This window comes from Bufo bufo, chromosome 2 (assembly GCF_905171765.1).
Source record: "Bufo bufo chromosome 2, aBufBuf1.1, whole genome shotgun sequence".
Classification (NCBI taxonomy): domain Eukaryota; kingdom Metazoa; phylum Chordata; class Amphibia; order Anura; family Bufonidae; genus Bufo; species Bufo bufo.
In genome coordinates this window covers 188,266,918-188,339,006 of record NC_053390.1, presented here as the reverse complement: position 1 = coordinate 188,339,006, position 72,089 = coordinate 188,266,918, and the positions used below count along the sequence as shown (strand labels likewise).

At 43.7% G+C, this 72,089-nt stretch overlaps 1 protein-coding gene across 1 annotated transcript; it reads left to right on the top strand.

Moving 5' to 3' along the window:
• Positions 1–33,797: 33,797 nt before the first annotated feature.
• On the top strand, positions 33,798–44,334 carry TEX43 (testis expressed 43). Its single transcript, XM_040420208.1, has 3 exons — positions 33,798–34,306; positions 38,314–38,422; positions 43,948–44,334. Exons 1-3 carry the CDS (start codon positions 34,122–34,124, stop codon positions 44,161–44,163), a joined length of 510 nt encoding a protein of 169 aa, XP_040276142.1. The 5' UTR covers positions 33,798–34,121; the 3' UTR covers positions 44,164–44,334.
• The last annotated feature ends 27,755 nt before the right edge of the window (positions 44,335–72,089 follow it).

Sequence of the window (72,089 nt, the reverse complement as noted above, 5' to 3'; positions counted from 1 at the left end):
TCCCATACGGTATGTACCTCTCACAATGAGATTTTAGGATGTTTTTAAAGATATCCCATTTTTTGGCTGTATTTTTATTTTTGAGGACTTTGTCCCAGTTAGTTAGGCCTATGGCCTCTCTTAGTTGGCTAAATTTAGCTTTTTTGAAGTTTGGTATTTTTGTTTCTCCCTGTAGAAACGCTCTTTTGAATGATAATTGGAAGGTTATTACTTTATGGTCACTATTTCCCAGGTGTCCCCCAACCTGCACGTCTGTTGTTCTGTCAGGTCTATTGGTTAATATTAAGTCCAGTATGGCCGTCCCTCTAGTCGGGTCCTGAACCAGTTGGGAGAGATAATGGTCTTTGGTTATTGCCAAGAATCTGTTTCCTTTATGAGATATACAAGTTTCAGTTTCCCAGTCTATATCTGGGTAGTTGAAGTCCCCCATAATAACCACCTCATTATGATTTGCCGCCTTGTCTATCTCGTTTAGTAGTAGATTTTCTGTGGACTCTGGTATATTAGGTGGTTTATAGTAGACTCCTATTAGTAATTTATTGTTGTTTTTAGCTCCATGTATCTCTACCCACAGTGACTCCACATGTTCATGTCCCTCACTTATATCTTCACGGAGTGTGGGCTTTAGACAAGATTTTACATAAAGGCAGACCCCTCCACCTCTCCGGTTTTGACGATCCTTTCTGAACAGACTGTAACCTTGTACATTAACTGCCCAGTCATAGCTATCATCCAGCCATGTCTCAGTTATTCCCACTATGTCATAGTCCTCCTCACACATCACTAATTCCAGTTCACCAGTTTTATTAGTCAGACTTCTGGCATTAGTATACATACATATGAGAGGTTTATGTATATTTTTTACCCTACACCTTTCCTTCTGAACTGTTCTTGTCCCTCCTTCCATTTCTCCCCCAGTCCCACTACCTTGCCCCCGGTCTCTATCTGCACTATCTTCCCCTTCTATAGTGTAATTACCCTCCCCCCCAGTCCCTAGTTTAAACACTCCTCCAACCTTCTAGCCATCTTCTTCCCCAACACAGCTGCTCCTTCCCCATTGAGGTGCAGCCCGTCCCTACGATAGAGGCTGTAGCCGACAGCGAAGTCGGCCCAGTTCTCCAGGAACCCAAACCCCTCCATCCTACACCAGTTCTTGAGCCACTTGTTAATTTCCCTAATCTCCCGCTGCCTTTCTTGTGTGGCCCGTGGTACCGGTAGTATTTCGGAAAATACTACCTTTGAGGTCCTTCCCCTAAGCTTTTGCCCTAAATCCCTGAAATCATTTTTAAGGACTCTCCACCTACCCCTAACTTTGTCATTGGTTCCGATATGGACCATGACCGCTGGATCTTCTCCAGCCCCTCCCAGTAATCTGTCAACCCGATCCGCGATATGTCGAACTCTAGCGCCAGGAAGACAGCACACTGTTCGGCGATCACGGTCTTTGTGACAGATTTCCCTATCTGTTCCCCTAATAATTGAGTCTCCCACTACCAGCACCTGTCTGGCCTGCCCTGCTCTCCTGGTCCCCTGCTTACCGGAGCTGACATTCCCCTGACTGGCAGAGGAAGTGTCCGGCTGCGGCAGTGCCGTCCCTGGACTGACATCCCCCTCATCTGCCAAACGTGCAAACTTGTTGGGGTGTGTCAGATCAGGGCTAGCCTCCCTGGCACTCTTCCCTCTACCCCGCTTACTAAATGTTACCCAGCTAGCTACCTCACTTTCCTCAGCCTCCTCTCTGTCACCCTCTCCCTCATCTACCCCAAAGAGTGCTTGCTCGGTGAGAAGCAAACTTTTTTGCAAATTGTCAATGCCTCTCAGTGTTGCAACTTGCCCATTTAGAGACTCGATTAGCGATTCCAAACGGGTAATTTGCTCACATCTTGAACAAAGAAATTCACCCTGGAACGGCTGTTCCAGGACTGCATACATCATGCAAGATGTGCACTGGACTGTGTTGTCAATTGTGCAACACATACTAAATGGGGATTACACCACAAAAGAAAAAAATACAATACAATGTAGTAATAATATACAGGCTAATTGCAGTCCCCCTCCGAAGTCCCTGAATCTAAAGTCACTTAATCTTAAGTCACACACTTAATCAACCACGCGTCGCGGTCAAACTCGCGTTATATATCTGCTTATATTAATATAAATGCAGCTCACTGCACCAGCCTGGTTTGCTTCCCCTCTGGAATCAAAAAGGCTGTGCTGTTCTTACTGCTGAGTTTTTAAAGTCTCCTAATTAGACAGCCACACCCTAATTAAACAGCCACACCCTAATTGCTCACCTGTGCAACCCCTGGAGAAAAAAAAAAAAAAGTGTTATCACAGCACAAAAAACAGTCAAACACAGCCACTTATCAATGTCCACAAATAATTTAGCTCTCAGATACTCCCTCACTTAATCTTAAGTCACACACTTACGCAACCACACTTAATCAACCACGCGTCGCGGTCAAACTCGCGTTATATATCTGCTTATATTAATATAAATGCAGCTCACTGCACCAGCCTGGTTTGCTTCCCCTCAAATGTTCAAATATAATTACATTTCTATACAAGTTTGTGTCAGAATTTATTGTGCTACATGTCTTTGATAAAAAAAAATCCAATAAGTGTATATTTATTGGTTTGCGCAAAAGTTATAGCGTTTACAAACTATGGTACAAAAATGTGAATTTCCGCATTTTGAAGCAGCTCTGACTTTCTGAGCACATGTCATGTTTCTTGAGGTGCTAGAATGCCAGGATAGTATAAATACCCCCCAAATTACCCCATTTTAGAAAGAAAACACCCCAAAGTATTCGCGGAGGGGCATGGTGAGTTTATGTATGATTTAATTTTTTTCACGAGTTACCGGAAAATTACACTTTCTGAGGAAAAAAATAAAAAAATTAAGTTTCCATTTCTGCTAACTTCTGGCAAAAATAAAAATCTCCCATGGATTCACTATGCCCCTCAGTGAATACCTTGGGGTGTCTACTTTCCGAAATGGGGTCATTTGTGGGGTGTGTTTACTGTTCTGGCATTTTGGGCGGGGCTAAATTGTAAGCAACCCTGTAAAGTCTAAAGGTACTCGTTGGACTTTCGGCCCTTTTACGCACCTAGGCTGCAAAAAAGTGTCACACATGTGGTATCGCCGTACTCAGAAGAAGTAGGGCAATGTGTTTTAGGGTGTATTTTTACATATACCCATGCTGGGTGAGAGAAATATCTCTGTAAATTGACAACTTTGTATAAAAAATTTAAAAAGTTGTCATTTACAGAGATATTTCGCACACACAGTATGGGTATATTCTAAAAATACACCCCAAAACACATTGCCCTACTTCTTCTGAGTACGGCCATACCACATGTGTGACACTTTTTTGCAGCCTAGGTGCACAAAGGGGCCAAAATTCCAATGAGTACCTTTAGGATTTCACAGGGCATTTTTTACGCATTTGGATTCCAAACTACTTCTCATGCTTTAGGGCCCCTAAAATGCCAGGGCAGTATAAATACCCCACAAGTGACCCCATTTTGGAAAGAAGACACCCCAAGGTATTCTGTGAGGGGCATGCTGAGTTCATAGATTTTTTTTTTTTTGGCACAAGTTAGCGGAAAATGATTTTTTATTTTTATTTTTTTGTTACAAAGTCTCATATTCTACTAACTTGTGACAAAAAATAAAATTTTACATGAACTCGCCATGCCCCTCACGGAATACCTTGGGGTGTCTTCTTTCCGAAAGTGGGTCACTTGTGGGGTATTTATACTGCCCTGGCATTTTAGGGGCCCTAAAGCGTTTGATGTAGTTTGGAATTCAAATGCGCAAAAAATGCCCTGTGAAATCCTAAAGGTACTCATTGGAATTTGGGCCCCTTTGTGCACCTAGGCTGCAGAAAAGTGTCACACATGTGGTATTGCCGTACTCAGAAGAAGTAGGGCAATGTGTTTTGGGGTGTATTTTTACATATACCCATGCTGGGTGAGAGAAATCTCTATAAGACACCCCAAGGTATTCTGTGAGGGGCATGGTGAGCTCATAGAAGTTTTTCTTTTTTGGCACAAGTTAGCGGAAATTTTTTTTTTTGTTTGTTTTTTCTCACAAAGTCACACTTTCCGCTAATTTGTGACAAAAAGTTAAATCTTTCATGGACTCAATATGCCCCTCAGCGAATACCTTGGGGTGTCTTCTTTTCAAAATGGGGTCATTTGTGGGGTGTTTGTACTGCCCTGGCATTTGAGGGTCTCCACAATCATTACATGTATGGCCAGCATTAGGAGTTTCTGCTATTCTCCTTATATTGAGCATACGGGTAATGAGATTTTTTTTTCCGTTCAGCCTCTGGCCTGAAAGAAAAAATGAACGGCACAGATTTCTTCATTCGCATCGATCAATGTGGATGAAAAAATCTCTGCCAAAAAAATGTGCAAAAAAAAAAAAAGAGGGGAAAGGCGTCTGCCAGGACATAGGAGCTCCGCCCAACATCCAAACCCACTTCAGCTCGTATGCCCTGGCAAACCCCATTTCTCCATTCACATCAATCGATGTGGATGAATAAATCATTGCCAGAATTTTTTTTATTTTTATAAAAAATGTTTGCCAAAGCATATGAACCCCCTCAGCTCATAAGCCTCGGCAAACGTATCTTTTTTACTGCAGAGGAGAAATCTCGTCTTGCAGCGCCGCATACACCGACTTTGTGTAATCTGACAGCAGCGCAATGCTTCTGTCAGAATGCACATCAGTGCTGCAGCTGGTTGATCGCTTGGTCCACCTAGAAGGTAAAAAAAAAAAAAACAGGCCGCAACACAATAAATTTATTAACATCAACTTTTATTAACTTTATATAACATTTGAAACAGAACATTAACTTTTTTTTTTTTTTACCTTTAGAGGACAAACCTCTCCTTCCCCATAGGACAATGCGCAAATCGGCCAGAGATGTGGCGAAGTACATTATGCACTTTGTCCCAGGTGAAAGTAGCAGCTCTGTGTGAAAGGGCCCTAAGACCCCTGTGTGCCTGTCCTGTGTCACGCAATCCCTACAATAATAGTGTACCTGTGTGTGGTACTTGCGGAAACACTCCCCTATGCATAGGGCAGGCTGGTCAGGACAGTCAGGACAAAAAAAGGTGGTGTCACGCCTTATTCCAGCCCTGCTACAGACACAACATCTTTTTCTTGGGGAACGCTGAGTTGGGGTACCAGGATAGACACTCGGGAAGTGTCTGCCATGTAGCCGGCAAACTACATCAGGGACTTGGGGCACGGACCCTCCTGGATACAGGAGTTACGAAATGATCTCTTCCTGGAATTTTAGGAAGGATCCCGTTCTCCCAGCCTTACTGTAAAGAACAAAACTATTATACAGAGCCAATTGAATTAAATATAAAGACACCTTCTTATACCAGGGTCTGGTGCGGCGGGACACTAAATAGGGAGCCAATATCTGGTCATTGAAGTCCACCCCTCCCATGTGAATGTTATAGTCGGGGACAGAGAGGGGTTTCTCAATGACTCCAGTTGCCCTTTCAATTTGTACTGTCGTGTCTGCGTGAATGGTGGACAGAAGGTAAACGTCCCTCTTGTCCCTCCACTTCACCGCGAGCAGTTCTTGGACACACAAGGCAGCCCTCTCCCCCCGTGCAAGTCGGGTATTAACGAGCCGTTGGGGGAACCCCCGGTGACTAGGTCGCGCGGTGCCACAGCATTGAATTCCGACTAGATATAAGTGCCGAAAGAGGGCCACGCTTGTGTAAAAATTGTCCACGTATAAGTGGTACCCCTTGTGGAGTACGGGTGACACCAAGTCCCAGACAATCTTGCCAATGCTCCCCAGGTAGTCAGGGCATCCGACTGGCTCCAGTTTTGAGTCTTTTCCCTCATAGACCCTAAAATGATATGTATAGCCTGTGGCCCTTTCACAGAGCTTATACAGTTTGACCCCATACCGAGCGTGCTTGCTGGGGATGTACTGTTTGATGCCCAGGCGCCCGGTAAAATGTACAAGGGACTCGTCTATGCAGATGTTCTGATTGGGGGTATACACATCTGCAAACCTGGATGATAAACGGTCTATGAGGGGCCGAATTTTGTGGAGCCGGTCATAAGCAGGGTGGCCTCTTGGATGACAGGTTTTATTGTCAGTGAAATGCATAAAGCGCATGATGACCTCAAAACGTGCCCTGGACATAGCAGCAGAGAACATGGGCATGTAATGTATTGGGTCTTTAGACCAATAGGACCGCAATACATTTTTTTTAGTTAGACCCATGCTGAGGATAAGGCCCAAAAATATTTTAAATTCGGAAACTGTGACTGGTTTCCACCGGTAAGGCTGGGCATAGAAGCTTTCCGGATTGGCGGTTATATACTGTGTGGCGTAGCGGTTGGTGTCTGCCACAACTAAGTCATAGAGATCCGCGGTGAAGAACAGCTCAAAAAACTCGAGGGCTGGTCCTAAATGAGCTGTCTCCACGCGAACTCCAGACTGGGGGCGGTGAAAGGGGGCAATACGGGTGCGGCGGAAGCAGGGGAGTGCCAATTTGGGTTTGCCAGCACCTCTGGGAGACTAAGGGCTCTACGGGCCTGTGAACGTGGTGGCTGCGACGGGGGAGTTACTGCACGTGCCACCGTACCAGCTTGAACTACCCTTCTGGTGCTCGCCACTTCACCAGGGAATACGGCAGTGCTGGTAGAAAGTCCAGGATGTGCTGCGCTGCTGGTGTATGCCGCACCATAAAAAAAGATCAGCGCTAGCACCACTGTGCTGCAAATGAGGCTCATCACGCGGGGTATGCAGAACACTGACATGGGATCGGTACGCTTGACCATAGCAGGGACCTCAACCTCGTCATCTTCACTAGCTGTTAGAGTGCCACTGCTGTCTGGATTCAGCGGGTGAGGCGTCCCCATCGCTTTCATCCATCAGGGCCAGAATCCTGTAGGCCTCTACAGCGGAATACCCCTTGTTTGACATTTTGGGCTAACTAAATTTAGGGGGTATTCCTCTGAGACTACCCAGGAAAAAGAGCACACCTGCCTAGTAAAAAGGAGTGCTTGCGAAGTAAAGCTGCGATCGCTAATAAAGATCCAGAAAGCTCAAAAGTCATCTTTATAGCGCCGCAGCAATTTTACAGTGTTTTTGCAGTGATCAGAAAAAAAAAATTCTGCCACTGCGGTGGGGCGGACTGAACGCAAGTGTGGGCACAAGATCAGGCCTGATCGGGCGAACACTGCGTTTTTGTAGAGCCTAAGGTGACCCTAATGTACTTATATAGATCTGATTGCGATCAGTCTTGATCACTTACAGATACTACAGTCAGGTCCATAAATATTGGGACATCAACACAATTCTAACATTTTTGGCTCTATACACCACTACAATGGATTTGAAATGAAACAAACAAGATGTGCTTTAACTGCAGACTGGCAGCTTTAATTTGAGGGTATTTACATCCAAATCAGGTGAACGGTGTAGGAATTACAACAGTTTGCATATGTGCCTCCCACTTGTTAAGGGACCAAAAGTAATGGGACATAATAATAATCATAAATCAAACTTTCACTTTTTAATACTTGGTAGCAAATCCTTTGCAGTCAATTACAACCTGAAGTCTGGAACGCATAGAGATCACCAGACGCTGGGTTTTATCCCTGGTGATGCTCTGCCAGGCCTCTACTGCAACTGTCTTCAGTTCCTGCTTGTTTCCCTTCAGTTTTATCTTCAGCAAGTGAAATGCATGCTCAATTGGATTCAGGTCAGGTGATTGACTTGGCCATTGCATAACATTCCACTTCTTTCCCATAAAAAAAACTCTTTGGTTGCTTTTGCAGTATGTTTTGGGTCATTGTCCATCTGCGCTGTGAAGCGCCGTCCAATGAGTTCTGAAGCATTTGGCTGAATATGATAAGATAATATTGCCCGAAACACTTCAGAATTCATCCTGCTGCTTTTGTCAGCAGTCACATCATCAAAAAATACAAGAGAACCAGTTCCATTGGCAGCCATACATGACCACGCCATGACACTACCACTACCATGCTTCACTGATGAGGTGGTATGCTTAGGATCACGAGAAGTTCCTTTCCTTCTCCATACTCTTCTCTTCCCATCACTCTGGTACAAGTTGATCTTGGTCTCATCTGTCCATAGGCAAACTCTAATCTGGCCTTCCTGTTTTTGAGGCTCACCAATGGTTTACATCTTGTGGTGAACCCTCTGTCTCATCTGTCCATAGGATGTTGTTCCAGAACTGTGAAGGCTTTTTTAGATGTCATTTGGCAAATTCTAATCTGAGGCTCACCAATGGTTTACATCTTGTGGTGAACCCTCTGTGTTCACTCTGGTGAAGTCTTCTCTTAATTGTTGACTTTGACACACATACACCTACCTCCTGGAGAGTGTTCTTGATCTGGTCAACTGTTGTGAAGGGTGTTTTCTTCACCAGGGAAAGAATTCTTCAGTCATCCACCACAGTTGTTTTCCGTGGTCGTCCGGGTCTTTTGGTGTTGCTGAGCTCACCGATGCGTTCCATCTTTTTAAGGATGTTCCAAACAGTTGTTTTGGCCACGCCTAATGTTTTTGCTATCTCTCTGATGGGTTTGTTTTATTTTTTCAGCCTAATGATGGCTTGCTTCACTGATAGTAACAGCTCTTTGGATCTCATCTTGAGAATTGACAGCAACAGATTCCAAATGCAAATAGCACACTTGAAATGAACTCTGGACCTTTTATCTGCTCATTGTAATTGGGATAATGAAGGAATAACACACACCTGGCCATGGAACACCTGCGAAGCCAATTGTCCCATTACTTTTGGTCCTTTAACAAGTGGGAGGCGCATATGCAAACTGCTGTAATTCCTACACCGTTCTCCTGATTTGGACGTACATAACCTCAAATTAAAGCTGACAGTCTGCAGTTAAAGCACATATTGTTTGTTTCATTTCAAATCCATTGTGGTGGTGTATAGCGCCAAAAATGTTAGAATTGTGTTGATGTCCCAATATTTATGGACCTGACTGTATATAGTACTAGTGCTGATTATCGACAGCGATGACGCTAATCAGCGACTAATCAGTGACTGCGGTGTGGTGGGCTGGGCGCTAACTACCTAAGGCTGGGTTCACACGAGCGTGTCCGGATTAGGTCCGGATGCGTCCCGGTGTGTTGCGGCAAAACCGCGCGAGTAGGAATGCAATTGCAGTCAGTTTTGACTGCAATTGCGTTCCGATGTTCAGTTTTTATCGCGCGGGTGCAATGTTTTTTGCACGCGCGTGATAAAAAACCGACACTGGTACCCAGACCCGAACTTCTTTACAGAAGTTCAGGTTTGGGTTAGTTGTAGTGTAGATTGTATTACTTTCCCTTATAACATGGTTATAAGGGAAAATAATAGCATTCTGAATACAGAATGCATAGTACAATAGGGCTGGAGGGGTTAAAAAAAATAAACTCATTAACTCACCTTCTCCTCTTGATCTCAAAGTTCCCGGTCTCTTCTTTACTTGAGTTGTGGGCTAAAGGACCTTTGAGTTGAGTTTACTGATGAGTTGTGGGCTAAAGGACCTTTGGTGACGTCAGATCTCATGCTCCAATCACATGGTCCATCACCGTGGTGATGGACCATGTGATTGGAGCATGAGATCTGACGTCACCAAAGGTCCTTTAGCCCACAACTCAAGTAAAGAAGAGACCGGGAACTTCGAGATCAAGAGGAGAAGGTGAGTTAATGAGTTTATTTTTTTTAACCCCTCCAGCCCTATTGTACTATGCATTCTGTATTCAGAATGCTATTATTTTCCCTTATAACCATGTTATAAGGGAAAGTAATACAGTTTATAGACTGTCACCTAGCAACCATGCGTGAAAATCGCACCGCATCCGCACTTGCTTGCGGATGCTTGCGATTTTCACGCAACCCTATTCACTTCTATGGGGCCTGCGTTGCGTGAAAAACGCAGAATATAGAGCATGCTGCGATTTTCACGCAACGCATAAGTGATGCGTGAAAATCATCGCTCATCTGAACAGCCCCATAGAAATGAATGGGTCCAGATTCAGTGCGGGTGCAATGCGTTCACCTACCGCATTGCACCCGCGCGGAAATCTCGCCCGTGTGAACGCAGCCTAACAAGTAGCTAAGTAACTGGCGGTGATAAGGGACCCTTACAGGGGGGTGATCAATGACAGGGTGTGATCAGGGAGTTTATATGGGGTGATCAGGGGTTAATAAGGGGTTAATAAGTGACAGGGGGGTGTAATGTGTGTGTTGTGGTGATTGGTGCTACTTACAGAGCTGCCTGTGTCCTCTGGTGGTCGATCCAAGCAAAAGGGACCACCAGAGGAGCAGGTAGCAGGTATATCAGACGCTATTTACAAAATAGCGTCCGACATACCCATTTCATTGGTTATTTTAAAAATCTACAGCCTGCCAGCCAATGATCGCTGCTGGTAGGCTGTAGTTGAACTTGTGAACTACGCGATCCTGTGAACGCGCGTTCACAGGAAATCTCGGGTCTCACGAGATGACGCCAATAGGCGTCGCTGAGACCTGAGAGTGCCGCCGCACTGACGCCTATCGGCGTTAGTGTGACGGCAAGCGGTTAAGCATTGTCGCTGAAGTTTCTCTACCACTACAAAGAAGTGACAAGAAGTATAGAACTTGTACTGTATCTATACGCTGCAGTAGAAGCTGAGGAGACTGCTATCAGTGATTGACTGCTATCTATGTATACACACTTAGACAGCTGTGTTTTTTAATTTTTATGCATATTTATAGCCTTGTTCACACAGTACACTTCGGTGCAGTTTTTACACCAGGAGTAGATATGATAAAGGAGAAAAGTAACAATGTGTGAACACGCTTTTGAGTGTGTGCAACATGTGCCTTTTTTCACAGAGTTTTTCTTCACTGACAAAAAAACTGTTGTGTTTTTTTAAATGTAGTGATACTGCTTGTTTTTGTGGGGTGATAACACTGCAGTAGAAACATGAAAACAATGATTTTTACATACAGTATGTTAGTGGCTACTATGAGTTTAAAAAGTTGCGTTAAATGCTGACAGTTTAGCTGATAGTTATTCGTCCTGTTACAGGCAGTGGGTGTGGAACTACTGTGCCAACCAACCGGTTGCCTTAGGGCTAGTCCTAAGGGTGTTATCATGGCAGTCCCTTGGTTATGACCCTTAACACCTTAAGGACCGGGTCATTTTTCACCTTTCATTACAATAAAAAATCTAAACTAAGCATACAGACATGGAGAGCGGCGCCCAGGGTTCTCCCTGCACTTACTATTATCCCTGGGCACCGCTCCGTTCTCCCGGTATAAGCTCCGGTATCTTCAGATTTTCGGCTCAACTGGGAGGACCTTTCACTAGAATAAAAAATCTAAACTAAGCATACAGACATGTAGAGCGGCGCCCAGGGATCTCCCTGCACTTACTATTATCCCTGGGCGCCGCTCCCTTATCCCGGTATAGCCTCCGGTATCTTCATATGTTCTGCTCAACTGGGTGGAGCTTGCCGGCGTCTCCTTCTCCCAGGCTGTAGCGCTGGCCAATCGCAGCGCTCAGCTCATAGGAGCCTATAGACAGTGGGGGCACTACAGAGGGGCCACTATAGATACTGTGGGCAATATGGTGGGCATTATTTATACTGCAGGCACTGTGTGGGGGGGGGGATAATACATACTGAGGGCACAGCAGGGGTTGAGCTCTTAAAAAAAAGCCAATGAAATTCAGCTGTTAAAAATGGATGCAAAACGTCTGTTAAAAACAGATAGACGGACAGAAAACGGATGCACGCACGGAGGCTAAATGGCCATGAAAAACTGACAGTATATCCGTTTTTAACAGCGTTTTCTCTCTTCATAACTATCTTTTCATTACACTTACACTCTTGCCCCATTATAGAGCTGTCTATGCTCCACTGCCATGTAATGCTCATTGATGGGAGCTCAAACAAGTTGTTTTTCAGAACAGTGATAAAAAAAAAAACTTACATAGAATGTGTCGGCAGATAAGAACCATTTGGCCCATCTAGTCTGCCCAACTTCTTAGTTTAAAACTGAATACACAATTTAGATGTAGGATTTCCGCACATGGGAGGTATCATCCAACCCAGCATACGTCTGACAATTATCTCATAGAAGTTTGAGCTAATAACAATAATCAAAAGGCACAATTTCATCATACACATAAGATCTTGCATGGTAGGCAAAAGTGGGACTTTTATGAACCACTTCTGAATTTATATACAATGTTGTGAAAAACTGCAGCAAACTGTCTCCCTCGCTTTATGGAATTACGGTACATGTAAAAACCGGAACATGTGTCTGGTGCATCTGCGGTCAACTGCGCACAGACAGCCGGGGGGAAAACTGTCCTGAGTTGTCGGGGTCCCTGCAGAAAGACACTCACTTATTCATGGAAGGTGTTAGTCCAGAATTTATAAACTGAGTCAAAGACTGACAGCAGAAACTAGCAGGTCATCGATTGCCAGAAGGCTGGATGTTTTAACTCCTGATCTGCAGCATTCCAGCATTAAGCTTCTGCCAATACACTTTTAGACTTTCATGCTCCTTATTTAGTTTTTTTATGTTAACATTATTAAGCATGGGAGCTGCAAATAAGGAAAATGTTTAGTTATAACTTATCCTAAGGGCTCATGCACATGACCATAGCCGTTTTTGCGGTCTGCAAAATGCGGAACCACAAAACACGGATACTGGCTTTGTGCATTCTGTGTTTTGCGAAACGGAACATCAAGCCCAAAATAGAACAGTTTTATCCTTGTCCATAGTACGGACAAGAATAGGACATGTTCTATATTTTTGCGGGTGCCATGGAACGGACAAACACGGTGTGCTGTCCGCATCCTTTGCAACCCCATTGAAGTGAATGTGGATCTGATGAGGACCAAAAATATGTTTGTGTGTATGAGCCCTAAGGGACCATGAAAAACGGCCATCTGATGGCCGTACATGAACATTTCAAGAACAATGTTTATCAATGGGTGTGTGGGAATCATCTCTGGTAGAGACAGGATTGGCCGGCTTGCGAACAGTCAGAGACAGTGACACTCGAGATGAAGTCCAAAGAAAGTCCCACTTTATTGTGGTTTCAAATAGCAAATCAAAAGGCCTTTACATTTTAGGCAAAACACAAAACAAAACCTGCTCATCGGAGCACTAACTAAACAGTATTTCACTAACTGTCCTAAACATGGTACTGTCAGCCTTGTAGTTCATCACAGCGAGCTATTCTCACGCACCAGCATATCCGATCCAGGTCTCTCTCTGCTCACTCTCTGACCCAGCGTCTTTATAAAAGTGCTACAGCAAGCTAGATCTCTCGTCAGAAGTGGGCTGCGGATTGGGGAACCCGCCCAACTCTTCCCCAATCCAAACTCCAGGCCCTATGTAGGCTTTTTACAAAGCCACCTCGGGAAAGCTTGGGCTTTCCGCTACATACTAGGCACTCCCTGGAGCTAAAGCTGCATATGGCAGGATTCTGGGGGAAAAATACCTGCCATCAATCACTCTACCTGTCACTGTCTCACAGGGGTTATTCACATAGTTTTTGTTATAATTTTTGTAACATTTCATAATAATACGGACAAAAACAGGACATGTTAATTTTTTTTTTGCGGTTGCCGCGGAACAGACAAACGGATGTGGACAGCACAGTGAAGATTGAAGTGAATGGGTCCGTATCTGATCCGCAAAAAATGCGGATCGGATGCAGACAAAAAATACATTTGTTTGCATGAGCCCTAAACCACACATTTCACAATGTAAAATATCATAAAGGTATACACTGTATGGTAAAGACAAAGCACAAAACGAAGCTAAAAAATATTAACCATGTTAAACAAAATAGGACATGTGCTATTTTGTCGGTTTTTAAGAACCATCAGCCTCTTTACAGTTGAAGGGAACTGTCTTTAATGGACGTTTCTGACAAAAAAATTTAATACAAAAATAACACCACAAGTGACAAAACACTGCAAAAAATGCAACACACCACAAAATGCATTTATAAAAAAATGTGGCAAAAAAAAACTACAAATTTGGAAAAAATGCCAGGTTATATTCACAGGTGGCAGATTAGTTTAAAAAATGTCTGCACCTTAAGGTGCTATTACACTGCCCAATATACAATTACACATGAAGGTGCATGTTCCTCCCTCATTCTGTTCTATTCATTATCAGCAGCACATCCCTGATCACACGGGGAGATATGCGTTGTGAACTTCGGCACTGTAATCCGGTTACTGCTTTCAGCCGGACAAAAAAATTAAATGATTTTCAGTGGGATTCGTCTGGCCATCAAAACGTCCTATTTTTTGACAGACGCTATTCACTGGCTATGGCTATTGAAATGGCCCTATGGACTGCATTGGTTCAATTGTGCAGACCTAATAAAGGTCATAATCGCCAAACTGACCAACAATGGATCTACAAAACACGTTTGTCCCCCACCGGATTTCGGTGGTGCTGTTCACCACTTCTGCAGTTCCCATGAACAGGCACAGTGTTCGAAGGGCACTTGGAGCCCTGACTCCCTGTGTCTGCTGTGCTAACTGCTCATAGACATCTCATCCGTAGACACCTGCATTTACAGCGCCGCTGCCTAATAACAGACATGTTAAGGTAGAACCACATTGGTGGTGTAAATTTTTCCCTATTGTAAGCAAATCCCTCATAGCAGCAGGGAGCTAAATTTCGCCATGTTAGCTTACTGCCACCCCCTTCATTTGTCTAGAAGCTATGTCACGGGGTTCCGAAGGTGCACTCGGTCCCCCATCGCCCGCAGACCTGTTGCTTAGCTTTGGGAATGAGGATCTGTGTTTGACCTCATTCCCAGGGCGGCTTTACTAGCTGGGTGGCTCCCTGCTCCTAAGTCTGCCTTGAGCGCCGAGCTGATCACTCGGTGCTCGACTGGTTGGTCTGTCGGTCATGTGACGCTGGCCCTGGGTACCCTCTATGACGAACCAGACAGGGCCCTGGTAGCCGAGACAGCTCTTAGGGCACTGGTTCAGGGCCATCTCCCTGCGGAGGAGTATTGCACCCAATTCAGACGGTGGTGTGTCCCCTCAGGATGGAATGAACCAGCCCTGAAGAGTCAGTTTAGGTCAGGTCTATCTGATAATTTAAAAGATCTATTGGTCAATTACCAAATTCCTGAGACCTTAGAGGAGATGATGACCCTAGTTGTCCGACTTGACAGACGAGTTAGAGAGAGACGACAAGAACGACAGTTCTGTTCTCAGATGGTGGTCCAGCCAGAGGCCTTTTCCAGGGACAACACTGAGGTCTCCACCGAGGAACCCATGCAGGTTGGCATGACCCGGGGTAATCTTCGTCGCAGACGCGGAGAGTGCTTCTACTGTGGAGATCCTGGCCATTGGATCAACAAGTGTCCTAAGAGGGACCTCTCTGACAAGTCTTCTAAGGCAAGACAACCTAAAGACCAGGTACACCCTGATTTTTCTAAAGGTAAGCTTTTGGTACCCATAACAATTTCTCTGGGGGTTAATAAGTGGCCGGGTAAGGCCTTTATTGACTCCGGTTCAGCGGCCAGCTTTATTGACTTTGAGTTTGCTTGTAAATTGGGTATTCCAATGTTTGCTTTACCTACACCTATCCATGTCATGGCTATTGATGCTACTCCCCTGATTGGTGGTACGGTGAGGTCATGTACCTCTGAAATTTCTCTGTCCGTGGGTGTGTGCCACTCTGAGAGATGTTCTCTTCTAGTCCTGGAGAACCTACCGGTTGAGGTGGTACTAGGGTTGCCTTGGCTCCATTTACATAACCCCACAATTGATTGGTCCAAAGGAGAGTTGGTGAAATGGGGACCTAAGTGTGACTCATGCTTGTCCGTGGTCCAGGCTGGGGTTTCAGTAAGGTCTAATACATTACCCTCTGTTATTAAGGAATATTCTGATGTGTTCTCGTCCCTTACTCCAGAGGTTCTACCCCCCCCCCCCCCATAGACCTTATGATTGCGCCATAGAGCTAATTGAGGGGGCCGAATTTCCTAAAGGTCGAATTTATAATCTTTCAGGGCCCGAACGCAAGGCTATGGAAGATTATATTAAGGAGAGCCTTGCTAAAGGGCATATTAGACCTTCAGTCTCTCCTATGGGAGCAGGGTTTTTCTTTGTTAAAAAGAAGGATGGTGGTCTTAGGCCTTGTATTGATTACCGGAGATTAAATAAAATCACTGTCCAAAATAGATACTCTCTCCCATTGATTCCGGATTTATTTAACCAGGTTTTGGGGGCAACCTGGTTTTCCAAGATTGACCTGAAAGGGGCCTACAATCTAATCCGAATCAAGGAGGGAGACGAATGGAAGACAGCGTTCAATACTCCGATAGGACACTTTGAATATCAGGTGATGCCTTTTGGACTCAGCAATGCCCCAGCTGTGTTCCAAAACTTAATGAACGATATTCTTAGGGAGTTCTTAGGTAAATTTATTATTGTCTATCTTGACGACATTTTGATATTCTCTCCTGATTTCGAATCTCATGTGTCCCATGTCAAACAAGTATTAGAGGTGTTGAGGGAGAACCAGCTATCCGCTAAGCAAGAGAAATGTGTCTTTGGTGTACAGGAGATACTGTTTCTAGGGCATGTTTTGACTCCTCACGCCTTTAAGATGGATCCTGGTAAGGTTTTAGCAATTAAGGAATGGGTAAGGCCTTCATCCTTAAAGGCTTTACAACGGTTTTTGGGTTTCGCTAATTACTACCGTAAATTTATCATGAATTTTTCTGTAATTGCTAAGCCATTGACCGACCTTACTAAGAAAGGGGCGGATTTGGAGAATGGGTCTACCAAGGCCATTTCTTCATTTGAAACATTAAAAAAGGCATTTAGTAGCGCTCCCATTCTGATCCAGCCTGATCAGGAGAGACCCTTTATTGTGGAGGTGGATGCGTCCGAGGACGGCGCAGGAGCAGTCCTTTCACAAGGTCCTGCTAGCCTCACTAACCTGAGACCGTGTGCCTTCTTCTCTAGGAAATTCTCTCCCACGGAGAGAAACTACGACATAGGGAATAGGGAGCTGTTGGCCATTAAATGGGCATTTGAGGAGTGGAGACATTTTTTGGAGGGGGCAAGGCATCGAGTAACTGTTGTCACTGACCATAAAAACCTAATGTTTCTCGAGTCCGCTAAGAGGTTGAATCCCCGACAAGCCCGATGGGCTCTGTTTTTTACCCGTTTTGATTTCTCCATTACGTTCAGGCCGGGAAGTAAAAATGTGAAGGCAGACGCATTATCTCGGAGCTTCCATGCTTTTCAACCTACTGAGACGCCGCCTGAATCCATCCTACCAGCAAACATCTTCTTAGCGGCTCTAACCCAGGATATCTCGGCTCGCATTAAGGCTGAACAACATCTGGCACCGGCATCCACCCCAACAGATAAGTTGTTTGTTCCCGTACAATTTCGTCTCCAGCTGTTGGTTGAGTGTCACGATTCTGCCTTTTGTGGACATCCGGGTATTGAGGGCACTAAGGATCTGGTTTCTAGATCTTATTGGTGGCCCACTCTGACCAGGGATGTCAAGTCCTACGTGTCAGCCTGTGAGGTTTGTGCCAGGTCTAAGACACCTAGGACTCGCCCTGCTGGTAACCTACGACCCCTACCCATTCCCAGTAGACCCTGGTCCCATATCTCGATGGACTTTATAACTGACCTACCGCTGGCGGAGGGTAAGACTGTGGTTTGGGTAGTGGTCGATAGGTTTAGCAAGATGGTTCATTTCATTCCCCTGTCTAAACTTCCGAATGCTAAAACCCTGGCGTCTATTTTTGTGAGAGAGATTGTTCGTTTTTTAGGACACTTTCATCTATTCAATTTATAGACACTGACACTATTTCATAAGTGTCACGGAGTGCGGCCACGGATTCTTTACCCCGACCACAGTCGTGTAATCAAATTGGTACCATTTTATGTTTATTGTATTTTAATGTGGATGTATTTTAGTAGTGAATGTAATAGTGTTATAACGTTTTCTGACCTATCAGGTCCAAGTAAAATCATTTCCATATGACACAGGTGTTGTGAGTGCTCGCTCTCCTCTTTTTATTTAAGCTTTTATTATTCTTGGGATCGGGCTCCCAATTCAGAGTTAGTAGCACCCATCATAGCTATTAGGTGAGAGCCACCCACCTACATATATACAATCATATTTTCTAGCCCGTACTTGTGGGTGAGCTCCCCGAAATATACTATGGACATCTGGCATCATATGGATAGTAAAAGGCTCAAAGCTGAGAATTATAAATTTAATGATCCAAATTATGTTGAAACTCCTGAAAATAACTCAATGACTGAGAGTTTTAGGAGTTTAGAAAGTCTGCTACAAAAACAACTACGACAGCATTGGGAGATACGTTCCCTGAATTATTATGTAGAAGAGACTAAAATACCAAAAGGATTATTGATAAATAAGAATCCAGCCCAGGATCTCATCAGTGATGAATTTAATAGAGAGTGGAATGATTTATTGATCAATCAATCAGTTGCCATGATGAAATTGATCATTAAAAGGAGATTAGAGATCCTGGGAGATTTAAACATAAAAATTAACAAATTAAGGGAACATATAGAGAAATTCCCCAGAAATGCAGAGTTTAATACATGGCAGGACAGACTATGTAGAAGTCTGGACAAATTAGAGGGGGATATAATCAATAAAAAAAGTAAAAAGCATATAGAAACTTATAAAAATAGAGAACATGAAAGACACACAGAAATTGTAGAAGAAGAGGACAATTCACACCAGGAATTATTAGATATGGATTTAGGCAGAGAAGAGAGAATAGACAGGTACAATGTACCTGTCAGTAATAGATATGAAGAATTGGCAGGGCAACATTTTTTAGATCTTACCCCGGCACACCACAGAACACGCACAAGATACAGAGACCAAACACCACCACGACACAGGTCACCATACAATTTGAGGCACAAGAACACCAGATATCAACATTCGGCAGGGAAGGATCATTATTCAAATCACCAAACACGGAGTCAACACCATCACTACAACAACAACACGAATCACCAACAACACTGGCACTCAGAAAAAGGAAGACTAGGAGAAGTAAAAGGAAGGGAGTCACGACACCAGAAACACCCACAAGCCCAGAGATGGGATCCATAATTAATTTAAGTTCAAAAACTCTCACTATTGCACAAATTAATTTATTAAATAAGGGGTTGAAGTTTGCCCCGTCCAATACTACAGATAAATTCTCAACCTTTATAGGGATCCAAAAATTCATCAGGAACCTTTGCCTTAAAAAATATCATATAAAAAACCCTATAACTAGAGATCCAACCGGTGGTAAGGGAGTTGATCCTTTTAAACATACCTCCTTGAAAAAGAGATCCAAAATGTTCCCACGTAATGAGATAGGTAAAGAGATAGCTACCTTTCAAAAATGTGTTGAAGATGATATAAGGAAGATGAAGGTCAGACCACCTGTTAGAAATAATCTGACGAAACGGGAGATCCAAGCCATTAAGTCACTCCAGAAGGATAGTAGGGTTACCGTGCGCCCGGCTGATAAAGGCGGAGCTACGGTGATCTTAGACACGGATCAATATAATAAGGAGTGTCTACGACTGCTAGCTGATCAGGCCACATATATAAAACTTAAGAGTGACCCAATACAAGAATTTGTTCAGGGTCTGGAGGATCTATGCAAGAGAGGATTGGAACAGGGAATTCTCCTAAAACAAGAAATGGAGTTTATTTTGGACACGGAGAGAAGGTTACCGACCTTCTACTGCTTGCCCAAAGTACATAAGAGTTTGACGAATCCTCCGGGACGCCCTATAGTGTCCGGAATAGGATCCGTCACTTCCAACCTGTCTAGATACATAGATCTCCAGCTCCAACCTGTGGTGAAAAATACCAAAAGTTATTTGAAAGACACCACACAGATTATACAGATTGTGGAGGAATTAACAATTGAACAGGACTGGATTATGGGAACTCTAGACGTCCAATCCCTGTATACAATTATAGACCATCAGCAGGGATTGGAGGCAGTCGAACAACAGTTGATAAGAAATGGCACATTTGAGGACCCCCAAATAAAATTGATATTGGAAGGTATCCAGTATATTCTACAACACAACTATTTTTATTTTGAGGGGGAATATTATTTGCAGAGATGTGGCACCGCCATGGGGACCAGATTTGCCCCAAGCTACGCCAATTTATTTTTGGCGGAATGGGAATTTACTACCATCTTGCCCAAACTTGGGGCGGATCTGGTCCTATGGCGGCGTTACATCGATGATGTGATATTTATCTGGAGGAAGGGAAAGACAGAATTAATGAGGTTTCTGGAAGAGATTAATAATAATGACCGAAATTTAATATTTACGTCTAATATCAGAGAAGAAACAGAATTTTTGGATCTCTTGATAAAAAAGGCAGGTGATCATTATTCTTGCAGTACGTATCAAAAGCCAACTGCGAAGAATGGTTTTATTCTTTTCAATAGTTGCCACCTACCCAGGTGGCTACTAAATGTCCCATTAGGCCAATTCCGGAGAATTAAAAGAAATTGCACTGAACCCGAAAAATTTGAGGAAGAGGCAGTTGTAATGAAATCACAATTCATGGATAAGAAATATCCAGTAATGGTTCTGGACGATTCGCTAAATAAGGTGAGAGAATTGGATAGAAAGTCCTTTTTTAAAGAAAAAACAATAATTGAGACAACTGAGGACTCTAAGAGTGAAATTAAAATAATTCTACCTTTTAGCAGTGATTATAAAAAGTTAAAAAATATTATATTCAAACACTGGCATCATGTGACGAGTGATAGAGTGATAGGCCCATTACTGCCGAATATACCAAAAATAATATATACAAAAGCCCCAAATTTAAAACTCAAAATAGCCCCGTCAGTGAAAGAAAAAGAAAAAGGACCCACAATCACCAATTTAGGATCCTATATGAACCTAAAAGGCTTTTTCAAGTGCGGGAGATGTATGGGTTGCAGGATGAGCTTACAAGAAAGAAAAATTACTAAAGTACACTCAGCACACAACTCTTTTGTCTGGGAAATTAATAATTGTCTCACCTGTAACTCATCTGGAGTTATTTACTTGATACAGTGTCCATGTAAGCGCCAATACATTGGCAGAACAAAAAGATTACTGAAAGTTAGAATAAGTGAACACGTATCAAATATCAAAAAGGGCTATTTGAAACACTCCCTCTCCAAACACTATGATGAAGTACATAACAGGGATCCATCGAAATTGTTTTTTGTGGCCCTGGAGAAAATCGATAGACATTGGAGAGGGGGTGATTATATTAGAAGGATGTCCAGAGCCGAATCAAAACATATTTATGAATTTGGCTGCCTATTACCAGCAGGCCTGAATTCGGACCTTGAGATCTTTGGTTTTCTATAGGATGCTGTTCTCCCCTTTGACGAGAGATCCCATGGTTAGCCTTTTGGCTCTGGGGCCTCCCGTCCGAGATGAGATCGGCATCCATGACTTCTGAACCTCATTCTCTACATTTATTTCATTGGCAGAAATTTTCCTCTATATATTCTATATCCTTATATATATTTTTATATTTTTATATATTTATATATTAATGTCCCCAGATACATCAGCTGAAGCTTATTAATGTGTGCAGAGAAAGGGTTAGAATGTATGTATATCTATTTATGGTTTTATTCATTTTAATTTTAATTTATATATTAAAATACTAATTGTATCTTAAATTATCATTTTTTATTTTTAATATTGTGTCGGGTAGTTTATTGTAGTGGGTTAGTTGCATTTGCAATAAAAAACGCAATAGATGTTGAAAAACCGCACGAATACCGCACTAAAAACCGCATTGGCAGTTTTTGTTTCCGGATTCCTGTTCCTGTTTTGTGGATCACCATAGAGACTATAAAAGGTGGAGAAAGATTGATGGCGCTTTGACCACTGAGGAAGGGGTGTAGACGCCCCGAAACGCGTCTGGTGAAAGAGAAGGAAAAGCGCCCACCTAACATACCGGACCCTCTTATGGATTGCATGGCCATGCATGGATGAATCTCCAGTAAAGCAAGTACGCACATAGCCTTCAGCACATTTTGCTGTCTGGAATCCTACCTGTCGGATCCCGCGATACTGTGTCGTCACCCGCCTGAGACTTGCGGCGGAGAACGCTCGGACGGCCAGCACCGCTCGCCTCGAGGAGACGCCACATAGCGAGGTACATAACTAAGGAACCAGGTAGGAACTGAAAATCATAAGTTTGGGACTTTGCCTTTACTCTTCTGGCAGGAGCGAACCTTTCTGTAGGAATTGATATACATGGTGTCCGCTCACATTGGAAACAAGCCGTGAAAAGTGCCCCACATGAGGAACTTTTAGGACACTTTCATCTATTCAATTTATAGACACTGACACTATTTCATAAGTGTCACGGAGTGCGGCCACGGATTCTTTACCCCGACCACAGTCGTGTAATCAAATTGGTACCATTTTATGTTTATTGTATTTTAATGTGGATGTATTTTAGTAGTGAATGTAATAGTGTTATAACGTTTTCTGACCTATCAGGTCCAAGTAAAATCATTTCCATATGACACAGGTGTTGTGAGTGCTCGCTCTCCTCTTTTTATTTAACCCATTCTGATCCAGCCTGATCAGGAGAGACCCTTTATTGTGGAGGTGGATGCGTCCGAGGACGGCGCAGGAGCAGTCCTTTCACAAGGTCCTGCTAGCCTCACTAACCTGAGACCGTGTGCCTTCTTCTCTAGGAAATTCTCTCCCACGGAGAGAAACTACGACATAGGGAATAGGGAGCTGTTGGCCATTAAATGGGCATTTGAGGAGTGGAGACATTTTTTGGAGGGGGCAAGGCATCGAGTAACTGTTGTCACTGACCATAAAAACCTAATGTTTCTCGAGTCCGCTAAGAGGTTGAATCCCCGACAAGCCCGATGGGCTCTGTTTTTTACCCGTTTTGATTTCTCCATTACGTTCAGGCCGGGAAGTAAAAATGTGAAGGCAGACGCATTATCTCGGAGCTTCCATGCTTTTCAACCTACTGAGACGCCGCCTGAATCCATCCTACCAGCAAACATCTTCTTAGCGGCTCTAACCCAGGATATCTCGGCTCGCATTAAGGCTGAACAACATCTGGCACCGGCATCCACCCCAACAGATAAGTTGTTTGTTCCCGTACAATTTCGTCTCCAGCTGTTGGTTGAGTGTCACGATTCTGCCTTTTGTGGACATCCGGGTATTGAGGGCACTAAGGATCTGGTTTCTAGATCTTATTGGTGGCCCACTCTGACCAGGGATGTCAAGTCCTACGTGTCAGCCTGTGAGGTTTGTGCCAGGTCTAAGACACCTAGGACTCGCCCTGCTGGTAACCTACGACCCCTACCCATTCCCAGTAGACCCTGGTCCCATATCTCGATGGACTTTATAACTGACCTACCGCTGGCGGAGGGTAAGACTGTGGTTTGGGTAGTGGTCGATAGGTTTAGCAAGATGGTTCATTTCATTCCCCTGTCTAAACTTCCGAATGCTAAAACCCTGGCGTCTATTTTTGTGAGAGAGATTGTTCGTTTACATGGCATCCCGGAAAATATTGTTTCGGACAGGGGTGTGCAGTTTGTGTCCAAATTCAGGAGGGCCTTCTGTCAAAGATGTAAAATTTCGTTGTCTTTTTCTTCCGCCTACCATCCTGAGAGTAATGGGCAGACTGAACGCCTTAATCAGTCTGTGGAACAATTCCTGAGGTTGTATGTTGCTGATGACCAGCAATTATGGGTCAAATTCCTTCCGTTGGCTGAATTTGCTCTGAATAACCGTGTCAATTCTTCTGCTGGGGTCTCCCCTTTCTTTTGTAACCATGGTTTTCATCCCCGTTTTCATTCTGGGTCGTCCGTCTCCTCCTCTAACCCTGAAGCTGATAAACTCTCCTCCGAACTGTGCACAGTTTGGGCCCGGGTTCAATCGAACTTAGAAAAGGCTCAAAGTTCTCAAAAACTCAAGGCCGATAGGAAACGTTCAAGGGGGGTGAACTTTCAGGTTGGGGATAAAGTATGGTTGTCCTCCAAGAATCTATCTCTCAAGGTAGCTTCTAGAAAATTTGCTCCTCGTTTTATTGGACCATATAAGATCACGGAGGTGATTAACCCGGTATCATTTAGGTTGGAGCTGCCCGAGTCATTCCACATTCATAATGTGTTCCATAAATCTCTGCTTAAAAAATATTTTGAACCGGTAGTACCATCAAAAGCCTCGCCTCCGCCGGTTCTTGTTAATGATGCTGTCGAGTATGTGGTGTCTAAAATAGTGGATGTCAGGAAGGTGCGTAATTCCTTGCAGTACCTGATTCACTGGAAGGGGTATGGACCTGAAGAGAGATCTTGGGTACCTGCCAGGGAGGTTCATGCTCCTAGACTTGTTCGTAAATTTCATTTAGAACACCCTGAAAAGCCATCGCCTGAACTCTTGGGTCCGGTGGCCCCTCGTAAAAGGGGGGGGGGGGGACTGTCACGGGGTTCCGAAGGTGCACTCGGTCCCCCATCGCCCGCAGACCTGTTGCTTAGCTTTGGGAATGAGGATCTGTGTTTGACCTCATTCCCAGGGCGGCTTTACTAGCTGGGTGGCTCCCTGCTCCTAAGTCTGCCTTGAGCGCCGAGCTGATCACTCGGTGCTCGACTGGTTGGTCTGTCGGTCATGTGACGCTGGCCACGTCACATGACCCTCACTCCCCACTATAAATACAGGCAGCCTGCTGGCTACAGGTTGCCTGTTAATTTCTAGGTTCCTGGCTATTTGTTGGACTACTGAATATTTATCTGATCCTGTTCCCTGACGAACCTCTGCCTGCTCCTCCTGTACTGCGCATACATCCTGGTATTGTGACCTCGGCTCCCACCTGACTACTCTCTTAGGACTCCTCTTGTACTTCGCTACTCTCCTGGTATTTGACCCCGGCTTCTCCTGACCATTCTTTGCTTAATCCGTTGTACTGCGTAGCTCTCTTGGTTCTGACCCGGTCCGTTCATGTTCCGTATTTTGTCTTGTCTGTCTTCCCTGCACATATCCTAAGTTAGGGACTGCCGTCCAGTTGTCCCCTGTCATCAGGACTCGTGAGGCAAGTAGGCAGGGCCAGGGGTGAGGGTGGAGCGCAGTGGTCACTACCCTTCCCCCTGTGTGTGTGTGGACGTGACCGTTACAAGCTACTCATTTGCTGCAGTATTTTAGCCTGTTTCTCGCATTTTGCATGATATCACTGTGGATATAACCCAACATTACCGCACTGTACACTTATAATACTCAAATACCTAAGCTCTACTAGAGCCTATTATATAACTGCACGGCAATTAAACTATTAGCAGCTTCATTTAAGTTAATTTACAACATATCACAGGATCGGTGAGCTAATGGAGGGGGTGCACGATTGAGATATGGCCCTCCCTGATCTAATATTGGTGGACTGTTCTAAGGGGAGGCCATCGATTTTGAAGTAGCAGGTAACCGCTTTAAGTTATACAGGGTTTAGTATGATTTGCTGATGGATATTTCTTTTAGCATTGAACTAGTATTGGATTAGAAATTCAAAATATACCATATATTTTGTCTGAATTCAGTGTTGAGGTCTGACCATACAGGACTGAAAAAAATGAAGGCAAATTGCTTTACATGCAGAATTGCAGTGGATTTCACCCTGCCTATTTCATAGGGTGAAAATCTGCAGAGAGATTTGACATTCTTTGGATTATAATCCGTACCTCATATCATTTTATGAGCAGATACTTTTCCACAAAGCCAGATGAAAAATCTACAGTCTTTCTGCTTTCTGCAAACAGCAGAAATTTCATACAGATTTTGACACATATTCTGGAAATATTCTAGAAAACTTTTACGCGGACATGGATTTTTTAGGGGTTGTCCGAGATCATTAAAAATATTGCACAAGCCCTACAATGTTTCTCCAACGCCGTTCTGCCTATCTCTCCCAACAATGGTTGTTTTCTAACAGCAGTGGTGACATGCCTAGATACAGCATGTAACCACTGCAGCCAATCACTGTCCTCAGTGGTCTAGAGCTGAGGACAGTGATTGGCTGCAGCAGTGACGTTTCCCTCTGCTGCTGTTAGAAAACGAACAGCAGCGGAAGTACCAGAGCAGCGCTGGAGACATTTTTGTTTGTTTGTAGACATTGTAGTGGTTGCCTTGGAATATTTATTTATCTCGGACAACCCTTTCAGTACAAATTTGCAGCTGAAATGCCTTGGACAGCTGCAAACATATTCTGTGAACATACCCTAAAGCTGGCTATGTACACGAGATAGTAGTCGACAACCCCTTTAAATTATATTAGAGAAGACCTGTGTGTGGAAGTCTACTGGAATAGAATTTTACAAATTAGGGTTCAAGAGGGGCCTGGATGTATTTCTGGAGTGTAATAATATTACAGGCTATAGCTACTAGAGAGGGGTCGTTGATCCAGGGAGTTATTCGGATTGCCTGATTGGAGTCGGGAAGGAATTATTTCCCCTAAAATTAAGAAAATTGGCTTCTAACTCACAGTTTTTTTTTGCCTTCCTCTGGATCAACTTGCAGGATAACAGGCCGAACTAGATGGACACATGTCTTTTTTCAACACAAACTATGTTAGATGTAGCCTTGCCAGGTTCCATCTGTTATAGATTTTTACTGTAGACTTATTTAAATATAACATTTGGGAGGAAATTTAATATAATACATCTTAAAAGAAACCGGATATACAACATCATGGCTGTGACTGTGGACACATGCATTTCACATCTGCTTCTATGAGCTGTTTTGGGAGTAGTTCTTTGCATAGGCATGGTGTTACATAAAGCATGTGGTCATATGGTATCTATTACTGGGACTTTCTATGGCTGGACAAAAAGCCTATACTGCATACTTTTAGTAATACCTGAGGTTGTGCTATATTGCCACAATACGTTGCTATTTATGATTAATTGATGTGGTTGGTCATGTAAGAAAAATATTACCTACAAGGAGAACTGTGACAAATAAAGCTGTAAATGTACATTTTGTAAATGTAAAAGCTGTAATATAAAAGCTGTATGTAAAAGCTTTTAAATGTAAATGTAAAGCTGTAAATTCCAGCTGCCCAGTACAAGGCCCCCACCACCCATGTATGGTCTATGTAAACATTGCAAAGCCACAGTCTCCATATCCACAGGATGCAAGATGGCGTCAGTCACGTGACTTTTCCGTCTGTTAGCAGAATCTTCTGTATCTGCTCATGTGCCGAAACTGTGCACTGTTCAGCACCTGCGCAGAAGAGGATGCAGACAGAGACAACCAAAAAAGCATTCACATAGGTAACCCTATCATCTTGTGGTGTATGGACTACATTTATACATGGCCCCATACATGGCCAGCAGGAGGCCTTTTACGTATCAGCTGGTTTAAAATCTAAGTATATTTACAGATTTTTGTGCCATAACATAAAGGGGTGGTCTAACATAATGAAAAAGTTAAGACAGGCAGCAAAGTGTGTATAAAGAAAAAACACTGCTCCAAGAGCTACGGTTGCCAGTGCCCACCAGATCAGAAGTGATGATGTCTCTTTCTTGGGGCCACTGGAACAGCATGCCACGTCAGGAACTATTTAAAAGCCTTTTTTTCCACTATATTAGCATAATGCAACCATCACTGTCACATTTGATTGAAGTTTCCAGGGCAGCTGGAAAGAAATGCAGTTTCCAGTACTCTTGTTTTTCCAGAGTATTGCAAACCATGGGCTGTTGTAGCTTAAAGGGGTTTTCCAGGATTTAAGGGTAGGTCCTTAGGATAGGTCATCAATATTAGATCAGTGAGGGTCTGACACCCCACACACCCAACGATCACCTGTTTGAGAGTAGCTGCAGTACCAGAACTACACTGCTCCATGCGTCATGTAATGGATTGAGCTAGTTACTGCAGCACTGTTCTCATTCAAGTAGTTGGGGCTTTAAACATAGTGGGCCATAGCTGGTGAGTGACTGCTGGTAATGTCTGTGATCAGAGACAAGCCCAATCACGGACAATTAACTCCCTCAGATGCCACAGTCAATAGCGACTCTGGCATCAAACAATTAGAAAGAGGGAGAGGGCTCCCTCTGTCCTCTGATTAGACCCACCATGATGAAATTGCGGGGTTCGAAATGTTTGTGCCTGTTAATCTCTGCCAGCAGCAGGGCTCAATAGGAAGCCAGCAGAAATACTATAGTAAACTATTGCAGTCTATGGTATAAGCGATCACATGTTCAAGTCCCCTAAGGTGACAAAAAATTTAAATTAAATATACAGCTAAAATTAAAAAAATATATAAAAAAAACTAAAATATAAAAAAATCACCCCTTTCCTATTTTTACATATAAAAATAAACAATAAAAAAACATAATTTCTTATTTATAGCTGCAGCTATAATATTGAATCACTGAATAAGGGCTGCACACAAATGTATATATTTTTTCTGCATCTGATCCAAATTTTGTACGGGTCGTCTGCTGACCCGTTCACTTCAGTGGGGCCACAAGAGATATGGACAGCCCACTGTGTGCTGTACGCATCTGTATGTCCGTTCAGTTGAACCTGCAAAAAAAAAATTTGAACATGTCCTATTCTTGTTTGTTTTATAGACAAGGAAAGGACTGTTCTATAGAGGGCAGAATTTTCCATTCCTCAAAATGCGAAACACACATGGCTGGTATCCATGTTTTGCGGACCTCAAAAACAGGATACGGTCATGTTCTTGAGCCTTAAGGTTGTCATTTCGGTCTGGGTGCACAGTGAACACCGCAAAAACAAAAGCCAAAAATCCATGCCAGAATTGGTGGTGATTTAAAAAAAAAATTTTTTTGCAGTCTTTCAGTACAAGCTATGCCATTGGTGCCATTTAAAAAATACAATTTGTCCCACCAAAAATAAGATGTCATAGGACTGTGAATGGAAAAGTAAAAAAGTTATGGCCCTTGGAAGTCAGGGAGAAAAAATGAAAGCAAGTGCTCAAGGGGTTAAGTAATACTGGGACTCTGGAAGAAAATCTGTATAACTGTATAGATGTGTAAGTGTTAAGGGGCCGGTACCTGTCTTAAGCAGTCTGGCTCTCCCAGGCAGCACGTCGGCATTCGGACGTCTGCTACTTCCGGGTGTGACGTCATCAGCAAGCGTCCTGCACGAGTCGGATTTCAGAGAAGCCGGGTGTACCTTTCCCTTCAGTCTGCAAGCTGTTCAGGTCGTTTTCCAAGATAACTGGTTTGTTTGGGGAGCGTGGCCACGTGGAGGAGGGTAGGAGGGTGTGTAGAGAGGGGGAAGTGTGCCGGAGGATCGCTTCTCCTCACTGCGTTCAGGCACATGCAATTCAAGTTTTGGCACCAATGGGCAGCATTGTCACATAGTTGGAGCTCATTGCCTGTCTCAGCATAACCTGTATCCAAGTTCATACAGGGGCTGCGAGTCATCTGGGCTCAGCAGGTTAAACTCTGGCAGCTGGGTCCTGGTGCCATTACTGAGTTGATTACTTACAAAGTTGCTGCTTGTGCACATGTTTGACACTCATCACATACACTACATACATACCTTAGACACATAGTTCGCACATCAGGCAGTTTGACGATAAAAAAATAAATAAAAAAAAAAAAAAAAAAAAGGGTACAAGTGGATTGTTAAATAAAGTTAAAAAAAAAAAAAAAAAAACTTTATCCACCAAGCTTCATCCATACACCTCTAGCACAGGTTCATCCGCCAATACAGCTACACGCTCGCACGACATACACACCCTGTTTCATCTCGTAGACTAGTGTCATACGTCATACGGTCTGTTTTCCACAAATCCTATACTTACATACATCACCTACCACGTCTGTAGGTTCTTTAGCCCGCAGTATTAGTTTTAATTAATCTGCTACGTCACAGATTCACACAAACTCGGGCTCGCTTCATACGTCAGTGGAAACAACTATCATACTCCCTGTCAGCCTCGCAGGCTTTTCGTTCAATCGTTTCACGCTGCTTACTTACAAAGTTGCTGCTTGTGCACATGTTTGACACTCATCACATACACTACATACATACCTTAGACGCATAGTTCGCACATCAGGCAGTTTGATGAAAAAAAAAAAAAAAAAAAAAGGGGTACAAGTGGATTGTTAAATAAAGTTAAAAAAAAAAAAAAAAAGAGTGGGTTGTTCAAATGAAAAAAAAAAAAAAAAAAGTGTACAAGTGGATTGTTAAATAAAAAATAAAAAAAAAAAACTTTATCCACCAAGCTTCATCCATACACCTCTAGCATAGGTACATCCGCCAATACAGCTACACGCTCGCACGACATACACACCCCGTTTCATCTCGTAGACTAGTGTCATACGTCATACGGTCTGTTTTCCACAAATCCTATACTTACATACATCACCTACCACGTCTGTAGGTTCTTTAGCCCGCGGTATTCGTTTTTAATTAATCTGCCACGTCACAGATTCACACAAACTCGGGCTCGCTTCATACGTCAGTGGAAACGACTATCATACTCCCTGTCAGCCTCGAAGGCTTTTCGTTCAATCGTTTCACGCTGCTGGGGGGGGGGAAGGGGAGGGGCTTAGATTCCGTCATTTTGTTTGTCAGCTTACGGGCAGCAGGTCGTAGGGTTAACAGGTTGTTTTTTTTTTTTTTATTGTTGTTGTTTTGTGGTGTTGTTGTGTTGTTTGCAGTGGTCTACGCCATCTGCAACTTCAGCCAGTGCAGGCTCCTGCATGTCTGTGCCACATGTTTTAGGGCACATCCGGTCACGGTCTGCACATTGAAGCCGGCGTGACTGAGCCGGGTGAATGTGGAGGTACTAGACCAGCTGCTGCAGCTTCATCCGGTTCAGCCGTTCCGTACATTCCTGGTGGAAGGGTTTTCACGGGGGTTTCACACTGGGCTCATCAACCTGCCCCAGCAGACTCATGAATGCCCCAACTTGCAGTCGGCTTCTAAACATGCTGGTCTGGTGGATTCACTCTTGGCAGTTGAGCTGGACAAGGGTTTCATCATTGTCCTTTCCAGTCCCCTCCTTTCTGCACTTGGAGGGTGAGCCCGGTGGGGGTGGTGCAGGGAAAATATTCCAATAAATTTGTTTGATTCATGATTTGTCTGCTACACATTCTTCCCACGTTCCTAGTCTCAACTCGTTGATTCCGTCCGAGGAATTTTCCTTGAAGTATACTTCCGTAGACCAGGCTATCCAGGTCATTCTTCAGACAGGCATGGGGGCTTGGCTGTCCAAAGCAGATGTCTCTGATGCATTCAAACTGCTGTCCATTAGCCCATCTCTCTGGCAGTGGCATGGCATCAAATGGAGAGATGCGTACTATTCGCCACCAAGTTGACGTTGGTTCCTAGAGCAGCCCCAGTCTGTTGACAGGTTAGCGCAGGCACTGGAATGGATTTTGTTGGAACAGGGTTGCCAGAATGTCATTCACTACCTGGATGATTTTCTGTTGATCGAAGAACCCTCACAGGCACCTGTTGACTTGCAGGTTCTCTTGCAGGTCTTCAAGGTGTTAAACATTCCAGTGGCCGAACACAAAACAGAAGGGCCTGCGCAGGTTGTCACGTTCTTGGGGATCTCTCTGGATTCACGTGCCATGTCAGCCAGTCTGCCACAAGACAAACTCGACATAATCAAATCAGGTGTCCGTTCCTTGCCCATGTCTCAGGTTTGCACCAAGAGAGAATTGCAGTCTCTGTTGGGCATGTTATACTTTGCCATGAGGATCATTCCTCAGGGTAGATCATTCATTTCAAGATTGCTAGTCTTATCACAACAGACCAGTGATTTGGACGCATCAGTGCATCTTAATGCGAACGCCCGAGCAGATCTGTTCATGTGGGACAGATTTCTCAAAGGGTGGAACGGCATTTCCATGGTGATTCCGAGGGCCACTTCTGATTCTCCACACGTATTTTCAGACGCGGCTGCCTCGGCAGGTTTCGCGGCCATATTTGGCTCACATTGGTGCGCCGGCTCATGGCCCACACACGTGCTACAGTTGCCGGGGTTTTTTCAGATGTCGGCATTGTTCGAGATCTATCCTATCGTAGCAGCTGCTATAGTCTGGGGGCATAGGTGGTCGGGTCACACGGTGGTTTTCCACACTGACAACATGGCGACCGCAGAGATCATTAACAAGGGCAGATCTAAATCGTTACTCATCAGGTAGATTGACCTGGATAGCTCTGGAACAGGGGTTTCATTTCATGCCCTGTTTTTGGACGGGGTCAGCAACGTTGCAGCTGATGCTTTATCTCGTTTTGATTTTATCGCTTTTTCTTACAGAACCCAGAAGCAGACCCAGTGGGCACCCCGGTACCGGACTGGCGGCTGCTGGTCTTGGATTAGACTCTCTGATTGGGGTCGCCAGTTCACTCATTACCAAGTCTTTGTCGGCCAGTACGTTGCGGTCGTACCGCCGAGCGTGGGTGGTTTTTCGAACTTTAGTTGGCATATCCTAGAGGTGACACAGGTCAGGTCAAGTATATGGTGGCTTTCGTGTCTTATTGTCATTCGGTATTGGCTTTATCCTACAACACCATTAGGCTATATTTGGCTGGGGTGCAGCATTTTTTTGGCACTTCAAGAGCCAGACAGACTCTCTATATTTTCAGCTCACCCGATCAAGGCCATCCTCAGAGGCATTCAAAAAAGCCAGGTCACGGTCAAGTTGGTCCATCGACCTATTAAGGGGGACACGTTTCATAGCCTGTCGGAAGTTCTCACATTGTCACCATTCGGAGTCCTTCCCAGCCTGGTGATCAAGGCGGCGATGTACTTGGCGTTTTACAGGTTTTTAAGACCAGGTGAAGTGACACAGGCCAGACAAGGGGCGGTGGCTCTCCGCAAGGGAGATTTAGTCAGGATGGGCAGTAACTCATTTGCAGTTGCCTCACAACAGAACAAGGCAGGTAGGTCCCGGCCATGTAGTTAAGTTCTTCCAGACCACAAACGCATAGTGTCCAGTGACAGTCTTGGACAACCTCTTGCTGGCCCTCAGTCTTCACAGCCCCACCGACCCATTACTTCCATTCCCTGTTGGTCCACTGACGTCCAGCCAGTTCATCAAACATATTCGCATCCTGTTGACCAGTGTAGGATTGAATCCGGCTCAATTCTCAGGGCATTCTTTCCGCATCGGTGCGGCATCCGCAGCGTCCAAGCATGGAGTCCCTGTGCATATCATTAAACACTTGGGGCGCTGGCACTCGGGGTGCTTTGTACGGTATATCCCGGAGCCACAAGCGGAGCTGGTCCAAGCATTCAGTACATTGGCAGAGTAGCACCTCAGGCCAATCCTTCCCTCACTGGTGGGTTTTGCCCCCTTTTTCAGGCATACCGACCTAGTGAGGCCAAGGCACACCTCAGGCCAATTAGGTAGGGGGGTGGTGGTTGGGCATCTTCCACTCGTTTAGGTCCTGACCACAAGTGTTAAGGCTGGCCGCAGGCTAGCCTGGATTTGTGGGAGGGGCCGGTACCTGTCTTAAGCAGTCTGGCTCTCCCAGGCAGCACTTCGGCATTCGGACGTCCCCTGCCCACCCATTCCCATTCTTCATTCAGTCATTCAACCATCACATTCAGGGTATGCCCCCTTTTTCAGGCATACCGACCTAGTGAGGCCAAGGCACACCTCAGGCCAATTAGGTAGGGGGGTGGTGGTTGGGCATCTTCCACTCGTTTAGGTCCTGACCACAAATTATACAGCTCTATATCAAAGAAGTGAAGAGCAGTGAAAGAATGGAAATACTAAACCTCTGAGACACAGGTCCCGCCATGCAGGTGAATACATGTACACGGAAAACAATTGTGTTGATCACAGCAACAGTAACTAAGTAGAGACAGGATCAGAGAAGACGGGAGGGAGACCGAAGGTGGAAGCAGAAGAAAGCAGCCTGATAGACAGTAAACAAGGTCTATATTACTAGGGAAAGGGCCGTTATGTAGAAAGGACCTTAATTGTAACAAACTATCAGTATAGTGAATACAAGAGAACAGGGTGGAGGGGTCACCATCACAATACCATACAGGCGATGTCACAGTCTTATAGTAGTTGTCACAGCATAGCCTCCCAACAGGGACGGAGAAATCCAAATCATAACCTGTTAATGAACACACAACCAAATCAAGAAGAGCGGAGAAATTGCAAGGAACCAAGTGAGCACACGCAGAATCCTGGGACCATGGTCTCGGTAGCAACCATCACTGATATTAAAGGGTAATGGCAGATTTTCTTTTATTCGCTTTTACTTTTCACTGACTTTTTATTTTGTTTGCTAATGAACTCATGTACTATCCTTTTTTCCTACTCAATAAATGCATGTTCAATTTCACATAGAGTAGATGAATGCTAATCATTTATGATCCAATATCAGACAATGATTAACACTGGTGATTATGTCTACCATGATAAAACCTTCAGGGCTAACCAATGGCTGGAACATGCAATCGGTTTCCGTTTTACTTTACAGGTTGTATCATGGGTAGTCCACAGTATGCTGTGTATGTATAATAGGCTGAATATTATGTGATACTGATGATGATGATAATGAGAACAATTTAAGAAGTCTTATGCTGGATAGAAATGTAAGGATGATAGCTGTATTACTTAACAATCCAAAAAGCTGAAAAAGACAATTATTAAATAATTGCTGAGCCTGAAGCATTATGATCTTTCACTTAATTGGCCATGCTAAGAATAAGTGTGCAGCAATGAAGAATAGGAAGGATTACCCACATAGCTGCAACATCACTGTCACCCACAAATCTGCACCACCCTACATCACCGTTGTCCCTATCTACCACCCGACCAGGGCTTTATGCGCTTCCAACAGTTTAAGACTAACCTAGTCCATTATCTTAAAGGGGTTGTCTCACTTCAGCACATGGCATTTATCATGTAGAGAAAGTTAATACCAGCCACTTACTGAGTGATTGTCCATATTGCCTCCTTTCCATCAGATTATACACTTCTAGTTTCCATGATTACGACCACCCTTCAATCCAGCATCGGTGGCCATGCTTGCACACTATAGGAAAAAGTGACAGCCTATGTGCGTTCCTATGGTCCTGGCCACCAGAGAGGCCAGTGCATTTTTCTATAGTGTGCATGCAGTGGAACAGTATATAGGGGGGAGGGGGGGCACATAAGATACCACAGTCAAAAATGGGGGGGCACTAATAATTTTCACCACTTAAGCGTACTACTGAAAAAAACTAAATAGGTATCTATAAATAAGATTACAAATCCGAGAGTATTGCGGTATGCAGGGATATCTTTTTATTGTGCTAACCTAATACTTAAAAGACAAGCTTTCAAGAGTTTTCCTTTCTTCCTCGGCATTGCTTCAGACCTGAGAAAGAGAGAAACACTCTTGAAAACTTTTCTTTATAGTTTAAAGCAGTTTCAGCAAACACCAGGGCTGTGTAAATAATCCCATATGTTAAACATGTCACTGAAGAAGACCAATGAACAGACGCCCACAGGCTTATTCACAAAAGGGTGAAGAGTTTGGAGAAGGGAACAATCTAGGACAACATAACTGAATAGGAAAGTGAGCTGAGTTGGAGAATTTTTTTCAAATCAGTTTTGTTGTCCTATATTGTTCACTTCTCCTGACTTCTCCAAACTCTTCACCCTTTTGTGAAATAACCCTGTGGGTGTTGTTGGTGTGTGCAACTAATACTACCTATTCTTCTTGTAACGCAGAATGCGGCGGTCAGGGGTGCGTGTAACACAGAGTGCAGCGGTCAGGGGTGCGTGTAACTCAGGGTGCGGCGGTCAGGGGTGCATGTAACGCAGGGTGCGCTGGTCTGGGTGCATGTAACGCAGGGTGCGCTGGTCAGGGGTGCATGTAACACAGGGTGCGCTGGTCAGGGGTGCATGTAACGCAGGGTGCGCTGGTCAGGGGTGCATGTAACGCAGAGGACGCTGGCCAGGGGTGCATGTAACGCATGGGGCGCTGGTCAGGGGTGCATATGACACATGGGGCGCTGGTCAGGGGTGCATGTAACGCAGGGGGCACTGGTCAGGGGTGCATGTAACGCAGGGGGCGCTGGTCAGGGGTGCATCGCAGATAGAAAAGGTACTTACAGTTCTGATGTGCTCTGTCCTCGTGCCTTCTTCCTCCAGGCGTGGTGGCAGGAGGAGGGGCGTGCAACGATGTTTCCTGATGTTAAATCCCCAAGCCGCATTCTTTTCTGCCTCTGCAGACCCTACTTGGCAGTGCTGCCCTCTCCCTCCCATCCAATAGCAGATGAGGTGGGCGGGGGAAGATTCACTTAGCTGCCGACTACCGAGGAGCCCATAGTGAAGGGCGTGGGCAGCATGGGCAGTACTTTCAGTTTGGCAAAACTGACTGATTGCCGCTGCACTCAGGGCCGTCTTTAATATTGATTGGACACTGGACAAGAATTTACTTGGGCCCCCTGGATCCCGCCTTCCCACACCCTAGCATGCAATCCCGCCCTCCACCACAACACACACACACACAAAAAAAAATCCGCACACCTCGTAGAGTAGTAAACTTTAATAATGATGAGTGGTCACTAGAGGTGTTCCTTGGCAGTAATGTAAATACTGCCTTTTTTTCTGAAAAGGCAGTGTTTACATTAAAAGGCTTGCAGAGACATGCTATAGACACCAGAACTACTACGTTTAGCTGTTGTGGTTCTGGTGACTATAGTGTCCCTTAATATAGAGAAAAAAAAAGAATCACCACAAAAGTATCAAATAAAATGGCTGTATCATTATTCAAAAAATTAAAAAAACACAACTTCTGACACAAATATATAGTATTTTGCAGATTACTTTTTTTTTTTACAATGTGCAGATAGTACTGTACTACTAACCCCTACATCCACCCCTACATACAGGGTAATACAGCGCCACATACCTCTTACATCCAGTGACGTCTCTTTGATGTAGATGTTCTCTTTCCTCATCTTCTCCTTTCAGACCTTCAGACCAGACAACCATTTTTCAGCCATTTCTCGTCTCTGCAGTTTGACAAAAAAAAAATCTTAGTTTACTACTTTTCCATCATCCTCCCATCTTCTGGACAAATCATCCTACCACCCCCAATACTGTGCCGCTGTGCTCCCCAATACAATACAATACTGCAGAAATAGATAAACCCCCTGAGAATACTAATACCATGCAGATAGTGCCCTTCAATAATTATTGGCACGCAGTGTCCTAAAATAACTGTGCCCATCAAATAGTGCCCCTGACACTAATAGTGTAAACATAACGTCCCCCCAACATGTCCCCATAGACCCCCAGTAGTAATAAAACCCATCATAATGCCCCCCAGTAGTAATAATTCTCCTTATAATGTGACAGTGCAAAAAATACCCCCTTTTAATGCCCCCAGTTGAGCTAATGTCCCCATTGTGCCCCCATAATGTGCCAGTATAAAATACCCCTATATAGTGCCCCCAGTAAATGCCCCATGGTGCTTCTCTCCCCTTCTTCCTAGTGCCCCCCATAATGTACCAGTATAAAATAGCCCATATATAGTGCCCCAGTAGATGCCCTCAGTGTCCCCCATAATTTGCAAGTATAAAATACCCCTTCTTAGTGCCCCCCATAGATGAGCCTGTAGTACTCCTCTCTCCCGTTCCCCATAGTACCCACCATAATGTGCCCAAGTATAAAATACCCCTATACAGAGCCCCCCATATAAAATACCCCTTCTTTGTGGCCTCAGTAGAAGCCCCCATAGTGTTCCTTTCCCCCCTTCCCCCATATAAAATACCCCTTCTTTGTGGCCTCAGTAGATGACCCCATAGTGCCCCCAATAATGTGCCAGTGAGAAGTGCCCCATAGTGCCACCCAATAATGTGCCAGTAAAAAGGGCTACCAATAATGTGCCAGTAAGAAGTGCCCCCATAGATCCCCCCACAGTGCCCCCCAATAATGTGCCAGTAAGAAGTGCCCGCAGAGATGCCCCCATTGTGCCACCCAATAATGTGCCAGTAAAAAGTGCCACCAATAATGTGCCAGTAAGAAGTGCCTCCATAGACGCCCCCCAATAATGTGCCAGTAAGATGTGCCCCCATAGATGCCCCAATCATGTGCCAGTAACAAGTGCCCCATAGATGCCGCCCAATAATCTTTACATTTTATTGGATTGTTTCCCGTGCTGGATTTGTTCTGCTAAATTATTCGGCACACTAACAAATTTAAGTGTTTAATTTATATTTTACTGCATTTTTCTGCAGACTTACTCATTCACATGTTTCTGAGTTCTCCAGAAGACATCCCATTATCCCCAAACGTTATGTCATGCCGTGGAAACAAGACATGGTGAACAGAAAACTAATTACCAGGGTAAGAAACACGATTCCAATGCAATCCATTTTAGATAGTGTCAGCTCTTAGCTTAACAAAGCAGGCACAGACAGGAGCCCCTTCCGCGCAGCTAATCCTGGCATAGCACATGGTTACAGGGTACCCATGTGCTATGCCAGCATTTAGTAAACCTCTGGGGGGCACGGGCAGCAATATGTGCTCCTGCCTGTACTCACCGCACTGCAGCCCATTGATAAAAATGTCAACTCCGCACATCGTAGATTTTGAGCGCACAGCAAAATGTGTGCTTTAGGCCTCTTTCACACTTGCGTTGTCCGGATCCGGCGTGTACTCCACTTGCCGGAATTACACGCCGGATCCGGAAAAACGCAAGTGTACTGAAAGCATTTGAAGACGGAACCGTCTTCCAAATGCGTTCAGTGTTACTATGGCACCCAGGACGCTATTAAAGTCCTGGTTGCCATAGTAGGAGCGGGGAGCGGGGGAGCGGTATACTTACAGTCCGTGCGGCTCCCGGGGCGCTCCAGAATGACGTCAGAGCGCCCCATGCGCATGGATGACGTGATCCATGTGATCACATGATCCATGCGCTTGGGGCGCCCTGACGTCACTCTGGAGCGCCCGGGGAGCCGCACGGACGTTAAGTACACTGCTCCCCCGCTCCCCGCTACACTTTACCATGGCTGCCAGGACTTTAGCGTCCCGGCAGCCATGGTAACCACTCTGAAAAAGCTAAATGTCGGCTCCGGCAATGCGCCGAAACGACGTTTAGCTTAAGGCCGGATCCGGATCAATGCCTTTCAATGGGCATTAATTCCGGATCCGGCCTTGCGGCAAGTGTTCCGGATTTTTGGCCGGAGCAAAAAGCGCAGCATGCTGCGGTATTTTCTCCGGCCAAAAAACGTTCCGTTCCGGAACTGAAGACATCCTGATGCATCCTGAACGGATTTCTCTCCATTCAGAATGCATTAGGATAATCCTGATCAGGATTCTTCCGGCATAGAGCCCCGACGACGGAACTCTATGCCGGAAGACAAGAACGCAGGTGTGAAAGAGCCCTTAGGGAAAAAAATAGTCTAATAAAAATAAAACTGTATTACAAAAAGTGTTATTAGGGCATTAGGGACAGGTTAAGAAAAATGTATACAAAAGGTTAGTTACTCTTTAAGCATTTTTGTAGTACACCTTATTAGGAAAAGATGTTTCTTTGTACTACAAAACAGGGTGTAAAGAGTCTTTTTAGCAACGTTGTAACTGAAAGACTCTTCTCGTCCCACTACCCCAGCCACTGTCTCACTATATGTGTCCTATATCTGCAGTGTCCTTGCCTGATTTGCTTCTAGCGCTAACCGCTGGCGGTTCTGTACATGTCTCTCTTCCCTGCGCTTTTGTCTTAGTTACTGAGTTCAGGGAGGAGAGTGGAGAATGAGGTATCCAGCACTCAGTGCTTACAGCGAGTATACAGTAACACAGCACAGCTGGGGTAACTGCACATGATTCGGATTATGTCTGCTTTTTCCACATGGATTTTCGTGCAGAAAGAACACGGCGTAATGCCTCATTCACAGTGATTTCCATAAGTGACTGTGAGCCAAAACCAGTATTGGAGCCTACACAGACATAAGGTATAAGGGAAAGATCTGCACCTGTTCTGTGTTTATAGCCGCACCTGGTTTTGGAAATCACTGACCAAAACACTGACGTTTGAATACTGTACCAGCAAAGTGAATGAGACTTGATAAATTTCAGGTACACTTTGCTTTTGTCTTCCGTGCAGAAATAGACCACACCATGTCAATTGTCTGTGCAATTACGCACTTTATGTATAATGATTTTCCCCATGGACTTCAATGGGGTTTTTAAGATAAACAAAAAAAAAAAAACGCAAAAAAACACACATACGTGCTAAGAAACACACTAGAAAGATAGGGAGGGCAGTGGGGTTGCAGCATTCTGCACTGAAAGTAAGTGTTCTATGTTACTGTACTGTACCATGCAACTGTACCAGAATTTTCAAAAATAGTTTGCATAATGCCTGTGCTTCTTTGTACAATCATAACTGTGAATGAACAGTTATATTTGGGCTTCCTTAATGGGAACCTGTCACCAGGATTTTGGGTATAGAGCTGAGGACATGGGTTGCTAGATGGCCGCTAGCACATTCGTAATACCCAGTCCCCATAACTCTGTGTGCTTTTATTGTTTCAAAAAAACGATTTGATACATATGCAAATTAACCTGAGATGAGTCAGAGCTTGAAAATATGACTCTTCTCTGGTCACACAAGTAAGATATGACTCTTTTATGTTAATTTGCATATGTATCAAATCGTTTTTTTTACACAATAAAAGCACACAGAGCTATGGGGACTGGGTATTGCGGATGTGCTAGCGGCCATCTAGCAACCCGTGTCCTCAGCTCTATACCCAAAATCCCGGTGACAGGTTCCCTTTAAAGTCTCTTTCAGCCATTATTCCCTGTTTCAGCTGCACAGCTAGATACATTTCTCTCACAAGCAGTGACTGTCTCCCTACTGTCACTTCCCTTACTTCCCACTATGTTTGTTTTCTTCTACGGAGCTCAAAAAGCTGATAAGGAGGGATAAATCACACTTACAAAAAAGCAGGAGGCTCCTGTGATGTTTAGAAGTAGTTTTATAAGGCTCAGGATCTCAGCTAGCTCTAACACGCCCCCTGCTTCCTCTCAGCCAGGGACGGATCTTGCCTGACAACAGGCAGTGGACTGCAACTTTGGTGAAAGTTAGACCCTTAGTGGTCTTGACTTTACAGCCTTTTTTCCAGTGGATGCAGGCATATTTGTTAATGAAATGATTTTGAAACTTGCAAGTTACACCAATCTCTATTAGAAGAAATGAAATTCTGTGAAAGTACAGTGACTCTTTAAGCTGGATTTACACTTTCGGATGAGCAGCCAATTATCGGGACTTACATTCCTTCTCGACAATTGGCTGCTCGTTTAGTGGAGGTGAAGTGCTTTAATTACATGCACTGTATGAGGATGAACGATGGCTGCTGCTATTGCTTGTCCTCATACAGAACCATTGTTTCTGGGCAGTAGAGTGCTGTTTGGACAGCACAATCTGCTGACCAGAAATAATGATTGTGTGTCCGCACCAACAATTATTTACCTAATGAACGTTTTGCTTATTTAGGCTACTTTCTCACCTACGTTCGGGTGTCCGCTCGTGAGCTCCGTTTGAAGGGGCTCACAAGCGGCCCCGAACGCATCCGTCCAGCCCTAATGCATTCTGAGTGGATGTGGATCCGCTCAGAATGCATCAGTCTGGCAGCGTTCAGCCTCCGCTCCGCTCAGCAAGCGGACACCCGAACGCTGCTTGCAGCGTTCGGGTGTCCGCCTGGCCGTGCGGAGGCAAGCGGATCCGTCCAGACTTACAATGTAAGTCAATGGGGAAGGATCCGTTTGAAGATGACACTATATGGCTCAATCTTCAAACGGATCCGTCCCCCATTGACTTTCAATGTAAAGTCTGGACGGATCCGTTCAGGCTACTTTCACACTTAGAATTTTTTCTAAGTTATAATGCAGACGGATCCGTTCTGAACGGATACAAACGTCTGCATTATAGGAGCGGATCCGTCTGAGCAGACATCAGACGGACCCGCTCTGAACGCTAGTGTGAAAGTAGCCTTATCGGGTGATCTGCGGCACCTTTACACTTGGCAATTATCATATGAACGTTTGCTTTCAAAAATTTGCCAGATAATCGGGATGTCTAAATCCAGCATTACTGTCAGTGCTAAGTGCTGGAAGCCCCATTCTCCACTCCTTTCCCTGCACTCAGTGAGAGAGACATGTGCAGCAGTTAGTGATGGCAGCAAGTCAGATAGGCAGGGACACAGCAGTGATAGGGCACTGTGGCAATGTGAACGTTGAGGTGTGCAGTAAAGTCCCAGGGAAGCATGATAAAAGGGGTGTTGTTTGCACCAGGAGCGTGTCACCAAGGGGCCCGACCTTGGTGGAGTAAAAGCCCTAGTCCAGGTGTCCCCTAAAGTAGTTGGGGGACACCATATAGATAGTGTAGCTGGTTCAGCTATTTCATGGTGGGCTTCTACTGGGAACAGGCAATGTGTTGGGTGGGAGCCTGTTCCCCATACTCCAGTCTGGGACTTAGGGCATGCTCACGTCCAGGGATTCCATTAAATCTGGTTTCTGCAATTGGGTGTGTCTCACTCTAGAGAGTGTGCAGACAGAGGCCTGGTGAGGTTCTGTCAGCGTGGTCTCAGCTAGACAAAGCTGAGGGGTCATGAGGCTATGCAATAGCCTGAAGTTTGTGGGACCTAGCGACGCCTAGAGAACGAGGGTTGCACGGCCAGCGTCTGGAGGACTACTGGGCCACACTCCCCCAAAAGGTACTGGAATTGCCACAGCCTGGAGGCTGCTGTATTAAGGTTGGCTGAGGAAAGCAGCATATGATGTCCATGTGTGAACTGTGCTCTACGAGTGAGGTAGGGACGTATTTTGTTTAGGTAGCGCCTAGACGGGCAGAAGTTTATTTGTGTTTTAAGTGTTGGTGGTGCAGGAACCTCACCCCACCCAGTGATGTATAACTGGACTATCCATTGTCTGGTGAGATATCTGTGAGTGTGACCCCCTGAAAAGAGACGATCCCTTACAGCACATATAGCAAGGCAGGGGCTAGGGCTGGGGAAGTATGTTCCATATAGTCATCTTCAACAATTAGTGGAACACTAAAGACAGACTCTCCTTAGCAATGCTTAATTCGAGGGTTGACTCTTTACTCCTTATTTATAGTAAAAAGAAACACCTTTCCTTAATAAAGTGAATTACAAAAATGTTTAACATCTCTGTATCTATACAGTGTTAAAATCAGTTGAAATGACAGTTACACTTTAATATATGGATTTCTTTACATTTCAAATTTAGGTTGAATATACAGGTATGCCAACATTTATGCTGAAAAATTAGCAAAACATATACATATACAATGCATCTTATACTGCAAAGTGTAGTAGACTAGGCTTTTCTGGACTTTGTAAAATAGAAAAAAGAGACGTACGCTTTTTATTTTATGCAAAAATGGGCATGTTGGACATACATTAAAAATCGTATGTGAACCTAAGACGTGTTACTTCTCATATGCACAATTTGCATGTGTCCTTTTTTTTAAACTCAGTTGATTATAGATATAAATATAACAAAAAAGGGAACAATTCACACTATCATATAATATATCTGCAGTTCCTGATGTCCTGAGGAGACAATGAATGTGGTTAAAATTGAATGGGTCCCTGTGTAGCATGCGTGGGTTATTTATTGACGGGCTTGTGGCAGAGCTCTCATTAATCTTCCAGGCTTGGTAATTACTTCTCACAGTTTTATCCTTCTAAAATAGACTCATTAAAATTGCATTTTTAACTGATCCAAGGGATTCCCTACACAATGACCGTAATAATGTGTTCAAGTTACCATGCCAACCAGTAAATTATAAGAGGTGTTACTGTCTATTATTTCTCTGAGAATGAATAAGTGATTTCCTCCAGCACGCAGATCTGGCCGGGCTGTACCGAGGCCCTCAGGAGGAGAGCCTGTTTTTGCAGAACAAAGAAAGGCTATGTCATGGAGAAGACTGTCACGTCATCATGGAGAAGCTGAAAATCCCATTACAACAACGGATGACAGAGTTCCCATTGCATTCCCCTTTGTCAAGATACCAGAGTTACATGATTAACCAGAATACTAGAATGCTAGCATCATAGGACCCAAGCGTTATTATCTACCTTCTCTTGAATGACCCAGAGGCCCCATCCACTGGTCAACAACTGTCACCTCTGCAGTCCTTTTGTTTCATGCTCTGTAGCAATCAGCAGGTTTCATTGTGTGTCCATACGATGACATTTACCAGCATTGTGGTGAATAAAAACACAAAGCTAAAAGAACCATCTGAGTATCTTCATGTCTACTGCATATAAGGGCTCATGCACATGAACGTACTGTATTTTCTTTCCGTGTCCGTTTATTTATATTTTTTGCCAGATCTGCTTTGCATTAAAGGGCTTGTACAGGCAGTATATATTGATGACCTATCCTCAGGATAGGTCAGCAATATCTGATCGGTGGAGGTCCAAATCTTGACACCCCCACGATCAGCTGGTTGAGGAGGAGGCGGTGCTCCATGCGAGAACTTCTTCCTGGTCTTTACACTATGCATTGTCTCCTCTGTAGTGTGGCGTAGTATAGTTACAAGTACTCGCTCCAATCAAGTGAATGGAGCGAGTACTTGTAATTACACTGTACGTCTGAGAGGAGAAACACTATTGTATGTGGTAGAACAAACCTAGCTTTATTGGTCAAAGGATTCAGAGCTATGTTTTTATTATCATAGACAGGGAATCAGAATAACAAAATGGTGAGGTTTTTAGAAGATAAGTTATTCTTGCAATGCTTTTTGTTGGAGTCCATGTGTATTTATGTGCCAAGGGTACCTGACAACTGATAATTCCTTGAAGGGGTAATCCAAAGATTAATGAAAAAAATTAAAATCAGACATCATATAGTACATGACAATCTCTTACTAACAAAGCTAGAACCAGCCCTGTAACTCACATGGATCCAAAGATCTCCCCATTCATTGCTCTGCTAGATTGATATCAATCTGGCAGCTCAGGGGGAGTGTCTTTTCTGCTGTAGCTCAGGGGGCGTGTCCATTCTGCTGCAGTTCTCTCCCTATCACAGCTCAGAAGGCAGCTGAAGGATGAGACTGAGCATGTGCAGCCTTCTCAGTGAGACGGACAAAGAAATAATAAAATAAGTGGCACGATACAGATACATTTTATTGAATAACTCAATAACTATACAACATTTTTAATTACATGCAATTAATAAAGTATTCAAATCCAGGTTCTGGTTTAAAACTGTAGAATATTTTCTGTGGGACAACCTCTTTAAAGAGAATTTGTCACCAGAATCTTGGACTATTATTTTAGGTAATACATGAGTAGTACTGCAGATGAGTCCACATTTCTACTTTTTTCTATTCTACTGCCCCCTGTTCATCTGCTGTCAGTGTATAAAGCTGCGCTGCAAAACATTGTCAGGACTCCCATGCATGTGCACAGGAGTCCTCTATGTTATGTTAGCACAGCAGTCCTGTGTATTTCAGTGCAGCTTTGAGCATTGACATCGGGGGAACAGGGAGCAGTAGGGAAATAGAAATCTGTGATCTGTACTCCTTATCTGCAGTAAAACTCATGTATTACCTCAGATAATAATCTAAGATTGTGGTGACAGATTCCCTTTAAAGATTCTGGAGATTAGTTAGTGAGAGAGTAAACTGAGAGTTAACTAGTTCAATGGGTTCAGGTAATGTCAGGATATTTTAGCAGCATTTTGTATGTTACTAAACACCTCAAAAATCAACCTTTCATAGTATTCTGAATACTTTTTACATGGGAAAAATGGAAATTTGCCTACTTTGGGCAGCACGGTGGCTCAGTGGTTAGCATTGGTGCCTTGCAGTGCTGAGGTCCTGGCTTGACCCTTATGTGAAGGGCTGGCGTCAGCACCCGGCATACCCGGGGAAGTGCTGCGGCGCACTGCTCCTGGGTGGACCCACTGTGCAGTGGCGTGAAAAGGGGGACGGTCCAGCTCTCAGGGGGGTGCCGGGCCGGCTGCTATGAGCTCTTCTATCAATACAGATAGTTAATGAAAGGACCGCCAGTTCCCCTGCGTTCCAGCAATGATAGGTATGTGAGGGGGTCATTACACTGTGAGGGGGCCAGGATTATAATACTGTGGATGGGGGCCACTGGGGGGGTCATTATACTGTGTGAGGGCCCCTTACACAGTATAATGACTGCCAGTGCCCTCCCCCCCACACACACAGCATAATTACCCCCACATTCAGTATAATGACCCCAAGTGCCCACTCCATACTGTATGACCCCTAGTGAGGGGGGCCACTGGAGGTCACTATACTCTGTCACTGGGCCACAGGACGTCATTATACTGTGTGGGGTGCCACTGGAGGTCATAATACTGAATAGAGGGCCACTGAGAGGTCATAATATGGAATGGAGAGCTAGTAAGGGGGCCATTATACTGTGTGTGGGGCCACTGGGGGCTATACTGTGTGGAGGGCCACTATACTTTCTGTGGGGCATTACACTGTATGGGGGCCACTATACTTTCTGGGGGGCACTGGAGGTCATTATACGGTGTGGGAGCCATAGGGCGACATGTAAATGTAAAAAATGCCACAAGGGGGCCCACTGAGATTTATCGCCCAAGGGACCACATGAACCTGTAGCCGGCCCTGATAGTGTGTGTTGGGGTTTTGTGCGCCTATATGGCAGCCACTGACTCCCCAGATAGTCACCCCAGCCACACAACTATGCATGCACTTTGTGTCCTTGTCCACGTAACCTCAGCTCCCTCCTATGTCAGAGACACGGGACATTTTCTGACTAAATTGAGTGAGATCACTTTACCTGCCTATTTCTATCTGGTAAGCTTTGATGTGGTGTCTCTGTATACATCCATTATGCATGATTATGTATTGAATGTCGTCGATGTGGCCCTGGCCGGTACGGGACTCACTCCTGATCCCCGCCGGTTTGTCCTCGTCCTCCTTGAGTTGGTCCTCAAGAGGAATTACTTTCTCTTTGGCAACACATTTTACCAACAGACACGCGGTGTGGCCATGGGGTCCAACGTGGCACCAACTTATGCCAATATGTTCATGGCGGAGGTCGAGTACAAACTGGTGTATGCATCAGTGGGTCCTGTGCTGGTAGCGCTACATTGACAACATTTTCATGATTTGGAGTGGCTCTATGGACTCTCTGAATGAGTTCCACCAACATCTCAATAATGGGGTACCCGGACTTGAATTCACAGTGACGGCCTCTTCGGAGGAGTTGCAGTTTCTTGATGTCAGGGTATACATTGAGGGAGGTGAGTTAAAAACAGACCTGTGCAAAAAGCCTACGGATAGGAACAACCTTTTAAGACATGACAGCAGTCATCTACGCCGCATGCTTGACTCCTTACCTTGGAGCCAGATGCTGCGTGTGAGGCGAATGGTATCTGACGATGATATGTTCATGAACCGCATTGATGAGATGTGCAACAAATTCTCCAACAGAAGATATCCAGGCAGGTTGCTACATAAGTCGAGGACCAGAATCTCCTTGGTTGACAGAGTGTCCACTTTTCAGGCTTCTTCTAGGAGAATGAATATAGGGCGCATCCCATTTGTATCCACCTATGGCAATCACAGTGCTGATATAGCAAAGATCTTGAGAAGGGAGTGGCACATTTTACATAGAGGCCTCCCTACAGTAGGTGAATTTGATAATCCGCCATTGATGGCATATAAACGAGGTACCAATTTGCATGACAAACTTATCAAGACCAATATAGGTGGTGTCAGCAAAGGGGGCCAGACTTATCTGAAGCCCAGAAAGACAGGGAATTTCCCATGCCTGGGATGTTGCAACTGTGGGAACATGTTAAAGGGGAACACCTTTGTCCACCCATACAGTGGCAAGAAATTTAACATTGCAGAATATTATATGTGCCGGTCTAAGTTTGTCATTTACATGATTGTTTGTCCCTGCAGCTTGATCTGTGTGGGAGAAACGACCATGGAAATTAGGGAGCGTATCAACAAACATAAAAGTACTATAAGGAAAAAAATGTTAGACAAGCCAGTGGCTAAACATTTCAATGATTGTGGACACTCTGTCAGTCAATTGAGATTTCGGGTCATCGACTCGGTTCAGATTCCCAAGAGAGGTGGGGATAGGGAGCGTATGTTAAGAAAGAAAGAGTTAAAATTTATTTTTACATTACAATCCTTACAACCCCAGGGACTCAACATTGAATTTAATGTAAACAGTGTAGATAGGTAGAATAAGTTCATGTATTTCTGTCTGATTCATTATATTCATGTTTTTATACGGTATTTTATGGTATATTTTTACACCTTTTTGCACTTAATTACCTGTCCCCCTCGGGGTACAGTTCTATATTATGGTCATTTACTCCATCTATATATACTGGTACCCATTGTCTCATCCGTTTTCTTCCTCTTTCCTTCAAGTCGATGTCTATTGATAATTTGATTATAGATCATTCATTACAAGTTATGTACTGATGCTAAAGAAACTTTCATCTGATGTTTATTTGACAATTCATCTAGCTTCCTTTGATGTGATCACGTGTGTGTGAGACATGTTTTTGTCCCCATCTAGACATTCGTGGCTAGATGCATTAGGTATATATAAGGTCTTTTATGTTTCCTTTCTCTTATGGATGATGTAGGACCTTGCGCCTGTCATGTGACAGTCACGTGGGCCGGTGACGCGTGACGCACATGACCTTGGTCTCTGGATGCGTGCGCTGATTGGCTGTATGAGGTGCGGCTGCTGGATGAGGTGCGGTTGCACCCCTGTGGTTTGGGACGGCGGCAAACCCACATTACGACGCGGTGATGTCACTGACATGCGCAACATGCTTGTCGAGACGCCGACTTGGTGTGTTAACATGGTTGATGGAATTGGATGATATTCAATGCGGTATCAGGTACACATTGTTTTTATTATTAATCACAGATAGCCTGATTGGAGTTTAGGCCGTTTTTAATTGTTACACATGTGCTGATTTGATTTAGCCCCTAGTTGATTGGCTCTGGTATGTTATAGGAGTGGTCACTTTGGTGTATATATGATTGCTCATTTTTAGTTTCTGTATACTTGATAAAGGTTACTGCGTAGCCGAAACGTCGTACCTGTTTGTGTGTGCACTCTTGGCTTCCAATAAATAGACACACCGGATATGCTGCTGTGACCCTTTTTGCTATCTACTACAGTTCCTTGGACTGCTGTGGATCTGTGGTCCTATCGCGGCTGGTGCATTCCGGGCTTGGTCGAGAGGTCCACTAGTGCTGCTCTGCAACTTTTGCATTACAAATGTTTGTCATTGTCATTTTTTAAAGGATGGGGAAAAACATCTGATAACTGTGCTATGAAGAAACATGGGTACAGATATTTCATGTTTAATAACCTATTTTGTTTTGAGTCTCAGGATTAAATGGCTTGTTAATGTCTACTCACTGTACTCTACAGTAGACAGCTGGATGCTTCTTCCAGGCAACCCTAGCAAATGTTCCTCACAATAAGATGTGAAGAAACAGGATATGTGGATGGCGGACATTTACTGCACAGCATTGGCCATCAATCAGTCTCTACATTAGTATATGTACCCTACATGAAGACTTGCTGCTAAGTGACCATACAGACTATTAACATGCTACACAGGTATATAATGGACCCCATATACAGTCAATGTTTCTTCGCGTTCCGATGCTCATACCTAAATAAAAAATCCAACATGTGAAAATGTGTATTATATTGTTTCACTCTGCTGTGTTTTGATCCTTGGTGCTGTACAAAGAGTACATGTGTCCTATAAGAAAAATTAAAAAGTGTCAGATCAGGTTTATAGGCTTTTTTTTTTACTGCAATTTTTGTTTTACAGGTGACACTTGTTAAATAATGTGATAATTGACGATACAATTTTTACAAGTAAATCACATTAATTTAACATGTTTCATATGTTAAAAATATGCAGTTTTGTTATTAACACATGTATTTTTAAAAAGCAACGTTTGTACCTGGCCTTATTGTACCAACTGAAATGCCATAGGTGAAAGATATAATGAAATCTCGCACTCAAAAGAAGAACAGATATCACTGAGGAAAGAGTCCCACTAAAAGTTTGCTTTTTATTAATACCATTAAAATCAACGACCATTTGGGTCCAAGTCACAGAAATCTTCACCAAACAAAATTACTACACAGAGCAACAGAAATGAAGGTAAGTAGTGGTACAATCTAAACCTGCAATGGGGCTGTAACCATTGACAATTTATCAATCATACATGGAAAACAAGGCCAGCTGATCTACACAAATTCTGTTAAGTGCTGTGACACTGGGTTTGTACGCTGCGGTTTTTGTCGCAGTAAAGGAACGAAACAAAAACCACATATTAAAAATGATTGTTACAGTTTTGCAATGTGGTAATCGCTCACACAGGTTTTTACAGGTGATGCACATTGAATAAAGGTGTTTCCCCCATAGAAACCCAAAACTGCATGCGTTTTTACAATGCGGCTTTTGTTTTTTATGAAGGCAAAAACAGCACCATGTAAACCCATCCTCAGTCCTAAGAGTAGGTCAGTGGATCAGGTGTCTCTCTTTGGGACTGACATCTTTTATATGGCTTAACCGACATCATGTGGATTTTCTGCCTTTGTTTCCCCAGGTATAAGTGGTGAGAAAGCAATAGTTACGGTTGATCTGGAGTGTACCACTACCTACCTACTAGTGACCTGTCATAACTGATGATTTTAATGGTATAAGTAAACTATCCTCAGTGATATTAATCATTATTGTTGGTCAGATTGTATGACTTAAAGGCTATGTACACCTTTGGGGGCAATTAATTTTAATGATTCCATTGTACTTATTTTAAACAAAAAATTCTTTTTTCAATTGGTCTTTATTTTAAAAAAAATTGTGCACATAGCTGAAATGCTTTAGCAGCAGCCTGTGGATTTTCTGTCTTTTCTGTCATTTGGGGAGCAGACAGACTCCTTATCTCTGCTCTATGCCATTATAAACACTCATTATAGCTCAGTTCTTATCTTACTGATAAGAATGTGCCTTAAATAAGTGTTTATGACCTCTTAGTAATTTAGAGATAAAGGTTATTAGATGACCGGCACAAAGTGAAAATGAAAGTACCAGTCACACAGTTAGAAAAACCGTCAACCCTTTGTGACAGAATATCTCAATATTTTTTATAATATTTTAATATCATTTTTAGCCAAAAATGAGTAAAATGCAATCATAACAAAAATACTGCCGATGATTACCCATTGCAAATGCTCGTTCATTGGGTAATTGGAATCTTTCAACAGGTTTAAAAATCATTGTTTGCCCATGGCAGATCATGGTGTCTAATCGGGTTCTGCTGCCGGCAAATAATGATTCAGTATTGAGACGAGCGATAGCATTAGCGATCGCTTCTCCCCATATTCTACAGGAGATCGCTGCATGTAATAGTAACTTTCTTCTCTGTTGATGAGCAGGCAATTGCCGGGAAGGAAGGCTTACTTGCCGACAATCGCCTGCATAATCTGCTGCAGTTCTCTTCTTATCACAGCTCAGGGGGTGTGTCCTTTCTGCTTCAGCTTTCTCCCTATCAGAGCTCACCTGTCCACCTGCTGCAGTTTTCTTTGTATTACAGCTTAGGGGCATGTCCTTTCTCAGGAGGCATATCCTTTCTGCTGTAGCTCCCTCCCCATCACATCTCAGGAGACATGTCCTTTGTGCCGCAGCTCTCTCCCAATCTCTATCATAGATCAGGGGTACTGTATGTCTGCAGTTTTCTCCATATCAAAGCTTAAGGAGTGTGTCCTTTCTCAGGTGGCTTGTCCTTTCTGCTGTAGCTCTCTCTCTCTCTGTAACTGTCACAGCTTCTGACAGTAGACATGGCTGGAAGCAGTTAAAGGGGTTGTCTCATCTTAGACATTGGGGGCATATAGCTAGGATATGGCCCCAATGTCTTATAGGTGCAGGTACCACCCCTGAGACCCACAGCTCTCCTTAGAACGGAGCCCGCAAAGTGATGGAGGGTGCACCACACACGCGCAGCCGCCCTCCATTTGTTTTTTGGGAGTGCCAAAAATTTTCAATTGAAATTAATAGTAAGCGCTAGTGTTGATCGAGCACCAAAGTGCACGGGTGCTCGGGTCGAACACCTACGGAAAAAGTACACTGGATGTCACAAATATTTTTGGGACGCGCACATGTTACACAGGAGAAATACAGCAGATATTGTCGCTGATATCAGCAGCGGCTAATAAAAAATTACAGGGAATATCACAGGTATTTTGGATGTGGAAACGTTACACAGGAGATGTACCCCAGGTAATGTCACTGTTCACAGCGGACACCGTCCACAGAAAAAGTACACTGGATGTCACTGATATTTTTGGGATGCGCACAAGTTATACAGGAGATGTAGCACAGATAATGTCGCTGTCTGCAGCGGCCTAACTATTGCTGATGTCAGCAGCGGCTAATATAAATTTATAGGGAATTTCTCAGGTATTTTGGATGTGGAAACATTACACAGGAGATGTACGCCAGGTAATGTCACTGTCCGCAGCGGACACCATCTACGGAAAATGTACACTGAATGTCACTGATATTTTTTGCATGTGCACATGTTACACAGGAAATGTAGCACAGCTAATGTCACTGACCGCAGCAGACACCATCTACGGAAAAGTACACTGGATGTCACAGATATTTTTGGGATGCGCACACGTTACACAGGAGATGTAGCGCAGATAATGTCGCTGTCTGCAGCCGCCTAACTATTGCTGATGTCAGCAGCAGCCAATATAAAATTACAGGGAATTTCACAGGTATTTTAGATGTGGAAAGGTTATACAGGAGATGTACCCCAGGTAATGTCACTGTCCGCAGCGGACACCGTCTACGGAAAAGTACACCTGATGTCATTGATATTTTTTGGATGTGCATACGTTACACAGGAGATGTAGCACAGCTAATGTCACTGTCCGCAGGGGACACCGTCTAGGGGAAAAGTACACTGGATGTCACTGATATTTTTGGGATGCGCACACGTTACACAGGAGATGTAGCGCAGATACAGGGAGTGCAGAATTATTAGGCAAGTTGAATTTTTGAGGATTAATTTTATTATTGAACAACAACCATGTTCTCAATGAACCCAAAAAACTCATTAATATCAAAGCTGAATATTTTTGGAAGTAGTTTTTAGTTTGTTTTTAGTTTTAGCTATTTTAGGGGGATATCTGTGTGTGCAGGTGACTATTACTGTGCATAATTATTAGGCAACTTAACAAAAAACAAATATATACCCATTTCAATTATTTATTTTTACCAGTGAAACCAATATAACATCTCAACATTCACAAATATACATTTCTGACATTCAAAAACAAAACAAAAACAAATCAGTGACCAATATAGCCACCTTTCTTTGCAAGGACACTCAAAAGCCTGCCATCCATGGATTCTGTCAGTGTTTTGATCTGTTCACCATCAACATTGCGTGCAGCAGCAACCACAGCCTCCCAGACACTGTTCAGAGAGGTGTACTGTTTTCCCTCCTTGTAAATCTCACATTTGATGATGGACCAGAGGTTCTCAATGGGGTTCAGATCAGGTGAACAAGGAGGCCATGTCATTAGATTTTCTTCTTTTATACCCTTTCTTGCCAGCCACGCTGTGGAGTACTTGGACGCGTGTGATGGAGCATTGTCCTGCATGAAAATCATGTTTTTCTTGAAGGATGCAGACTTCTTCCTCTACCACTGCTTGAAGAAGGTGTCTTCCAGAAACTGGCAGTAGGACTGGGAGTTGAGCTTGACTCCATCCTCAACCCGAAAAGGCCCCACAAGCTCATCTTTGATGATACCAGCCCAAACCAGTACTCCACCTCCACCTTGCTGGCGTCTGAGTCGGACTGGAGCTCTCTGCCCTTAACCAATCCAGCCACGGGCCCATCCATCTGGCCCATCAAGACTCACTCTCATTTCATCAGTCCATAAAACCTTAGAAAAATCAGTCTTGAGATATTTCTTGGCCCAGTCTTGACGTTTCAGCTTGTGTGTCTTGTTCAGTGGTGGTTGTCTTTCAGCCTTTCTTACCTTGGCCATGTCTCTCAGTATTGCACACCTTGTGCTTTTGGGCACTCCAGTTATGTTGCAGCTCTGAAATATGGCCAAACTGGTGGCAAGTGGCATCTTGGCAGCTGCACGCTTGACTTTTCTCAGTTCATGGGCAGTTATTTTGCGCCTTGGTTTTTCCACACGCTTCTTGCGACCCTGTTGACTATTTTGAATGAAACGCTTGATTGTTCGATGATCACGCTTCAGAAGCTTTGCAATTTTAAGAGTGCTGCATCCCTCTGCAAGATATCTCACTATTTTTGACTTTTCTGAGCCTGTCAAGTCCTTCTTTTGACCCATTTTGCCAAAGGAAAGGAAGTTGCCTAATAATTATGCACACCTAATATAGGGTGTTGATGTTATTAGACCACACCCCTTCTCATTACAGAGATGCATATCACCTAATATGCTTAATTGGTAGTAGGCTTTCGAGCCTATACAGTTTGGAGTAAGACAACATGCATAAAGAGGATGATGTGGTCAAAATACTCATTTGCCTAATAATTCTGCACGCAGTGTAATGTCGCTGTCTGCAGCGGCCTAACTATTGCTGATGTCAGCAGCGGCTAATATAATATTACAGGGAATTTCACAGGTATTTTGGATGTGGAAATGTTACACAGGAGATGTACCCCAGGTAATGTGACTGTCCGCAGCGGACACCGTCTAACTATTGCACGCTATTTAGCTCAGGATGCGCTAAAAATAGATATTACTGCCACACACAACAGTCCTTAAAAGGACTTTTGGGTCTGTAAAGTTTAAGCAATTTAGCGCAGGTTGCGCTTAAAAATATATATTGCTGCTGCCACACACAACAATAGTCCTTAAAAGGGCAGTTGGGTCTCTGACAAGTTTTTTTAATGAAAAAAAGAAAATGTCACTCCCTACACTGTCTGTCCCTTCCTCAGCACAGCTCTCCCTGGCTAACACTGAGCCGAACACGTGTCATCGGGTGCTATATAGCACCCGATGACGCGTTCCGGCCAGCCAATCACTGTAATGCCAGTAACCAACATGGCTACGGCATTACAGTGAAGGGCAGTACTTACCTGCACGTTTATTGGCTGCGTAACGTGCGAGGAGGAGACTCGAGCATTGCACTCGAGCACATGCAGTATTCGGCCAAATACCGCCATGCGCTGAGCATCGAGGTGCTCGACCCGAATTAGTGTTCGGCTGAGCATGCTCGATCAACACTAGGAAGCGCACCGCAAAAACATGGCCACCGCTTCATTCACTTCTATGGGGCTTACAGAAATAGCCGAGCCAGCGCTCAGCTATTTTAGGAACTCCCATAGAAATGAATGGAGGGTGGCTGTGCATGCACGGTGCACTTCCTCTATTCTAAGGATATATACGGGTCTCAATGATATGTCCCCAATGTCCAGGATGAGACAACCCCCTTAAAGGATGAAAATGAGCATGTGTGACCACCTCAGTAGGTGGACATGCACATTACTATACAGGGGGCACCATTAAAATGAAGTAGAGAGAATATCTCATAACTGGAGCATTTTTGTAACAAAAAGTAAATTGTAAAAGTAACTAGGTTTCATGCTAAATTATATTAAAATAACATTTAATGGGGGAACAACTCCTTTTATGGTTACTCCAACACGCTTACTAACATTTTGCCTGTTGAGAAGGGACCATGAATTAGGGTGACATTGTGGACAATGTACAGAGCTGAAAAACCTGCACTGCAGTGCAGTTTTCCTGTCTTTCCTGTAGAGATTAACACATGAAATGAACCCTTTGTAACACTGTTAAATTATATGGTAGAAGAAGTGAGTCTGAATATTTTTACACATTCAAGAATTGCACAGCATGTGTGCAGTGCTCACAAATTCTGATAGGGTTGTCCAGGATTTTGAGAAAATTCTACCAACAGGAAATTATATAAAATAACCATTACTTGCCTGTAAAAGCAGCCACCAATCCAGCGCCACTTCTCAAGTGGTCCTCGCCAGTCCTCCAGGGATGATATCATGTATATCATTCCCATTTATCCTGTAGACAATCACTGGCCTCAGTGGTAATGCTTGCATCCAAGGCACATGACCACTAGGGCCATAGATTGGCTTCAATAGTCCGGTGTATGAAGTACATTGTTCTCAGACCGGCAAGGACCAACAGAGCAGCGGCACTTTAGTAGAGGGGAATTTAATGGATCCGTATTTTTAAAATTTTTATTTTATACCATTTCCTGCAGGTGTGCAATTTTCTTAAAATCTCAGAAAACACCTTTAAAAAGGTTTTCTAGTTTTATGAGAATACTTCATCATTAAAAAGTAGAGCTGAGAAGTAGATACAGTTGAATCCAGTCTAGTCAATGCTTTGTGAGCTTAACAGACCGGACTCCAGGCTAATAACTGTGGCAACCTGCCAGAGAGATTTGGGTAGCTGCTGCCTATGTATTTCGCTCACAGAGCATTGTCTAGATTGAATGCAAGTGCACCCATTTTTCCACTGAGAATAGGACTAGATATGTACCAATGATTGTTAACAACAGTGTTCTTGTTCACCAGGAAACAATCAAGTATAATAACATACCTCCCAACCGCCCCGGATCCGGCGGGACAGTCCCGGATTACAGTGGCTGTCCCGCTGGGGAGGTATGTCCCGCTTTCTGGCAGCTGTCGGGGCTTCCATAGGAAGCAGAGATTGTTGCCTGTATTATGATAAAGCAGAAAGCCGAAATCGGCTCCTTGCTTCATCATCCCTCCCCCCTGCCGGCTCTCCACTCTTCTGGTCTGTGTAGAGGGCAGGGCCGGCTGGCAGTCAGCCTTGGCTCCGCCTCCTGCACAGACTAGAGCAGCCGATGTCCTGCTGCTGCTGCTGCTGCTTGGAAGGAGGTAAGTATGTGGCGTTTATTTTTTTTACTTTCTGTGAGGGGCACAATGTGGGTATTACTGGGGTCACATAACTGGACATATTACTGGGGGCACAGCTGGGCATAATTCTGTGAAGACACAATGTGGGCATAAATACTGTGCGGTGGCATGAAGGGGACTGGGTGGAATTAGGTGTATAGTTATGTTTTGGGTGGAGTTAGAGGCATGGCCTAGTGTGGAAACAATTTGCCTTGGCGCGCAATGTTTCCCTCTTTATTCATTTGCAAAGTTGAGAGGAGCCTCAATACCAGGGTATCAACTACCACTCCTCTCATCCTTGTCTCCCCTATGGGTCGCTGCACATACAACTGAAAAAACTGATAGCTACATAAACTGTAAAGAAAGTGTCCTGCTCCCGATAAATTATTAATTTTAAAGAGGACCTGACACCACACTTGACATCTGTTTTAGTAAATACTCGCATTTCCCACAAAATAACAATTCTAGGGACTTTGCATTACTATTCCCCTTGTTCTATTACAACCAATTGACAAGGGCAATGGTAATGGCCAGAATGAAGACTGTAAGTATTTACTAAAACAGATAAGTCAGATGACCTCACAGACACATCCTCTGTAAGGAGACAGGATCCAATATGGGAGCAATTTTCTTTTAACTTATTCACTGCATTTATTTTCTCATTATGGCCCAGCGTGCAGGACATTTGCAGAGTAGAAAAAGACGGTGCATATGCATTTCTCATTTTCTATTAGCAACTTTAAACCTTAAAGGCCCCTGAAGTGAACAGAGACTTACTTGAGTGAAACTAATAATGAAACTAATAGTATATTTTAACAATTTATATGCATTTAAGTTACACAGATACCTAAGGCTTCAGGTCTTATAATTGAACTTACATATCAGTCAGGCTTTTTCGATAAGCATTAGGAATTTGGCAAGCACCTAGATATATATTCCTTTTCAAACAAACAAGCCAAAGAATCTATCAAAGTCTGCCAAGATAGAAGAGCTCTGGCAGGCTGAGGTCTAGAAGGTGGGTTTTCGGCTATCAACCAACAGGGTGTGTATAGTGAATGGATTAATGCGTTCTACAAGATTACAGAATACATTCCAACACAACGTGCGCAATAGTGGGAGGCAGCGAAAGAAAAACTGTATGAGGTGAATTATGTACACGGATATTTAGACTACTACTATGTTTAGGTCCAGATGAGAGCTGTGGATAGACTTTTTTTTGGTCTTAAAGGCTTATTCCCATCTGAATATTTATGGCACATCCACAGACCCATCTCGGGGACCTGCACCTATCGAAAATGGGGGTCCTCCAACCCTCATCTCCAGACTACTGTGAGAGGAGAGCATAATTATTTGCTTTATTTTAGAACCCCAATAGAAGAGAATGGAAGAGCCAATTCCAAAGAAAAGAACTTCTAGGACTGCATGTGTTTACATAGGTAATGATGCCGGTTGTTCACAAGATTACTGTACTTCTCCCATAGCAATCAACTTTCTCAAGTTCCAGCTGTGTCTCTTAGTACTCTGATACCCCAGGACTTAAAGTAGGGACAAATTCCAACGAGACAGTATTTTTTGCCTGCCACCACTGCCAGACAAAAAGTACATAAAATAACTCACCAACAGATGATAGGAACCAAATGATGATAGCAACAGATGAAAAAGATGGAGCAGTAGGAAGATGGAAATGGTATTCAGGCAGAGAGCAGTGAATGACGTTCAAAGGAAAGTAAGACACTACAGAACTGAGTCTGCTGTGCAATACATCCCATCAAGGCAAGACAAATCAAAACCAAGCAGCAAACAGAAAACTGAATCCACAACAAACAAAATAGTATGCTAGCAGCAATGTAAGGCTGTAGAACCACGGGTCATAATACAAATGTAAATTCAGCTCACTGCTTACAGATATCATTCACACATCCCTGTACTACTGCATAAGAATCTTTTAGGGGTGTTCACCCACTTTTTAACATGGTTTAATCAATTTGAAGTTGTAGTCTACTACTTAGCGTGTACTGGATTCCACCCAATAGAACATAGAACCACAGGTCCTTGGATACACTGATAAAAAAGTTATAGACTAGGATACAAGAAACTAGAAACAAATGTACGGAGCTTTCACTATATCTGGCAGAAAAGCACAGAGACTCTAAAGATTTAAAGGAAGGCTAACCAATCAAAAACTCCTCCCTTTATTAACCAAGCTATGCAAGTGAACCAGAATTAGGTGTAAGGGAGATGCATGACAACTACTTTAAATAATGCTCGTAAACAGGAGAGGAAGAGGCAGCAGGGAATTCCCTTCTGTTCTTAGCACACAGCAATGTGCATGCATAGATTTCCATAGATGCAGCTTGTCCTTTGAGCTTTATACAGCGTTTGAATGGGGTTCTTTGGGCCCATCAGAAGAAATTATTCAGAGGGTCCACTCCCAACTATACATAACACGTGCATGCTAATTTTAATTCTACTCTTTGCTGTTATAATTGCAAACACAGGACATATCATTAGGAAAGTCTAATAAGTTCTTCGTTTATTATTGAATAGACCTTAGCGACAAGTGATTGGCTCCAAATCGGGTTGTATCTTTCAATAGGAAGCTATCATTGTGTCAGCGCCTGGGCCCACTGATCCTCAGATAGGTCAGTCTGATTCTGACTTTGCTGCGTACAGATAATAAAGTGAATGCACGCACAATGGTGACTGACAAGTTTCCTTACTCAATGGTCTTGCTCAGGTGATGATTCAGTTGCATTTAGATCACAATGTAAAGTGTTTGCTATGTGCTAGAACAAACAAATGATACCATCAGCGCTCAATATTCAAAGTGGTTGTACAATGCAAAGTAAAGTATAGTGCAACGTAACCCTTAGGCAGTGACTCATACAAGTGCGATTAGATCTCTTTAGCACCAGAAATTCTAAGAAAATGCATGCAGCTTTGTGAAACATTCTTACAAAATAGCTGATATGAGCTTCTATTGTAGTCATGCACTTAGGATTATGGTGATCCAAGGGATGTGAATGGGCCACGATTTCTTCAAGTGCTTGACCCAGTGGGCTGTGACAGACAAGTTATATCCCTGCTTGTAACAGCTGCTCCAAGGGTCCACTGTGGCTTGCACCTTGCCACACAGCAAAATTGCAAGGAGAGGCCCACGTTCTTCACTATGTGACAGTACAAGGCAGGGATGGATTTTTTGAGAAATAATGCCGGCTAAATATCTTCCAGTGAGGCTGAACGCACACCATTAGCCAGGTGTGAATTAAAAGGGTTTTCTGCAATTTTAATACTGATGACTCATCCAATGGATAGGTCATCGGTATCTGATTGGTAGGGGTCCAACACCCCCGCTGATCAGCTGTTTGTCAAGGCACTGGCCCTCCGGTGAGCGCTGCGGCCTTCTCTATGCTTACCAAGCACATCGTCATACATTGTATAGCGGCTGTGCTTGGTATCACGATCAGCCCCATTTACTTCTATGGGGCTGAGGTGCACCTAGGCCACGTGACAGATGTGTTGTCACTGGCCTAGGAAAAGCTGAGAGAAGGCCGCGGCGCTTTTGAAGGCGACCTAATAGAGAGCAGTGAAGACGGATGCAACTGCAAAAATTATCTGAGGTTTCAGGGAGGAAGAGCAGGAGGAATGCTGTGACCCCTGGCTCCAAGGCACGGTATCAGACTTATGTGACATTCACATCATCCTGCTGTGACTGAGAGGAGGACTGAGCCATCCAGTCCACAATCTCATCCTATTTGTCCTGAATAATACTGGTGTGCAACAAGGCCATAAATAATACTATGGACAACAAGGTCAGTTCTACTTTACACCAGTTTGATAAATGACCCCATTAAGGTTTTGAAGAAAAAAAAAAGATGTATGTTCAAATGAAAAAAAAAAAAATAATAGTATTTTTTTCTTACAGGTGGTTGGATTTGTAACACAGTACTGCTAGAATGAGGTGCTGCAGTAGCACCTGTATTAAGCAGTGTACCCAGCCCCTTAAAGCTTTCCCTGATCATTGTCCCTAAAATCTAAATAATTATAACTTTCTTTCTATTCTTTCTCTAGACTATGCTTGTTATACTAAAATAGTTGCTTGTGCCTCTTTATACTCTAAAATAGTTTTTTTGTCAGACACACAGACTTATTTATTTTACTCACTTATATAGCACTGATGTATTCAGCAGCACTTTACAGACATTAGCATCACGCTCTCCCCAATGAGGCTTACAATCTAAGTTCCCTATCAGTATATCTTTGGCATTTGAGAGGAAATCGGAGTACTAGGAAGAAACGCATACACACACTTTAATGCGTTTTTGTGAAATTTGTAATGAATCCAATTCGCCACAAATCGATTTGCTCATCTGGTTTTTATATATATATATATATATATATATATATAAATAAAGAAAGAAAGTCTGCAGCACTCCTTGAAGTAAAAAAATGTGCAGTTTATTCACACATGTCAGAAAAATGACAACGTTTCAGTTCTCTCACAGAACCTTTCTCAAGTCAAGTGAACATAAAGTGCATGCGTGCATGTTTAAATACATTTTCACATTGTGTCCAATTAATTCATTAACTGATACAACTGCTGTGCACTCCCCTCATAGGATAAGCTACATTCCACATAATTGACTCCACATGTACCCATGGGTGTCAGTGAATCTATATATATATGCTGATACATTCATTGGTGAACATTTAATATCGTGTTAAGTATATGCAAGTGCATATAATAAAGTGCAAGGTGCGCTAAATCAACTTAAAACAACTTTTCTGATACCTTGCTGAGGGTTTTCCACGGAGTTATATCTGGAGAGGACGTCAAAGCTTGTGTGGAAGCACGCTATTCTTCCGCGTCTCCTACTCCTCAATGCGCATGTGTCAGTCCTTCCCCCCTCTGTGACGCAGTACATATCTACCTTGCGTCTAAACTAGGCGAAGACACAGCGTAGTGACGCGTGAGCATCCGGGTCAGTACCCAAGGCGCACGTCATTCATGCGCCAGCGCACCACACCAGACGTCCGCGACACGTCACCAGTCTATTTCGCCATTTTATATTCGGGCATTCGTCAGGACAATATATTCTATCTCTATTCCTCCCTATAATCTCCGTTACATAACCCCCTCAGCAAGGGCAGATAAGAATCTAAATAACTATTCAGAAAATTCATGTATATAGACATATCACATTTTGACGTGGATACAACTCTGTAACTATCATTGGGTCCACCTCATACAGCTCACGGAACATACATCAGACCACAGATCTCATGTGAAGATATCAGCCGACCATTCCTCCTGTCACCCTAAATTCGACATTTAACCCTTTGGGTTTTAAGGTATCCAGTCGGAATATCCATCTAAGCTCAGTTTTTTTCAAAATATTCAAGCGATCCCCACCTCTATCCAACGGTTTAACATGGTCTAGGATCATGAATCTTAGATCACTTTCTTTATGATTTCCTTCCACAAAATGTTTTGATACCGGCAAATCCTTTCTTTTATTCCTAATAGACTGTCTGTGGTTATTCAACCTCGTTTTCACATCACAGGTGGTTTCACCCACATAGAGTTTTTTGCAAGGGCACCACAGTACATATATCACCCATGATGAATCACAGGTGAGATAATGTCTTATATTAAAGATCTCACCCGTGTCTGGATGTGCAAACGCTGATCCTTTATCCATCAGTTTGCAGTTCACACATCCCAGACACGGGAAAGAGCCCGTGCGCCTTGTTGTAAGAAACGTTTGTTTGCGTTGACCCCTTTCTGGCAGTCTAGAATGCACAACTTTATCCCTGATATTTCCTGCTCTTTTGTAGGCCATCATGGGTGGATTTTTAAAAGCTGCAATATTGGGGTAGCCACTACTAAGCAGCCCCCAATGTCGCCTCACTATCTTTTCAATGTTTGGGCTCAACTCACTGTATGATGATACAAAAGGTAATCTGTCACTCGCCTGTCTAACTTTTGAAGTTAGCAACTCATCTCTGGAAGTTTTTCTTGCTTTATCGGCATGTTTCTTCACTAACCTTCTAGGGTAACCCCTATTTATAAAGGATTGTTCCATATTATTCAATGCCACTTCCATATTCTCATCCTTATCCACTATTCTCCTTACTCTGAGCATTTGACTGAACGGTAGCGAATCTACCATCCTTCTTGGATGTCCACTTGTAAAATGCAACAATGTGTTCTTATCGGTGGGTTTGATATTCAAATCCATATGTATCTGGTCCTCCTCAATGTATACTTGAGTGTCCAGATACTGCACCCGGTCAACCGATGCCGTTAACGTAAATTGGATCTCTCTATCTAGAGAGTTCAAAATTACGTGAAAGGCCATCAGTTGTTCCATGGTGCTTTCTCTTAACAGGGCTACATCACGCTTGACTGACTCTGAAAAACATTCTATAGCATGTGAATTTACAACAGGAAAAAAATCACTTTTTAAATGCAAACCAAATTGTTTTAAAGTCAACCTCCCATCAGGAGCATTGACCTCATGAGTATAAATGGCTCCAGAGGAACCAGAGTCGAACCACACCCTCAGTTTTAAATTCCTGAAGAGGCGGTTCAAGTCCAGTTCCAACTGGAACCAATCAGGCTTTACCTGTGGACAAAAGGACAATCCTTTGTTTAATACTTTCAATTCATGCTCAGATAATGAATAGGATGAAATATTTATCACCACATTTGACTCTATTTTTTCTTCGTTGCATTCATCTGCCTGGAGTTGTTGATCCTCATTAATCTTTGTGCTCTGGTTTTTCCTACATCTTCTGTGTCTGAGGCCTCCCCTTCTTGTGGGGCGTCTCCCGTAGCAACATGTATTCCTAAAAAAGTTCCAGGCTGACTAGAGTTGGCTTCATCGTTGGTATCTTTATTTCTCCCCCATTTATTTGTTTCTTTGTTCCGTTTTGTTGTTTTCTTTGATATCGGGCCTCGATCCATATGCCAGGGTTGTTCCCAGGTATACACATGACCAGATCCATAATCATTCTGGTCTCTGTGCCATTTTGACCTTTTAATCTCTTCCAGATCTTTCCGCATTTTATCTAGGAAAGATTGTTGTCTTGAAGCCATTGCAAATAAGTATGCCATGGATGTTATGTTACTTAACATTGAATTTTCACAGAAGGAATCGGTGGCACTAAAGAGTAAATTGCTGGACACTGAACAACAGCTTAAAACGTCCTTGTCTACTAATGAAGTTGACGCTTTTTTGACAAGACAACAATCTTTCCTAGATAAAATGCCTCAGCAAGGTATCAGAAAAGTTGTTTTAAGTTGATTTAGCGCACCTTGCACTTTATTATATGCACTTGCATATACTTAACACGATATTAAATGTTCACCAATGAATGTATCAGCATATATATATAGATTCACTGACACCCATGGGTACATGTGGAGTCAATTATGTGGAATGTAGCTTATCCTATGAGGGGAGTGCACAGCAGTTGTATCAGTTAATGAATTAATTGGACACAATGTGAAAATGTATTTAAACATGCACGCATGCACTTTATGTTCACTTGACTTGAGAAAGGTTCTGTGAGAGAACTGAAACGTTGTCATTTTTCTGACATGTGTGAATAAACTGCACATTTTTTTACTTCAAGGAGTGCTGCAGACTTTCTTTATTTGTTTATCCGTCCTGGGTCGAGGGACCACCGCGGGCACCATATAAAACAAAAGGAGTGCTGCCTAACCTTTTCTATGGATCTATATATATATATATATATATATATATATATATATACAGTTGCAAGAAAAATTATCTGAACCCTTTGGAATTATATGGATTTCTGCACAAATTGGTCATAAAATGTGATCTGATCTTCATCTAAGTCACAACAATAGACAATCACAGTCTGCTTAAACTAATAACACACAAAGAATTAAATGTTACCATGTTTTTATTGAACACACCATGTAAACATTCACAGTGCAGGTGGAAAAAGTATGTGAACCCCTAGACTAATGACATATCCAAGAGATAATTGGAGTGAGGTGTCAGCCAACTGGAGTCCAATCAATGAGATTGGAGGTGTTGGTTACAGCTGCCCTGCCCTATAAAAAACACACACCAGTTCTGGGTTTGCTTTTCACAAGAAGCATTGCCTGATGTGAATGATGCCTCGCACAAAAGAGCTCTCAGAAGACCTACGATTAAGAATTGTTGACTTGCATAAAGCTGGAAAGGGTTATAAAAGTATCTCCAAAAGCCTTGCTGTTCATCAGTCCACGGTAAGACAAATTGTCTATAAATGGAGAAAGTTCAGCACTGCTGCTACTCTCCCTAGGAGTGGCCATCCTGTAAAGAGGACTGCAAGAGCACAGCGCAGACTGCTCAATGAGGTGAAGAAGAATCCTAGAGTGTCAGCTAAAGCCTTACAAAAGTCTCTGGCATATGCTAACATCCCTATTAGCGAATCCACGATACGTAAAACACTAAACAAGAATGGATTTCATGGGAGGATACCACAGAGGAATCCTCTGCTGTCCAAAAAAAACATTGCTGCACGTTTACAGTTTGCACAAGAGCACCTGGATGTTCCACAGCAGTACTGGCAAAATATTCTGTGGAAAGATGAAACCAAAGTTGAGTTGTTTGGAAGAAACACACAACACTATGTGTGAAGAAAAAGAGGCACAGCACACCAACATCAAAACCTCATCCCAACTGTGAAGTATGGTGGTGGGGGCATCATAGTTTGGGGCTGCTTTGCTATCATCCTGACCGTTGTGCACGTCTGATCTGCAACTACAGGAAACATTTGGTTGAAGTTATTGCTGCCAAAGGAGGTTCAACCAGTTATTAAATCCAAGGGTTCACATACTTTTTCCACCTGCACTGTGAATGTTTACATGGTGTGTTCAATAAAAACATGGTAACATTTAATTCTTTGCGTGTTATTAGTTTAAAGGGAGTCTGTCACCACTATATGACCATATACAACACTTACATGGCGCTGTAGCACACCTATACATGATTCTAATGGTACCTTTGTTATTTTCTTTAGACATCCAGAAGCAGGAAAAACGACGTTTATTTCATATGCAAATGAGCACTCGCAAGTGCCCAGGGGCGGTGTTTCGTGTGTAGGTGCCCAGGCTGCTCTGCCTTTTTACCCGCTACTCTTTCCCCAGCCTCTTCCTTTGACCGCCCTCCTATTCCCTTATATCATCCCTAGGTCCGGCCGAGATCCCGCGCCTGCGCACTGCTTCGCCGGGCCAGGGCATGCACACTGCAATGCCCATTTTGGGTACGGCATCAATTCAACTAGTGCGCATGCGCCAGCCGGCGAAGCAGTGCGCAGGCGCGGGATCTCGGCCGGACCTAGGGATGATACAAGGGAATAGGAGGGCAGGCAAAGGAAGAGGCTGGGGGAGGAGTAACGGTTAAAAAGGCAGAGCAGCCTGGGCACCTACACACGGAACACCGCCCCTGGGCACTTGCGAGTGCTCATTTGCATATTAACCACCTCCGGACCGCTGTACGCACAGACGCGTCCTGGAGGTGGTTGATTCATTCCTCCTGGACGCGCCGGCGCGTCCTCTCGCGAGACGCGAGATTTCCTGTGAACGCGCGCACACAGGCGCGCGCGCTCACAGGAACGGAAGGTAAGAGAGTTGATCTCCAGCCTGCCAGCGGCGATCGTTCGCTGGCAGGCTGGAGATGTGTTTTTTTTAACCCCTAACAGGTATATTAGACGCTGTTTTGATAACAGCGTCTAATATACCTGCTACCTGGTCCTCTGGTGGTCCCATTTGTTTGGATCGACCACCAGAGGACACAGGTAGCTCAGTAAAGTCCCACCAAGCACCACTACACTACACTACACCCCCCCCCCCGTCACTTATTAACCCCTTATTAGCCCCTGATCACCCCTAATCACCCCTGATCACCCCATATAGACTCCCTGATCACCCCCCTGTCATTGATTACCCCCCTGTCATTGATCAACCCCCTGTAAAGCTCCATTCAGATGTCCGCATGATTTTTACGGATCCACTGATAGATGGATCGGATCCGCAAAACGCATCCGGACGTCTGAATGAAGCCTTACAGGGGCATGATCAATGACTGTGGTTATCACCCCATATAGACTCCCTGATCACCCCCCTGTCATTGATTACCCCCCTGTAAAGCTCCATTCAGACGTCCGCATGATTTTTACGGATCCACTGATAGATGGATCGGATCCGCAAAACGCATCCGGACGTCTGAATGAAGCCTTACAGGGGCATGATCAATGACTGTGGTTATCACCCCATATAGACTCCCTGATCACCCCCCTGTCATTGATTACCCCCCTGTAAAGCTCCATTCAGACGTCCGCATGATTTTTATGGATCCACTGATAGATGGATCGGATCCGCAAAACGCATCCGGACGTCTGAATGAAGCCTTACAGGGGCATGATCAATGACTGTGGTGATCACCCCATATAGACTCCCTGATCACCCCCCTGTCATTGATTACCCCCCTGTCATTGATCACCCCCCTGTAAAGCTCCATTCAGACGTCCGCATGATTTTTACGGATCCACTGATAGATGGATCGGATCCGCAAAACGCATCCGGACGTCTGAATGAAGCCTTACAGGGGCATGATCAATGACTGTGGTTATCACCCCATACAGACTCCCTGATCACCCCCCTGTCATTGATTACCCCCCTGTAAAGCTCCATTCAGACGTCCGCATGATTTTTACGGATCCACTGATAGATGGATCGGATCCGCAAAACGCATCCGGACGTCTGAATGAAGCCTTACAGGGGCATGATCAATGACTGTGGTGATCACCCCATATATACTCCCTGATCACCCCCCTGTCATTGATTACCCCCCTGTCATTGATCACCCCCCTGTAAAGCTCCATTCAGACGTCCGCATGATTTTTACGGATCCACTGATAGATGGATCGGATCCGCAAAACGCATCCGGACGTCTGAATGAAGCCTTACACGGGCGTGATCAATGACTGTGGTTATCACCCCATATAGACTCCCTGATCACCCCCCTGTCATTGATCACCACCCCTGTCATTGATCACCCCCCCTGTCATTGATCACCCCCCCTGTCATTGATCACCCCCCTGTCATTGATCACCCCCCTGTCATTGATCAACCCCCTGTCATTGATCAACCCCCCTGTCATTGATCAACCCCCCTGTCATTGATCACCCCCCTGTAAGGCTCCATTCAGACATTTTTTTGGCCCAAGTTAGCGGAATAATTTTTTTTTTTTCTTACAAAGTCTCATATTCCACTAACTTGTGACAAAAAATTAAATCTCACATGAACTCACCATACCCCTCACGGAATCCAAATGCGTAAAAATTTTTAGACATTTATATTCCAGACTTCTTCTCACGCTTTAGGGCCCCTAGAATGCCAGGGCAGTATAAATACCCCACATGTGACCCCATTTCGGAAAGAAGACACCCCCAGGTATTCCGTGAGGGGCATATTGAGTCCATGAAAGATTGAAATTTTGTCCCAAGTTAGCGGAACGGGAGACTTTGTGAGAAAAAAATAAAAAATATCAATTTCCGCTAACTTGTGCCAAAAAAAAAAAAATTCTATGAACTCGCCATGCCCCTCATTGAATACCTTGGGGTGTCTTCTTTCCAAAATGGGGTCACATGTGGGGTATTTATACTGCCCTGGCATTCTAGGGGCCCCAAAGCGTGAGAAGAAGTCTGGTATCCAAATGTCTAAAAATGCCCTCCTAAAAGGAATTTGGGCCCCTTTGCGCATCTAGGCTGCAAAAAAGTGTCACACATCTGGTATCGCCGTACTCAGGAGAAGTTGGGGAATGTGTTTTGGGGTGTCATTTTACATATACCCATGCTGGGTGAGATAAATATCTTGGTCAAATGCCAACTTTGTATAAAAAAATGGGAAAAGTTGTCTTTTGCCAAGATATTTCTCTCACCCAGCATGGGTATATGTAAAAAGACACCCCAAAACACATTCCCCAACTTCTCCCGAGTACGGAGATACCAGATGTGTGACACTTTTTTGCAGCCTAGGTGGGCAAAGGGGCCCATATTCCAAAGAGCACCTTTCGGATTTCACTGGTCATTTACCTACTTACCACACATTAGGGCCCCTGGAAAATGCCAGGGCAGTATAACTACCCCACAAGTGACCCCATTTTGGAAAGAAGACACCCCAAGGTATTCCGTGAGGGGCATGGCGAGTTCCTAGAATTTTTTATTTTTTGTCACAAGTTAGTGGAAAATGATGATTTTTTTTTTTTTTTTTTCATACAAAGTCTCATATTCCACTAACTTGTGACAAAAAATAAAAACTTCCATGAACTCACTATGCCCATCAGCGAATACCTTGGGGTCTATTCTTTCCAAAATGGGGTCACTTGTGGGGTAGGTATAATGCCCTGGTATTTTAGGGGCCCAAATGTGTGGTAAGGAGTTTGAAATCAAATTCTGTAAAAAATGACGAGTGAAATCCGAAAGGTGCTCTTTGGAATATGGGCCCCTTTGCCCACCTAGGCTGCAAAAAAGTGTCACACATCTGGTATCTCCGTACTCAGGAGAAGGTGGGGAATGTGTTTTGGGGTGTCATTTTACATATACCCATGCTGGGTGAGATAAATATCTTGGTCAAATGCCAACTTTGTATAAAAAAATGGGAAAAGTTGTCTTTTGCCAAGATATTTCTCTCACCCAGCATGGGTATATGTAAAAAGACACCCCAAAACACATTCCCCAACTTCTCCTGAGTACGGAGATACCACATGTGTGGCACTTTTTTGCAGCCTAGGTGGGCAAAGGGGCCCATATTCCAAAGAGCACCTTTTGGATTTCACTGGTCATTTACCTACTTACCACACATTAGGGCCCCTGGAAAATGCCAGGGCAGTATAACTACCCCACAAGTGACCCCATTTTGGAAAGAAGACACCCCAAGGTATTCCGTGAGGGGCATGGCGAGTTCCTAGAATTTTTTATTTTTTGTCACAAGTTAGTGGAAAATGATGATTTTTTTTATATATTTTTTTTTTTCATACAAAGTCTCATATTCCACTAACTTGTGACAAAAAATAAAAACTTCCATGAACTCACTATGCCCATCAGCGAATACCTTGGGGTCTCTTCTTTCCAAAATGGGGTCACTTGTGGGGTAGTTATACTGCCCTGGCATTCTAGGGGCCCAAATGTGTGGTAAGGAGTTTGAAATCAAATTCTGTAAAAAATGACGAGTGAAATCCGAAAGGTGCTCTTTGGAATATGGGCCCCTTTGCCCACCTAGGCTGCAAAAAAGTGTCACACATCTGGTATCTCCGTATTCAGGAGAAGTTGGGGAATGTGTTTTGGGGTGTCTTTTTACATATACCCATGCTGGGTGAGAGAAATATCTTGGCAAAAGACAACTTTTCCCATTTTTTTATACAAAGTTGGCATTTGACCAAGATATTTATCTCACCCAGCATGGGTATATGTAAAATGACACCCCAAAACACATTCCCCAACTTCTACTGAATACGGAGATACCAGATGTGTGACACTTTTTTGCAGCCTAGGTGGGCAAAGGGGCCCACATTCCAAAGAGCACCTTTCGGATTTCACTGGTCAGTTTTTACAGAATTTGATTTCAAACTCCTTACCACACATTTGGGCCCCTAGAATGCCAGGGCAATATAACTACCCCACAAGTGACCCCATTTTGGAAAGAAGAGACCCCAAGGTATTTCGTGATGGGCATAGTGAGTTCATGGAAGTTTTTATTTTTTGTCACAAGTTAGTGGAATATGAGACTTTGTAAGAAAAAAAAAAAAAAATCATCATTTTCCGCTAACTTGTGACAAAAAATAAAAAGTTCTATGAACTCACTATGCCCATCAGCGAATACCTTAGGGTGTGTACTTTCCGAAATGGGGTCATTTGTGGGGTGTTTGTACTGTCTGGCCATTGTAGAACCTCAGGAAACATGACAGGTGCTCAGAAAGTCAGAGCTGCTTCAAAAAGCGGAAATTCACATTTTTGTACCATAGTTTGTAAACGCTATAACTTTTACCCAAACCATTTTTTTTTTACCCAAACATTTTTTTTTTATCAAAGACATGTAGAACAATAAATTTAGAGCAAAATTTATATATGGATGTCATTTTTTTTGCAAAATTTTACAACTGAAAGTGAAAAATGTCATTTTTTTGCAAAAAAAATCGTTAAATTTCGATTAATAACAAAAAAAGTAAAAATGTCAGCAGCAATGAAATACCACCAAATGAAAGCTCTATTAGTGAGAAGAAAAGGAGGTAAAATTCATTTGGGTGGTAAGTTGCATGACCGAGCAATAAATGGTGAAAGTAGTGTAGGTCAGAAGTGTAAAAAGTGGCCTGGTCTTTCAGGGTGTTTAAGCACTGGGGGCTGAGGTGGTTAAATAAATGTTGTTTTTCCTGCTTCTGGATGTCTAAAGAAAATAACAAAGGTACCATTGGAATCATGTATAGGTGTGCTACAGCGCCATGTAAGTGCTGTATATGGTCATATAGTGGTGACAGACTCCCTTTAAGCATACTGTGATTGCTGTTGTTGTGACTTAGATGAAGATCAGATCACATTTTATGACCAATTTGTGCAGAAATCCATATCATTTCAAAGGGTTCACATACTTTTTCTTGCAACTGTATGTATATATATATATATATATATATATATAAATAGCAAAACAGGCAGCACTCTCAAAGTGAAGGCTAGAGCTTGATATATATGAATAGAAAAATGAACAGCACTCCTGGAATCCACAGAAAATGTTTTTCTTTATTCACCCATGTGATGCAACGTTTCGGCTCTGAACTAGAGTGTAACGGATCACCTGGTACACCGACCGGGTACCTCCGTTGAATGAATGCTCCTAGTGCTTTCCGAGGACTCCAAGCACTCCACTTGACGCCGTACGCACTGCAGACCCCACGAACCGCCGAAGCTTGGTTGAGGTCTCACCGTCTCCTACCCACC

Excerpts from the sequence above, each read along its gene's own strand:
- TEX43 (XM_040420208.1), top strand. The coding sequence starts at position 34,122 with ATGTCACAGTCTTATAGTAGTTGTCACAGCATAGCCTCCCAACAGGGA. Across the intron at positions 34,307-38,313 it reads ACCATCACTGATATTAAAGG|ACTTACTCATTCACATGTTT; the intron begins GTAATGGCAGAT and ends ATTTTTCTGCAG. Across the intron at positions 38,423-43,947 it reads ACAGAAAACTAATTACCAGG|CACGCAGATCTGGCCGGGCT; the intron begins GTAAGAAACACG and ends GATTTCCTCCAG.